This window comes from Salvelinus namaycush, chromosome 41 (assembly GCF_016432855.1).
Source record: "Salvelinus namaycush isolate Seneca chromosome 41, SaNama_1.0, whole genome shotgun sequence".
Classification (NCBI taxonomy): Eukaryota; Metazoa; Chordata; class Actinopteri; order Salmoniformes; family Salmonidae; genus Salvelinus; species Salvelinus namaycush.
The window spans coordinates 4,597,759-4,659,894 of NC_052347.1; the positions used below are offsets into that span (position 1 = coordinate 4,597,759).

At 42.4% G+C, this 62,136-nt stretch overlaps 2 protein-coding genes and 1 pseudogene across 2 annotated transcripts; 2 read left to right on the plus strand and 1 right to left on the minus strand.

The window, feature by feature from the left end:
- Positions 1-6,399: 6,399 nt before the first annotated feature.
- Positions 6,400-20,327, plus strand: LOC120034177 (U3 small nucleolar RNA-associated protein 18 homolog). The gene is made up of 13 exons (XM_038980641.1): positions 6,400-6,766; positions 7,179-7,315; positions 9,160-9,255; positions 9,343-9,413; positions 9,965-10,062; positions 10,284-10,409; positions 10,692-10,866; positions 16,218-16,318; positions 16,452-16,542; positions 17,980-18,103; positions 19,317-19,491; positions 19,721-19,863; positions 19,970-20,327. Exons 1-13 carry the CDS (start codon positions 6,560-6,562, stop codon positions 19,992-19,994), a joined length of 1,569 nt encoding a protein of 522 aa, XP_038836569.1. The 5' UTR covers positions 6,400-6,559; the 3' UTR covers positions 19,995-20,327.
- A 6,776-nt stretch (positions 20,328-27,103) lies between these two features.
- On the plus strand, positions 27,104-36,938 carry LOC120033955 (annotated as a pseudogene).
- Positions 36,939-39,576: 2,638 nt separating this feature from the next.
- On the minus strand, positions 39,577-50,000 carry LOC120034455 (NEDD8-conjugating enzyme Ubc12). Its single transcript, XM_038981021.1, has 6 exons — positions 49,676-50,000; positions 47,964-48,058; positions 47,625-47,663; positions 42,061-42,164; positions 41,870-41,933; positions 39,577-39,846 (listed from the first exon to the last, which is right to left on the minus strand). The coding sequence occupies exons 1-6, from the start codon at positions 49,788-49,790 to the stop codon at positions 39,706-39,708; spliced, it is 558 nt and encodes a 185-aa protein (XP_038836949.1). The 5' UTR covers positions 49,791-50,000; the 3' UTR covers positions 39,577-39,705.
- Positions 50,001-62,136: the final 12,136 nt, after the last annotated feature.

Genomic DNA, 62,136 nt, shown 5'->3' on the forward strand with positions numbered 1-62,136 from the left:
CCACAAGTACCCACAGGTCCGGCACTAGCCAGGCCTCCAGTGACTTTGTTGTTGTGGACATGTCTGAGCTCCATTCCAACCGCCCTGACACTGCAATGCCTGTGAGGTGCACTTCTACAGCTGTTGCCGATACAGAGACTCGTCACGTCCCCTCTGCCAGAGTGAAGAAGAAGAGCCCAACGTTGCCAACGGTCAGTTTGGAGATCCATGTTTGGGGGTTTTGCCCTTCATTACGGCTGGAATAGAATCCAAAGCTAATGGGGTCAGAGTGAGACATTGTGGGGCGACTAATGGAAGGATGAATTTACCCGGCAACAGGTGTTCAAGAGCAGAGTGGAACCAGAGAGCCACCTCACTCAAAAGGAGCTGCCTTCGCAGCGTTTCAGCACCTCTCGAATTGCGCTGGGTAAGCGACACACAATGATGATCCTTTTCTTTTAAAGCATTGCCAAGATGTGGCCAGTGGTCAGAGTGAATGCAGCTTTACTGAGTTTAATGCTGAGTTTTATTCATCTCTGGTCCCATAATGTTTTCTCTGATCAAGGCCACTGAGTTTGACGAATTGTCAGGCAAACATTGTAGCAACTCTTACATTTCCCAAGGTCAAAATCATTGATGCTGTCATTTTGATGTATTACCGTTTGTCTGGTTGGTTTAGACTGTGGTTGGAGAGAATGAAAGTACATTTGCCATGTTCAATTCTAATCCTGCAATGTTCTCTTATCACAGATGATGATCATGTTGTCCCATTCATTCCCCAACTTGAGGATGACCTGCCACCAGCACCTGCACAGGAGTCCCGTAATTGTCCCCTGTTGGTCAGGGTGTTCCGGGCCATTTCCAGAGCCATCTCGAAACCATTCAAGGGCTGTGCTTTTTGCAGGAAGAATTAGGAAAGGGTTAGCCATCAACATCAAATAAACAGTATTGTGTCTGCAGTCAAATTTAATAGACTCTCTTGACATGGATATTTGAGTAGACACTTATCCAGAGCAACTAGGGTTAAGTGCCTTGCTCAAGGGCACATCAACAGATTTTTCATTTAGTCAGCTTGAAGATTCAAACCAGTGCCCTTTTGGTTATTGACCCAACACTCTTAACCACTAGGCTACCTGCCATCGCATTGGTTCTACCATATTGCTTATTCTTTTTTGATTCCTTCCTATCTGCAAACACTGAAGTGATAAGGGGTTGGCCCAACTGAACATTTCACACCAGATTTGTATGTTCCATTTACTGTGTTAAGAATATGATTTCAATATTTGTAATATACTTGCAAACTGAGAAGGTATTTCAAACTAGTTTTGTTTGTATTGACCTTGGTGAAAATGTGTTTAAATGATATTTAAACACAATATTAATACAATGAGTGGCTTTTTCAACACATTTAGATGCATATATTTCCAGTGGGGGAAGGGGTATGGTTTGAGGCCCATCATATTCTATACAGCTTCTCGGGAGAGGTTGCCAAGGTCAAAGTGGAGCTATTATAATCCTGCTGATCATACAGTCTTTGTAATGAAGAAGGGTCCATTAATAGGGGCTAGGGTCAGCCTGAGAGGTATCTGCTGGTTGGAGGCCAAGAGTGGGCTTGAAAATGGGTCATTGACAGTTGCTATTTAGAGCTTCTGCGTTCCCTTGCTCCTTCCGTCAATGTGTATAATCCCTCTGTCTCTCTTGCACCCCTTTGATAGATTGATTTATTTACCTCTCTAAACCTGCAGTATTTTTACATAATAATTATCTAACTATGGCCTATAGATGGAGGGGTGACCAGGAGGGAAATGTAAGAGAATACAGATTTGTGTGAAAAAATGTGAAAATATAGGAAAGTTCCCATTCCCAATACTATATATTAAGATTATATTTTTCCATTATGTTTATTTATTTATTTTATTTATTTAACCTTTATTTAACCAGGTAGGCAAATTGAGAACACGTTCTCATTTACAATTGCGACCTGGCCAAGATAAAGCAAAGCAGTTCGACACATACAACAACACATAGTTACACATGGAGTAAAAACAAACATATAGTCAATAATACAGTGAAAAAAAATAAGTCTATATACAATGTGAGCAAGTGAGGTGAGATAAGGGAGGTGAAGGCAAACAGATATATGTATAAATAAATAAAAATATAAAAAGGCCATGGAGGCGAAGTGAGTACAACACAGCAAGTAAAATAAAAACTAAAAAAAAACACTGGAATGGTTGGTTTGCATTGGAAGAAAGTGCAAAGTAGAGACAGAAATAATGGGGTGCAAAGGAGCAAAATAAATTAATAAATAAATACAGTAGGTAAAGAGGTAGTTGTTTGGGCTAAATTGTAGATGGGTTATGTACAGGTGCAGTAATCTATGAGCTGCTCTGACAGCTGGTGCTTAAAGCTAGTGAGGGAGATAGGTGTTTCCAGTTTCAGAGATTTTTGTAGTTCGTTCCAGTCATTGGCAGCAGAGAACTGGAAGGAGAGGCGTCCAAAGGAAGAATTGGTTTTGGGGGTGACTAGAGAGATATACCTGCTGGAGCGCGTGCTACAGGTAGGTGCTGCTATGGTGACCAGCGAGCTGAGATAAGGGGGGACTTTACCTAGCAGGGTCTTGTAGATGACCTGGAACCAGTGGGTTTGGCGACGAGTATGAAGCGAGGGCCAGCCAACGAGAGTGTACAGGTCGCAGTGGTGGGTAGTATATGGGGCTTTGGTGACAAAACGGATGGCACTGTGATAGACTGCATCCAGTTTATTGAGTAGGGTTTTGGAGGCTATTTTGTAAATGACATCACCGAAGTCGAGGATTGGTAGGATGGTCAGTTTTACAAGGGTATGTTTGGCAGCATGAGTAAAGGATGCTTTGTTGCGGAATAGGAAGCCAATTCTAGATTTGACTTTGGATTGGAGATGTTTGATGTGGGTCTGGAAGGAGAGTTTACAGTCTAACCAGACACCTAGGTATTTGTAGTTGTCCACATATTCTAAGTCAGAGCCGTCCAAAGTAGTGATGTTGGACAGGCGGGCAGGAGCAGGCAGCGATCGGTTGAAGAGCATGCATTTGGTTTTACTTGTATTTAAGAGCAGTTGGAGGCCACGGAAGGAGAGTTGTATGGCATTGAAGCTCGCCTGGAGGGTTGTTAACACAGTGTCAAAAGAAGGGCCAGAAGTATACAGAATAGTGTCGTCTGCGTAGAGGTGGATCAGAGAATCACCAGCAGCAAGAGCGACATCATTGATGTAAACAGAGAACAGAGTCGGTCCAAGAATTGAACCCTGTGGCACCCCCATAGAGACTGCCAGAGGCCCGGACAACAGACCCTCCGATTTGACACACTGAACTCTATCAGAGAAGTAGTTGGTGAACCAGGCGAGGCAATCATTAGAGAAACCAAGGCTGTCGAGTCTGCCAATGAGGATGTGGTGATTGACAGAGTCAAAAGCCTTGGCCAGGTCAATGAATACGGCTGCACAGTATTGTTTCCTATCGATGGCGGTTACGATATCGTTTATGACCTTGAGCGTGGCTGAGGTGCACCCATGACCAGCTCTGAAACCAGATTGCATAGCGGAGAAGGTGTGGTGTGATTCGAAATGGTCGGTAATCTGTTTGTTGACTTGGCTTTCGAAGACCTTAGAAAGGCAGGGTAGGATAGATATAGGTCTGTAGCAGTTAGGGTCAAGGGTGTCCCCCCCTTTGAAGAGGGGGATAACCGCAGCTGCTTTCCAATCTTTGGGGATCTCAGACGACACGAAAGAGAGGTTGAAGAGGCTAGTAATAGGGGTGGCAACAATTTCAGCAGATAGTTTTAGAAAGAAAGGGTCCAGATTATCTAGCCCGGCTGATTTGTAAGGGTCCAGATTTTGCAGCTCATTGAGAACATCAGCTGACTGTATTTGGGAGAAAGAGAAATGGGGAAGGCTTGGGCGAGTAGCAGAGGGGAGGGCAGTGCTGTTGTCCGGGGTAGGGGTAGCCAGGTGGAAAGCATGGCCAGCCGTAGAAAAATGCTTATTGAAATTCTCAATTATAGTGGATTTGTCGGTGGTGACAGTGTTTCCTATCTTCAGAGCGGTTGGAAGCTGGGAGGAGGTGTTCTTATTCTCCATGGACTTTACGGTGTCCCAGAACTTTTTTGAATTTGTGTTGCAGGAAGCAAATTTCTGCTTGAAAAAGCTAGCCTTGGCTGTTCTAACTGCCTGTGTATATTGGTTTCTGGCTTCCCTGAAAAGTTGCATATCACGGGGGCTGTTCGATGCTAATGCAGAACGCCATAGGATGTTTTTCTGTTGGTTAAGGGCAGTCAGGTCAGGAGAGAACCAAGGGCTATATCTGTTCCTGGTTCTAAATTTCTTGAATGGGGCATGCTTATTCAAGATGGTGAGGAAGGCATTTTTAAAAAAATGACCAGGCATCCTCTACTGACGGGATGAGATCAATATCCTTCCAGGATACCCCGGCCAGGTCGATTAGGAAGGCCTGCTCGCTGAAGTGTTTCAGGGAGCGTTTGACAGTGATGAGTGGAGGTCGTTTGACCGCTGACCCATTACGGATGCAGGCAATGAGGCAGTGATCGCTGAGATCTTGGTTGAAAACAGCAGAGGTGTATTTGGAGGGCAAGTTTGTTAGGATGATATCTATGAGGGTACCCGTGTTTACGGAATTGGGGTGGTACCTGGTAGGTTCATTGATAATTTGTGTGAGATTGAGGGCATCAAGCTTAGATTGTAGGGTGGCTGGGGTGTTGAGCATGTTCAAATTTAGGTCGCCTAGCAGCACGAGCTCTGAAGATAGATGGGGGGCAATCAGTTCACATATAGTGTCCAGAGCACAGCTGGGGGCAGAGGGTGGTCTATAGCAGGCGGCAACGGTGAGAGACTTGTTTTTAGAGAGGTGGATTTTTAAAAGTAGAAGTTCAAATTGTTTGGGAACAGACCTGGATAGTATAACAGAACTCTGCAGGCAGTCTTTGCAGTAGATTGCAACACCGCCCCCTTTGGCCGTTCTATCTTGTCTGAAAATATTGTAATTGGGGATAAAAATGTCTGAATTTTTGGTGGTCTTTCTAAGCCAGGATTCAGACACGGCTAAAACATCCGGGTTGGTAGAGTGTGCTAAAGCAGTGAACAAAACAAACTTAGGGAGGAGGCTTCTAATGTTAACATGCATGAAGCCAAGGCTATTACGGTTACAGAAGTCATCAAAAGAGAGCGCCTGGGGAATAGGAGTGGAGCCAGGTACTGCAGGGCCTGGATTCACCTCTACATCACCAGAGGAACAGAGGAGAAGTAGGATAAGGGTACGGCTAAAAGCTATGAGAATTGGTCGCCTAGAGCTACTAGAGCAGAGAGTAAAAGGAAGTTTCTGGGGGCGATAAAATAGTTTAAAGGAATAATGTACAGACAAAGGTATGGTAGGATGTGAATACAGTGGAGGTAAACCTAGGTATTGAGTGATGATGAGAGAGATCTTGTCTCTAGAAACATCATTGAAACCAGGTGATGTCATCGCATATGTGGGTGGTGGAACTGAGAGGTTGGATATGGTATAGAGAGCAGGGCTAGAATCTCTACAGTGAAATAAGCCAATAAACACTAACCAGAACAGCAATGGACAAGGCATATTTACATTAAGGAGAGGCATGCTTAATCGAGTGATCAATAAGGGTCCAGTGAGTAGAGGTTGGTTGGGGTCGTGGCGATCCAGACAGCTGGCCGGGTATATGGCTATCGGTAGCAGCATAGGATGGAGGTCTGTTTGTAGATACCTCGTGCGTTTCCGTCGGTAGGTTCCGTGTAGTGGGGTTTTGTTCAGATAGCAGCCGATAAGACAGCTAACGATTAGCGGGCCTCAGATGAGCGTTCAGGTAACGTCGGGACGGAGGTGCCGGTTGGATAAATCCCTCATGTATGACTGTTATGCATTTTCTATGCATAGTCTTATATCTTTATTTTGTATCATTTGTATATGTCTCTTGCCTGTTTTTCACATACTTTCACACATACCCAATGATTACACTGATATGTACACTCTCAAAGAAGACATCAATAAATAAAGATTTATGAAATAGTAAGGAGCATTAAATTCAAAATAGATTTCCCCAAAACTTTTCATCAATGACAAATGCAAAATCTGAAGATCATTTTACAATCCATGCACAACAGGGCGCAAGTTTCTTTGCCAGAACGTTTGTGTGTAAAGAGAGAAAAAGAAACAATTTATTCCGAGTTCAGGGGTCAAGAAAACGGAAACACGTGATAGCGAATTTTGCGCGCAACCTGCGCTCAACCGCTGATTAATAAAACATGTACACTGTTGGAGCGTTGCGTGGGCCACGAGTTCTTCTCTGTGCGCATACTTTGCAACTTTTGTGAAATAGTGCAGCCGCACGTTCCCTTTTCTCACAACTAGCACAGCGTTGCAGCTACCCATGTGGAAAACATTGGGTGCATGAGGCATGTTATTGTAAAAGACTAGCGAACACATTTATGAGTCTACTGAATCTTGTTAAATTCTAGCGTATCCTGAGACAACGTATAATTCGTTTCATATGCTAAGGTTTAAACGATAAACATGGACAAAGTCGGTAAACACTCTAGAAAGGGGAAAAAGACGACGAAGAGAGTCTCTGAACCAGAGCCTGACTACGAGAAAGAAGTGCTAAAAAGACGCAAAAACGCCAAGGCAGTGACTGTTTTGGGCGAAGAAGATGCATCTGTAAAACTTCTTGAAGATCTTGTTTTTGGTGCTGAAGATGATCTTGTGGAAAGGCTCGTGGAGGTAGGAATTAATTAGTTACATATGGGGTGTATTCATTACGCCGATTCTGTAGCAAAACGTTTCGTCTGTTACAAAACGTTTTGCAACAACTCCAAACGCTCCTCAACGTGACGTAAAATCTGTTGGGTTCTTAAACGGAAGTTGTAGTTACTTTTACCGGTTGCCATTCCAATCCGAAAAATCGGAGTAATGAATACACCTCTGATTCCATACAGAATGATGATGCTGCCTGCCAGATGCTCAGTGGATTATGTTGCCACATTGTCAGCATGGCATAGATATAAATCCAATATTGATTGATAGTTAGTTACAACCAGGTAATAGACTAATAATCTCCAGTGTCATATATCCATATCATTTACTTTTAGTTTCATTGCAGTCAGTTTTTATCAAATCAATTTCTTGTCAACAGGACAGAGAGGATGGAGGTGCCACACTTCTGGATGATGACGATTCCAGCGATTCCGATGTAGAGAATGAAGCACGGCTGAAGGTTCAGCCAACAAGGACAGCAGTATGGGAGGATGAGGATGATGATCTGGAGGAAGAGTTAGTACCTGGGACCGCAGAAGTGTCTTATTGTGTCTTTTCAGCATTGATGTCATCATGTACAATGCTTCACACTTCATGTAACTACATTAGTTGTAGTCATGTAACCCTAATGTCAATTACATGGATATGTGAATCAAACATTGCTTGTATGGGCAGTTACTGGTGATATGCATCTTTCCCTTTTGAAGACGAATCTATACGTATCTAGATACATGGGCTCCAGTATGATATAGAAACCAGTGCTTGACCTGGACGGAAATAGCTTCCGGTACTCATTTTGGGTGCCGGAACTGTTTATATTTAGGTGCAGGAGCTCCCACAATACTTTTGAGATAATATTCTATAAGATGAAGAGGAGCTCAAGCAGTAGAACATTTGAGGTGCCGGTACTCAGCTCCGATGAGCTCCTACCCAAGTCAAGCACTGACAGGAATGATACGTTTTAGTTTGCAACGATTTGGTTTGATGAGAGGAACGAATCGATACTATTTGGTTTGATGTGATAATATTCGATGCTACATTTGCTACATAAACACATTCATTTTCCATTCTAAATTCAAATCTGCTGCTGATGGAGCTCATGGGCTGGGCCTTTCTGAGCTGGATCTGTTCGAGCTGATGTGTGTAAATGTCTATGGTGTATGTAGTCACCTGAGCTGAGCCATAAGGCAGAATAGTGGGCATCTACCACCCCACTATTAGATTGGGGGGGGGCTTTTTGCATAGACATCTTGACAGAAAGGGTAGCAGAAGGTGAATGTTGAACTTTTGTTAAGCCTCGATCGGTGTGATCACCTACAGAGTCATTGTGCTAAATGGTAAGCAGCATCATCTGGATGTGTGCAACCAAAGTTCAACATTCACCTTTTGGTGTACCAAAATGCAATGACGCTATCGGTGTGATCGAGGCGTTATTGGTCAGCGTGCGAAGCAGCGCTCAGTTTGACTACTGATATTCCCTGGGGTTGTTCATCATGCAAAATGACTTGTAGATCCATTAAAAAATATATATATATTTCACCTTTATTTAACCAGGTAGGCCAGTTGAGAACAAGTTCTCATTTGGCGACCTGGCCAAGATAAAGCAAAGCAGTGCGACAAAAACAACAACACAGAGTTACACATAAACAAACATACAGTCAATAACACAATATAGAAATCAGTTTACAGTGTGTGCAAATGTAGTAAGATTAGGGAGGTAGGCAATAACTAGGCCATAGTGGCAAAATTGTTACAATTTAGCATTAACACTGGAGTGCTAGATGTGCAGATGATGATGTGCAAGTAGAGGTACTGGGGTACAAAAGAGCAAAAATAAATAACAATATGGGGATGAGGTAGTTGGGTGGGCTATTTACAGATGGGCTGTGTACAGGTACAGTGATTGGTAAGCTGCTCTGACAGCTGATGCTTAAAGTTAGAGAGGGAGATGTGAGTCTAGTTTTACTAGCATTTAAGAGCAGTTGGAGGCCACGGAAGGAGTGTTGTATGGCATTGAAATGCGTTTGGGGTTTGTTAACACAGTGTCCAAAATCAATGACTGTCAACACAGTTACATGCTTAGTTTGACAATGGAGGAGAGGAAGCATCAGTTTTCACAACAGATCAGAGGTATTTTCGGAAGGTAGAAAGAAAGTAACATGAGCAAAACCTTTTTAGTGAACTGACGATTCATAACGTTTGAGTCGATTTTCTGACCGATGCATGGTATATTTAGATCGATTTGTGTCTTAAACATTGGAACCAGGGACCGATGCGTTTCGGTGAAGCGTTACATCCTTAGTAGTTACGTCACTGTTTTTTAATTCATTCATTCATGATATTTCCCTCCTATTTGCTAGAGTGGACATGACACAACGGTTCCGTAGAGACCTGACTAAGAGTGACGCAGAGGCCAAGATGTCCAAACAGAAGTTACAGCAGAGGATGAAAGAACAGTACGTGGATATTAGTAACACAGCCATGGAGTAAATAACACTGGGATCTGGTGGTTCAAACTCACACTTCCAACTCATTTTTGCCAGGTTCCAAAAAGCAATGGGTGGAATGCCGTCCTGGGCAGAGACAAAAGTCAAGAAAAAGAATAAGAAAAAAGGTAAACTCCCACATTTTGGTTATAAACATCTTCATGATCCATGTAATATGTTATGAGAGATGCCCCTCACTTATGATTACCTACTATATAATGGTGATATAGTGTGTACAGCAGGGTTCCCCAACTGAACGCGGGCCGAATTTTGGTGATTTTTATTTGGCCCTCCCAAGTTTTCTGAAGTACATTTTTTTTAAACATTTTTGGACATAAAATACTGTAAAAACACCCAACAAATTATTTCGATTTTAATTTTGGATATCCGTTCCAAAGTGTTCCCACGCATAATAGAGAGATACACACTGAGTCTACAAAACATTATGAACACCTGCTCTTTTCATGATATAGACGGTTTGAGATGATTGTTTTAATACAATTGTATATATGTTTGGGCTTCTTGCGGACAATTTGTAATTATTTGTAATTATGCTCCGACCTCCTGACGACCGGCTCAAGAAAAAAATCGGCATGTGGCTGAATCTAGTTTGAGCCCTGCTATATAGTATACATTTGTGTCTTTTCAATAAAAGATGTCTATTTTCCAAAAACTAAAGATGACTCTGATGATGAGGATGAAGATGGAGACGACCTGATGAGGAAGACGGGCAACTTTGTGGGCTCATCCGACAGCCTCCCCAAAGGAATCATACGGGTGAGTTCTGTTCTCCCATCATCTCACCACTACTACATTTGAGGTTAAGTTAGAGTAAAACAACCAGGTCTCTCTCTGACTGCAAAGGGGGACTCTAAACCAGAGTACTTTTAGAGGTTTGGGAGTTACAAAACCATTACGTTGTCCAGTATTAGATCATGTGGTTTTGTTTACATGTGATGCTAGTACATTTATTATGGATGTATTTAACTCTCTTGCAGATGAAGAAGTGCCTACACGCCAACAACGACCGCCCGTCTGTGGACAGGCTGACCACGGTGCAGTTCCACCCCTCTGCCCAGGTTGTCATGACAGCAGGGATCGACCAGTCCATCTCTCTGTTCCAGGTATTCATTTTACTCATCAGCTACAGTCTTCTCTCAGTCATTCTTGTGGCAGTCATCATGAGACATGGTATAGGGAACGTCATATATCCTTAATAATATCCTCCAGACCTTTTTTTGACCATACAAACTAAGCACACACAAAAAAAAACTTGATGGACCACCAAACATCCTTACGGATGATTACTTGATGGTTATTTAGTAAATCTGTGACACTAACAGACAAGTTTGTACTAATATTAATTACCATCCACCTCACTCTAAATGTCCCTCCTTCCTCTCCAGGTTGATGGGAAGACCAACCCTAAGATTCAGAGTATTTACCTGGAGAAGTTCCCGGTGCACAAGGCCCAGTTCAGCGTGGACGGGGAGCAGGTGGTGGCCACCAGTTTCAGGAACAAGCTGTTCTACATCTACGACATGATGGAGGGCAAGGTCATCCCTGTCCACGCTGTCAGAGGTGAGGAGGAGGAAGCCATGGGGAGTCACTAGAACCCCAAGGCTGTTCGGTAGTAATCTAACCAGTTGGCTGTTAGGTAGTGACATAGCCTTTTATTACTAGGCTTGGGCGGTGTCGAGATTGTCAAACCTTCATACCGACCTTGTGCCATCCCAGGATATCCGGTAATACTGGCACTGAACACAAACCCCACTGAGCCTTTGTAAACCCGAAGGTTAGCAATGCTAACAAGTACATGTAAAATCTCGATGCGAACATTTTATACAGTCTCTGATCCAAATGATTTGCAGGACAGACATCCCAACTCAAAGTTATACAAATAACAAATACTACTCACAGTTTGCTGCACACACAAAACAAATATTAGACGGCAAGGCTTGATCCAGGAAGGGATTCTCTGCTGTTACTAAGAGAAGCTTGTTTTCTGCAAGAAGCTATATATCTATTGTAAGTTAGCAAACGAAATGCACAACTGCAGAGTATTTAGCACATTTTAGACAGTTAACTTAATAGTTATAAGTTATCTTTGAATGGCATTTAATGGCGCCGGATATATAGATATTATATTTGAGATAATTCGAAATAGCCACCCTTTGCCTTGATGACAGCTTTGCATACTCTTGGCATTCTCTCAACCAGCTTCGTGAGGTAGTCACCAGAAATGCATTTCAATTAACAGGTGTGCCTAGTTCATTTGTGGAATTTCTTTCCTTAATGCGTTTGAGCCAGTCAGTTGTGTTGTGACAAGGTAGGGGTTGTATACAGTAGATAGCCCTATTTGGTGAAAGACCAAGTCCATATTATGGCAAGAACAGTTAGAATAAGCAAAGAGAAATGACAGTCTACATTACTGTACATGAAGGTCAGTCAATCCGGAAAATGTCAAGAACTTTGAACGTTTATTCAAGTGCAGTTGCAAAAACCATCAAGTGCTATGATGAAACTGGTTCTCATGAGGACCGCCACAGGAAAGGAAGACCCAGAGTTACCTCTGCTGCAGAGGATAAGTTCATTAGAGTTACCAGCCTCAGAAATTGCAGCCCAAATAAATGCTTCACAAAGTTCAAGTAACAGGCACATCTCAACATCAACTGTTCAGAGGAGACTGCGTGAATCAGGCCTTCATGCTCGAATTTCTGCAAAGAAACCACTACTAAAGGACACAAATAAGAAGAGACTTGCTTGGGCCAAGAAACACGAGCAATGGACTTTAGACCGGGGGAAATCTGTCCTTTGGTCTGATGAGTCAAAAGTTTAGATTATTGGTTCCAAATGCTGTGTCTTTGTGAGTCACAGAGTGAATGGATGATCTCCGTATGTGTGGTTCCCACTGTGAAGCATGGAGGAGGAGGTGTGATGGTGTGGGGGTGCTTTGCAGGTGACACTGTCTGTGATTTATTTAGAATTCAAGGCATACTTAACCAGCATGGCTACCACAGCATTCTGCAGCGACACGCCATCCGGTCTGTTTTGGGCTTAGTCGGACTATCATTTATTTTGTAATAAGACAATGACCCAGGACAATGACTCAACACACCTTCAGGCTGTGTAAGGGTTATTTGACCAAGAAGGAGAGTGATGGAGTGCTGCATCAGATGACCTGGCCTCCACAATCACCCAACCTCAACCCAATTGAGATGGTTTGGAATGAGTTGGACTGCAGAGTGAAGGAAAAGCAGCCAACAAGTGCTCAGCATATGTGGGAACTCCTTCAAGGCTGTTGGAAAAGCATTTCAGGTGAAGCTGGTTGATAGAATACCAAGAGTGCAAAGCTGTCATCAAGGCAAAGGGTGGCAACTTTGAAGAATCTAAAACATCTGTTTTAACACTTTTTTCTTTGGTTCCTACATGATTCCATATGTTATTTCATAGTTTTAATGTCTTCTCTATTATTCTACTATGTGGAAAATAGTATAAATAAAGAAAAATGCTTGAATGAGTAGGTGTGTCCAAACTTTTGACTGGTACTGTAGGTTGGGGTGCCTTGTAAGAATCCGACCTCGAGTGGATAACCCGCCTCTACCATCAGTCCTATTAGCCAACGTGCAATCATTGGATAATAAACTGGATGAGCTCCGATCAAGATTATCCTACCAACGGGACATTAAAAACTGTAATAACTTGTGTTTCACGAGTCGTGGCTGAACGACGACATGGATAACATACAGCTGGCTGTGTTTTCCGTGCATCGGCAAGATGGAACAGCTGCCTCCGGTAAGACAAGGGGTTGCGGTCTGTGTCTATTTGTCAATAACAGCTGGTGCAAGAAATCGGATATAAATTAAGTCTTAAGGTTTTGCTCGCCTGAGGTAGAGTATCTCATAAGCTGTAGACCACACTATTTACCAAGAGAGTTTATCTATATTTTTCGTAGCTATCTATTTACCACTACAAACCGATGCTGGCACTAAGACCGCACTCAACGAACTGTATAAGGCCATAAGCAAACAAGAAAATGCACATCCAGAGGTGGCGCTCCTAGTGGCCAGGGACTTTAATGCAGGGAAACTTAAATCCTTTTTACCTCATTTCTACCAGCATGTGCAACCAGAGGCAAAAAAACCTCTAGACCACCTTTACTCTACACACACAGATGTGTACAAAGCTCTCCCTCGCCTGGAAGGACTGGAATATGTTCCGGGATTCTTCCGATAACATTGAGGAGTACGCCACATCAGTCACTGGCTTCATCAATAAGTGCCTTGATGACATCATCCACACAGTAACCGTATGTACATACCCCAACCAGAAGCCATGGATTACAGGCAACATCCAGACTGAGCTAAAGGATTAGAGCTGTCAATTTCAAGGAGCGGGACTCGAACCCAGACGTTTATAAGAAATCCTGCTATGCCCGCCGACTAACCATCAAACAGGAAAAGCGTCAATACAGGACTAAGATTGAATCTTACTACACCGGCTCCGAAGCTTATCGGATGTGGCAGGGCAAACTATTACAGACTACAAACGGAAGCACAACCACGAGGTGCCCAGTGACATGAGCGAACCAGATGCGCTAAATGACTTCTATGCGCACTTCGAGGCAAGCAACACTGAAACATGCATGAGAGCACCAGCTGTTCCGGACGACTGTGTGACCACGCTCTCCATAGCCGGTGTGAGTAAGACCTTTTTAAGTCAACATTCACAAGGCTGCAGGGCCAGATGGATTACGAGGATGTGTACTGCAAGCGTGCACTGACCAACTGGCAAGTGTCTGCACAGACATCTTCAACCTGTGCCTGACCGAGTCTGTAATACCAACATGTTTCAAGCCATAGCCCCTGTGTCCAAGAACACTAAAGTAAACTGCCTAAATGACTATGGTGAAAGGCTGGTCATGGCTCACATCAACACCATTATCCCAGAAACCCTAGACCCGCTCCAATTTGCATACCGCCCCAACAGATCTACAGAAGATGCAATCTCTGTTGCACTCCTCACTGCCCTTTCCCACCAGGACAAAAGGAACGTGAGAATGCTATTCATTGACTAGTGTTCAACACCATAGTGCCCTCAAAGCTCATCACTAAGCTAAGGACCCTGGGACTAAACATCTCCCTCTGCAACTGGATCCTGGACTTCCTGACGGGCTGCCCCCAGGTGGTAAGGGTCGGTAACAACACATCTGCCACACTGATCCTCAACACGGGGGCCCCTCAGGGGTGTGTTCTCAGTCCCCTCGTGTACTCCCTGTTCACCCATGACTGCATGGCCAAGCACGACTCCAACACCATACGTTTGCTGACGACACAACAAGTGGTAGGCCTATATCCCCAACAACGATGAGACAGGCTATAGGGAGGAGCCAGGATAAAAACCTCTCCCTCAACGTGATCAAGACAAAGGAGATGATCGTGGACTACAGGAAAAGGAGGGCCGAGCACGCCCCCATTCTCATCAACTGGGCTGTAGTGGAGCAGGTTGAGAGCTTCAAGTTCCTTGGTGTCCACATCACCAACGAACTGCCATGGTCCAAACACACCAAGACAGTCGTGAAGAGGGCACGACAACGCCTATTCCCCCGCAGGGGACTGGAAAGATTTGGCATCCGTCCTCAGGTCCTCAAAGTTCTACAGCCACATCATCGAGAACATCCTGACTGGTTGCATCACCGCCTTGTATAGCAACTGCTCGGCCTCCGATCGCACTACAGAGTAGTACGGCCCAGTACGTTACTGGAGCCAAGCTTCCTGCCATCCAGGACCTCACCTGGGAGCATGAGCAGCAGTTTGCTGCGTTTTCCTTTCTGTTTTCCCATTTGCCTACAACTCCAGCACCTGCTGAACGTACTTGGATGTGCGTATTTTCTTCAGCTTTTGTACATATTACCTCAATTACCTCGACTAACCTGTGCCCCCGCACATTGTATATAGCCTCGTTACTGTTTATTTTATTGTTCCTCTTTTAATTTTAATTTTATTTGTGTTTTTACTTGCTTATTTTAGTAAATACTTTCTTAACACTTAATTTTTCTTAACTGCGTTGTTGGTTATGGGCTTGTAAGTAAGCATTTCACTGTAAGGTCTACATCTGTTGTATTCGGCGCATGTGACAAATGAAATTTGATTTGATATCTAGCTGGCAAACATTTAGTTGTGTAACTAGGGGAAAGGGAGATACCTAGTCAGTTGTACAACTGAATGTATTCAACTGAAATGTGCCTTAACAAATTTAATCCAACCACTTTGAGTCAGAGAGGTGCAGGGTGCTGCCCTAATCGACATCCAGGTCAACGGCGCCCCGGGAACAGTGGTTTAACTGCCTTGCTCAGGGGCAGAATGACAGATTTTTTGCCTTGTCAGCTCGGGAATTCAATCCAGCAACCTTTGGTTTACTGGCCCAACTCTCCTACCCGCCAGGCTACCTGCTGCCCCTAGATCACCTGGCACGTGGTGCAAAACATTGAGTGATTCACAAGGCTCCAGTCTCTCTCGTTGTTGTGTGCTTGTAAACCAAACACCATGTGACTGGGAGCTACCGGTAAGCTTCATAATGAAATATTATGTGACCGGTGAAATTAAGAATGTGAACTGCTTTATCTCCTAACGTATTGCACAAATTGACTGCAGGTATTTACTTAAAGTAACTACAAATATTCAAATGTATAAAAAGGAAGGTTTCAACTGTGTTGACCGTATTGAAAACCATCCCATGGCTTTTTCCAAATACCCTGTTTTACGGTATACCGCCCAAGCCTAGTTATTACTGCGCAAATTATTGTGTTCTGTGATTGGTTTGAAGATAAAATCGCTATATATTCTCAGCCAGACTGTTCTTTTTTTAAATGGGTAGTGGGTAAATGACTGGTTGTGTGATTGAGTGCAGTAACAATTATGATTGTCCCCCAGGTCTGAGGGAACAGAGGGTGAAAGAGTTTGAAGTCTCCCCTGATGGAGAATCCCTCCTTCTCACTGGCACCTCCGGATACCTCCATGTGTTAACAATGAAGGTAAGTGATTGTAGATGGCAAATACCTGGTATACCACACATCCAAAATGGATCAAAATGTAAGACTCCATTTTGGATCAGGCGCATACATGCATTGCATAAATGTCTGTATTTTCTCACTGTTTTTTTTTCAGACAAAGGAGGTAGTGAAAAGCATGAAAATCAACGGAAACATTGCGGGAGTGGCTTTTTCCCAAGACGGCAGCAAAGTCTTCACCAATTCTGGTGGGTTTTACCCTGGTCTAAGACACACAGCCACAGCCTAACACCCCAATCACATCCTAAAGCCTTTTTTAGATTTTAGGTAACGCTTCAAAATGTGACTTTGGGCGACCTGGCCAAATTCACATAGAAATGTGAGTTATAGATCTGTCATTCTCTTTTGAAAGCAATTCTAAGAAGCAGTAGATTTGTTCTATGTGTGCTATTTCTATGCTTCACATTCTTAAGTTAGTTTTTGTCTTTTACTTTTGGTTTTGTACACCAGCTTCAAACAATATTTTTCTTTATGGAAAATATATTTAATAGAAAATGGTACAATGATTCTCTACACCAGTGGTCCTAGTTGGTCACCAAACATTTCTGTAAAAAAATGATAAATCCTTTTTTTTGTATTTGTTTCGTGCTGTTGGTGGTAGGTGCACTTGATTCAGCAGCCCTAGCACTGGAAAGGCAAAGTGTTCCCATTTTGAAAAATATCATGTGTCTGAAGGTAGAACTCCACTTACCCGGCAGGCCCAGAGAGCAAATCAAGTGCACCTTCAGGCCTACCGCTGGCCAATCAGATAGCTCAGATCACTGTGTATGCACTCGAGCCATAGACTGTAAAAAGAAGCCTCGAGCGCACAGCAAAGTTGATACTGTGATATTTCAAAACTTTTAACCATGACTAGAGAGACTAGAGAGCGCTGCTGTTTTTATGATTAAGTTCATGTTGAAGTTGTTATTCTCCCTACATCCACTCACACTGCAAGCAGTATAGCAAAGTGTTATTAGCGGCGTGTCTCTTTTTAATATATAGTAATATTTCCCTTTGTTTGTTTTGTTTACCTTTATTTAACTAGGCAGGTCAGTTAAGAACAAATTCTTATTTTCAATGACGGCCTTTAACTGGCTATCCGATTTAACAACGTGAATTGGTGCACGAGGCAGAAATAATGCAGTGCGACTTGAGTTTTGCCGTCGGCTGGAAGCCTCACCGCTGCTCTCTCCTTCCCCTCAGACTGACCATCGGATGCAGGCCATCAGTCCAGTGAAATAAATAAAAGCAAATGATTATGCTCACTCAGCTGTATACCTACAATTTTGAAATATAATTTCAAAATGATCTGAGAAGAACAAAATTGGCAGGGCAATTCAAGCATAACCAATTTGCAGTGATAATGTATTGGGCATTTTGCCTACTACAAACCTCAATGCTACAGAATGGTTTTTAATAGGTTAATATTTCATTTTTTGTCATGTTTAAAAAATAATATTAAAAAATCTGAGCGGTAGATCTGGGCTTTGAATTTTGACTAAGGAAGTGACCACTGCTTGTTTTGTCACAAACTGAAATTAGGCGAACTATTAGCATTTTAGCAGAAAGGAAATGGCGGAGCGATTTCTGCATATTGCACCTTTTTTAAAAGCTGTATGTACCAAACTTTTTTGATGTTGCAGAGGAGGGTGAGGTGTACATATGGGACATGAGGAGCAGTAAATGCCTGAACAGCTTCACAGATGATGGCTGTGTGAGTGGGACCTCCATGGCTGCATCCAAGAACGGACAGTATCTGGCCTGCGGGTGAGTCAGCCATTTTGTTTTTAACATTTTCCATGTCGTTTTGTGATGTAAGGTTGTTGGTGTGTAGCTTTATTCATTTATTTATGAATTCATCCATTTCCTTGCTGATGTGATTCCGCAGCGGTAGTCCCTGTCGTTTTGTGATCAAACCAATGTTTGTATTGTCCTGTTTGTCTTCCTTCAGGTGTCTTTTTTTTTAATGCATGATTCTTCCACAAAACCCTTCAGGATAATTGGGTCGTTCCACCAATTAGGTGCCTTTTTAAGAAGTGTAACAAATATTAACATTCTGTCATAAAGAGCACGTTCAACTTAATAAAAAAACCATGTTATCCCACTTTAAGCGATTAAATAAAACATTTATAGTAAGTGCCTATTATGTGCCAAATAAAGTAACAGGGTTGACGATTTCATCTTTAATCAGCCATACATTTCCTCGTGACGGGGGGAATGGAATCTTGTTTTGTGCAACAGGAAGTGTTAATTAAATGCAAGCTTCACAACAAAAAAAAAGTAGTTAAAACATTTCTAGCCTGTCTGTCCATGGGTAACAGGGTTGACATGTTATGCTCGACCGGCTGTTTTCCACCAAAAAACACCGGAAAATGGCCAAAAAGAATAGAACCAGCTCACCTGCTTTTACTCTATGATTTGACTATTCGATGTTCTATGTTTTTTTAGGAGGAAAACTATTTTAAAAGGTATAGTTTCACGATATTAAAACCAGGATTCAGTTCAAGTAACGTGTTTGATCTTAAAATGAAGGAAACATGTAAATGAATCACATGAAATAAATTATCTTCAGAAATGACTGTCAAAGCAACAAAATTACTAGGGCTGCACAATGATGGTGAAACTTGGAGAAATGTTGGGGTTAAGTGAGTTAAAATCTTCCTAGAGGTGGACACATGGTTGACAGGGGGACATGTCAAAATGCAGAATTTTTGGCACTTTATTCATATTTAAAAAATAAAAAAAACATTTTTTTTTAAAGGATTTATTGAATTCTCCATGTGGTCTACATTTAAAGGGCACTTCATTTAACATAACAGGCTTTTAAATTGTAATATATGTGCACATTTTCTACTTAAAATTTCAACGGTATGCCAAAGGCACCCATTTCATGGAATAACCCAATAATATTTTTTCATATAGATATACCTGTAGCAGACAAGTTTTTCACATTCTTTTTCTACCGTTTCTATTATCTCAGGTCAGCGGCAGGTGTGGTGAACGTGTACTCCCAGGAGGAGTGTATGCGGCAGAACAACCCCAAGCCTCTGAAGACCATCATGAACCTGGTGACCTCTGCCACCTCTCTCCGCTTCAACCCCACCACCGAGATCCTGGCCATTGCCTCCAGGGCTGACGACGAGGCTGCCCGATTGGTCAGTCTCTCTCTCTCTCTCTCTCTCTCTCACACACACACACACACACCTAATGTTGTCTTTGTCATCATAACAGCTACACCTGCTCTCTTGTAAATACGAGGTTTTATTGCAGCATGACTTGGATAGTAATCAAGTTTGAGTTGATTTAAAAGGAATTAAAACCATGTCTCTCTTTCAATGTCATCAAGTCTCTCCAAGTGCCATATGTCTACCCTTCTCATTTCAGGTTCATATCCCCAGCTTCACGGTGTTCTCCAACTTCCCCATATTCCAGAGGAAAACCATATACAGGGCCCACCGCCTGGACTTCTCCCCGAACAGCGGCTTCTTCTCCCTGGCCAACAACAAGGGCCATGCCCCTCTCTTCAGGTGAGTCTTGTTTTTTCAGACATCGGAAAATAAAAAACATCAACACTATGGGTGACTTTTGATACAAAAATAAATATATTAGAATAATAATTTGGTTTATTTTCAGGTTGTTGCATTACAAAGACTTTTGATGAAGAGCATCACAAGCATGCTCGTAATCAACATCAAGAGACCAAGCTTCCTCAATACAACTACCGTTGTCTTCAAGAAGACATTTTACAACGAAAAGGACTGTAAACATTTCAATGACTTGAATTGTGAAATCGGTTATGGTAATTTCATCTATGAAAGTGTCACAGCAAGATACCATGTCTTTGTTATCCTGTTTTTTTCCCCCATCAAATTTGAGTGATTAAATTTTAAGTGTTCTGTTTTCAAAATGCATGTTCTCTATATTTTTTCTGTCTACTTTAGGGTTTGACAAATGTTTGTATAATGGATCAAATACAACTTCATTTCCTTGATACTTGCCTATTATTATAGTTTCTTCTGTTTCTAGATATCTCGGAGAACAATAACATTATAGATTGACTATAATGCTTAAACTAGTATAGAAAAGCTGTCAAACTTCTATGCACTAAAGCCCCGTTAGTCTACTCCATGTTGACCTGAAAATCTGTTGCTACCAGCCACAATAATGGATTAGAACTACTCACTGTGAATTCCATTTTGACCAAAGCGCTCCTCCAAATCTGATGGTGTTTGAAGTTGATCATTTTCACACAACTTTGGATTAAATACTTAACGTACAGGGCTTTCAGAAAGTATTCATACCCCTCGACTTATTCCGCATTTAGTTGTTACAGCCTAAATTCTAAATTGATTAAATATTTTTAGCAAATGTATTAAATTAAATGCAGCAATATCTCATTTACGCAAGTATTCACACACCTTTGCTGTGACACCCAATTGCGCTCGGGTGCATCCAATTTTAATTTGATCATCCTTGCGCCGTTGCTACAACTTGATTAGAGTCCACCTTTGGCCAATTCAATTGTTTTGACATGATTTAGAAATAAACACGCCTGTCTATATACGGTCAATCAGTTGACAGTGCATGTCAGAATAGAGACCATACCAAGAAGTCCATGGAACTGACCATAGAACGCTGAGGTAGAATTGTGACAAGGCATATCTGGGCAAGAGTATAAAACAATTTCCAGAGCGTTGAACGTTTCCATCATTGGGAAGTTGAAAAAAATATGGGACTACCCAAACTCTGCCTAGAGCTGGACCTCTGACCAAACTGCGGAGAAAAAAATCAAAGGGTATGAATACTTTCTGAAGGCACAGCCTATCTGACCCAGTTTATCAGCAGAACAAGACCCAGGCCAGAGAGGCACATCAGAAAGCGAAGCTAATATAAACCCTTACTTTGCATTCATGCTCCCATTATGGCTCATAGAACAGTTTGCTCGATGGTGCCATTCGCACTGTGAAATTGACTCTGCTTAGTTTTTGTACTGCACTAAAGGGACCTCCCTGCTGAGCCACAGCTTTGAGAGAAACACACACCTACATACTCCAGATGAATGACAGTCACAGCACCATGTGTTACATACATTAGATCCTCCTTTAGGACGTCAGTCAGGATAGGCAGCATTGCAACACCTACATTTCTCCTCATTAGTAAAAGATGAAGCACTGCGTCCTCCCTAGTCGTTTGTATCTGCATTCAGACAAATCATTTCTCTTCCCCTTGTGTTTCAGTGCATCTTTATCACATTTATTGTTTTGGTCTGTCCTGAGGTACTCCTGTAATATAATAGGCTGGAGAAATGTCTTTATGATAAATGAACCTGAACACCAAACAAACAAAAGAGTTTTCCCCTGTAGACCCCCTAATGCAGAAACCAACAGAAACTTAATGGGTGGGAAGTGCAGAAACTAATACTGAGCCTCGTCAGCATTTTACTTAGTTTTTGTTCTCATGAGGGTGTCTTGAGAGTCGGAAATCAATATATTTGCCCTGCAGATCAGACATGGAAAAATAGCTGCAGTTGTGAAATTAATGATAATTTGTGTAAATATAGGTTTAGGATAATCACAGATTCTATCTATTCTCTGGTCTGTCTGACTAATTTACAGATTTGCGATTTCAGCAGCAGGTTGAAGCTGTGTAGTTGGTGAACCTCTCAAAATAACCACAAACTCCTTAATCTATCTCTTATGAATATATGCGCTAGTAACAAAATGATCTACACTAATTAGCAATATCTTTTTACACAGTATGTCTCTTTTTCACACGCCTGTTAAAGGAGAAATACAGTGCCTTCAAAAAGTATTCACACACCTTTACTTTTTTCACATTTTGTTGTGATACAAAGTGGGATTAAAATGGATTTGTCATTTTTTGTCAATGATTACACAAAATAATTTTGAGTATTTAATTGAAAATAAAAAACGAATATATTTTGATTAGATAAGTATTCAACCCCCTGAGTCAATGCATGTTAGAATCAACTTTGGCAGTCTTTCTGAGTAAGTCACTAAGAGCTTTGCAAACCAGGATTGTACAATATTTGCCTATTCATCTTTTTTAAAAACTCAGTATTAGAAAAGGTGCTCTTAATGTTGTGTTGGATTTGCCCAAAACATAATGCTTTGTTTTCAGGACAAAAAGTTAATTTTCTTTGCCACATTTTTTACAGTATTACTTTTGTGCATTGCCTCATGGTGAAATCCCTGAGTGGTTTCTTTCCTCCCCGGCAACTGAGTTAGGAAGGATGCCTTTATCTTTGTAGTGACTGGGTGTATTGATACACCATCCAAAGTGTAATTAATAACTTCACCATGCTCAAAGGGATATTTGATGTCTTATTTTTTTACCCATCTACCAATAGGTGCCTTTCTTTGCGAGGCATTGGAAAACCTCCCTGGTCTTTTTCGTTGAATTTGTGCTCGAAATTTACTGCTCGACTGAGAGACCTTACAGATAAATTGTATGTGTGGGGTACAGAGATGGGGCTGTAATTAAAAAATCATGTTAAACACGATTATTCCACACAGTTAGTCCATGCAATTTATCCAACTTGTTAAGCAAATTTTTACTCCTGAAGTGATTTAGGCTTGCCATAACAAAGGGGTTGAATACTTATTGACTCATGACATTTCACCTTTGCATTTTTAGTGATTTGTAAACATTTCTAAAAACATAATTCCCCTTTGACATTATGGAGTATTGCGTTCAGTGACACAAAATCGATATGTAATGCATTTTAAATTCAGCCTGTAACAACAAAATGTGAAAAAATTCAAGGGGTGTGAATACTTTGAGGGCACTGTAGTTGTTTCACCAACTCACCTGACTACTGTGCAAGCTGCTGTCAACTCCCCGTCACAACACATAACCACGCACAATCACACATATACCTGTCTAGCTGGAAGTACCTTTGGCAGTGATGACAGCAGCTTTGCAGGACAGTCACAGACCTATTTCATTATTTAAACTCCGTTGCAGAAGAAAACAACCAGAAGAAAGATAGATATAAGGTAAGTTTGTGTGTCAACAATTTTTGTAACAGGATCAAGAGTAGCCTATAGCAATTTTTTACAAATATCTGTATGTGAAATATACCTATGTATTGTATTACAATTACACCAATTGCTCATACAATGTTTTTTTTTGTGTAGCAATATTAACTGCTGTACAGTTACAGTGCTACAAGTACTTTATGAGGGCAACGATTCTTATGTTTTCATTCCAACCAATCGTCTGTTGATGTGGGTTCGGTAAATTTCAAAATTAAACAACTATATAGTGACATTATTATCTTAACCTATAACAGTGAGCATCCCAGTTTGGCAGATACCATTCTTCCTTGATTGACAATGGTTTAGTCACTGAGAAGTTTCCAGGTAGACCTCAGTACAGGACATTCATTGACTGTAGTTTCTTTTCCATTCGTTAACAGCTATTAACATAAACTCAGCAAAAAAATGATCGTCCTCACTGTCAACTGCGTTTATTTTCAGCAAACTTAACGTGTAAATATTCGTATTAACATAAGATTCAACAACTGAGACATAAACTGAACAAGTTCCACAGACGTGACTAACAGAAATGGAATAATGTGTCCCTGAACAAATGGGGGGTCAAAATCAAACGCACATCGTTGAGATTGCCTGCAATGAAAACAAGCTCAGTCCGATGATGCTGTGGCACACCGCCCCAGACCATGACGGACCCTCCACCTCCAAATCCCTTTACAACGAATATCTGTGAAGTTATTTGGATTTAAATAAATTTTCTTTGAAAGACAGGGTCCTGAAAAAGGAACGTTTCTTTTTTTTTGCTGAGTTTAGTCTTGGTTACATATGAACCTCACCGCAACTTGTTGGTGAACAGGTTTGACAAGCTAGCGCCAATCATGTAAAGTATCAAATCTAGTAGCACAATGCATGTGTCATGTAATTTTGGATGGTGACATTGGTGCGACTGGATACAGTAAATTAAACCTGGGCTTTGGACAGCCGTTTAGCTTTGGGCCAAACTGAGAGAGGCCGCATGAATGGGACACAAGAATCGGCCTGTCGACAGCCTGCAGTTGTCAGTAGTAGATTAGAGTAGATAAAACCTGGGATATTGTTTACCTGACTGGCAAGGAAGCTTGAAAGTATGTCCCCATGTTTTTGAGGTTATATAACTTATTTGTTGGATTCACGGATCACTTTCCAAATAAATACATTTTTAAAGGTCTTAGGGTTGAAAGAGTAATTTACTGCATCACAAAGAGGCCATTGTTGTTTTTATTGAGGGAGATGGAGCATTGGAGTTCACATGCATTGACAGCATGTGTGGTATGACATCCACATTCACTCATGTCTGAGACAATCTAAGCCACACGCAACAAAACTGACTATAGTCCACATTCACTCATGTCTGAGACAATCTAAGCCACAGGCAACAAAACTGACTATAGTCCACATTCACTTATGTCTGAGACAATCTAAGCCACAGGCAACAAAACTGACTATAGTCCACATTCACTTATGTCTGAGACAATCTAAGCCACACGCAACAAAACTGTCTATAGTCTACAGAGCATACAGAGATACACCTGTTATCTTCCATTGGCTCAGATGTGAAGCTCTGTGGCATCACAGTGTCCTGATCATTTCTCGGGTCACCAAGAGGAAAATCACTTGCACGCCACACAGGTAGATTAATGGTTGGACAAGGGAGTCTTCTTTTGGGACAAACTACAAAATAAGTAATGAAGAACCTGACAGATTGTATGTTAAATTGAGTTGGAAAGCATCGGAAGTATGGAGTCCTCCGCCTCGAAGCAGAGAATGATATTATGGCAATGTTGGAAATTCAATGTCAGCCTGTCTGTCTGAAAATGTACCTGTGGTCAGAGACCTGTGTTCAAATGGTAATGGAAGTACTGAAATCAAAGACTATTCTTCGGGGACTATTCGATTCTTAAAACATGGTGGGATAAAAGCCATGAGCTCACACATCAGTCTAAATTGCATGGATGACATTTATCTGTCTGTCAGTATCATGGCAGAGTAATGATTTCGACCTCTCTTGCATTTGTGTGTTCCCATTAGGCCTATGTGGGGAAGAATTGTCTATTGTTGTGCTTTCAGGAGGAATTATGAGAGCACACAAGGTGCACTGTAGGAATTCTGTTGAGAAATCACACACGCACTCACGCACACACACACACACACACAGCATAGGAGTGAGCGAGAGTCTTTTGAAAATGTCATGGAATGCTGTAGGACCAGAAATATCAATGGACTAGAATAGAGAGCATTCTGAAAAAACAGTCACAGACTTCTGCATCATCATCAAATTTTCCACAGTTTATTTGTTTCCCGTTGTTTGTTTTGGGAGTCAATACAATGCCTTGCCGTGGTACGTGACTTGCATGAGTTCATGGTGTACATTTCACTTTTTACACCCACGTAAAAAAAAAATGCAGGCTCGGCTAAGACTACCCCATTCATAGACAGTCGCCTATTGGCGATAGTATCTTCTGACCGTGGGATTTTTGTTAAGAGCCCCGATGCTTGCGGATAGGTTTTGCAAACATAAGGAACGTGTCTTTCATATTAGCAAGAAATACTTAAAAAAATAAAAAAGTACATTTACTACACACCGGTATAGGCTTAATGTTCCCACACAGCCATATTTCCGTTACAGCGATTGTTTACTGAAAACAGGCAGAAGACAGAGTGAACTACATGTGCTAATTAGCCCTCTGCGTCTCTGAACACCCGTATGTAAATGGAAGATGGACGCCACAAACATGTCACTGAAAAATACTGTGTAAAAACAGTGTTTATTTTGCGTTTGTGAAATTATTTTGATGTGATATGAAAGTAGAGGGATTTATGTTTCTAGAAACGTACTGCAAATGAGAATCAATTCACGTTTAAATTGAGTATTTGCCTGTTTTGGCTTCCAGAGACAATTTGCTTTTAAACAGAGCATGTAAGGTCCTTGGACGATAAGGAGTAACATTAGGCTCCTTAAGTCCATTAATGATCAAAGGCAACAAGTATTGTAAGATTCCCAAATTCTTTCTTGAACACAAATGTGCCTCTGGGTTAATCTCAATAGCCTAAAGTGGCTTCCTTTCAATATCTCCTTTTCTGTAGTTGCACTACAGAAAGAGAGGAAGAGAGGTGAGGTAGTCACTTTAGACTATTGAGATAAACCCTTGGTGTGAATCAGCACTAATCGTAAACAGGTGTTAGGCCAATCCCAGTGGCGGTGGCCCACAATGCACCTGTGCATATCAGTGATAGTTTGTCCACTGTCAGACACACCTCTTGTCTCTAATCTACAACAAGTCTGAAATCAGGTTAAAAATACTTCTCTGGGATCGGTTAAGGTGGGTTCAGCTAACTCAAAAATATTCACCTAGACACGGTCAAGTTTAGTTATGTTTTAGAATGCTTAGTCAAAATGCTTGATAAAAATAGGAATAACTTTTTGTGATGCAACCCTTACTGTAATAGACACATTTTGGACTAAGTTGTTTATCAGCACTTGTCTTTTGTGACCATTTGTTTGCCTTGTAAGGGACAATAGGCCTTAGCCCATTCTAAAACTATCCAGGTGTGATTTTCAAAGTGTTTCCTGTTGATTCTTCCTAACCTCTTCTCTTCATAGGCTTAGTTCAATATTTGTGACCTGTGTGTTGACCTATGGGCCTAGTTCAATGTTTTTGTGTGACTGAGTATGTTGTTTCACCCGTAGGGCTTCAGGTAGGAGAAAATGATGGCTGAGGCAGGGGTCCTGGAGATGTTTTCGGAGCAGGAGCTGACCTGCTCCATCTGCTTGGACCTGTTCAACGACCCAGTGTCGACGCCCTGTGGACACAACTTCTGCCAGGGTTGCATCGGAGGCTACTTTGCCTCCAGCTCCACCTGCACCTGCCTGCTCTGCAAGCATCAGTTCCCGGAGCGGCCTCAGCTCAACATCAACCGAGTCTTCGCCCATATCGCTGAGTAATTAAAAAAAGCTTGCTATGGCACGGGAAAGCCGCACATGTTGGACATGAAGACACCGGGAGCCATGGTCAACAGCAACCACTTTCTGGAGGAGATGATCAAATGTGACGTGTGCACAGGGAAAAAAACAAGTGGCGATCAGCTCGTGTTTGAGCTGCACGGCATCCTACTGCGAGGCCCATGTGCAGTCTCACCTGTACACGCCCTTCTACGCCAACCACCAGCTCCTGGAGACCCGGGAAGCGTGTCGCGACCGCACCTGCCCACTGCACCACCGGCCTCTGGAGGTGTACTGCCGCACGGACCAGATCTGTATCTGTGTGCTGGAGGAGCACTGCACACACCACACTGTGTCCGTGCAGACAGTCGGCAAACAGGTGAAAGCTGCTTTGCCTTCTCACATCAGGCTCTTGGAGCTCACACCCCTTCAGAACTTCAATGGCCCACGCAGCTCAGAGGCTTTTTGTACCAAGGTTATAGTCTGAAGGCTACTTAAGGGTGTGGTGTGTTTTGGGGGGTGGGATGTGTTCCTTATAGAAGTATAATTTCATTCTAGTACTGTGGTTGGTGTCTGGTGTTTTATTTAGGTTACTTTTTTAAATATTACAACTTGGATTTTGATTGAACCTTTGAAAGACTGAGTATTGGCCACTAGTTTGTAGGTCATATGGGCGTCTCAGCTTCTTGCAATGCAGATAACATAGATAACACCTTGTGTAAATTAGCAACACATTTCCATTCAATGACTGCATCACAATTTGACAGCTCCCGGTTACACTATTTTAATAGTCATTAAATATAACATCCTCCTTTGGCTCTGAGCAGAAAACAAAGGAACAGCTCATCGCTAAAATGTATCTGAGAAAATGGGCAGCTGGATTGAGGCCATCTCTATTTTGACGTACTCAATTTTCTATTTCTGAGTTGACAAACGAAGGGTGCGACCTGGAATGTGTTGTATGAACAGGTATAAAGCCAAGGTTTGATTTACTGCCACCTGCAGTTATGTAATGTTTACTCATGAGTAGCAATCATTGGCTGATTCCTCCTGATGACACGGATGGAATATTTATATTTTATTTAACCTTTATTTAACTTGGCAAGTCAGTTAAGAACAAATTCTTATTTACAATGACGGCCAAACCCGGACGACGCTGGGCAAATCGTGCGCCGCTCTATGGGGACTCCCACTCATGGCAGGTTGTGATACATTCTGGATTTGAACAAGGATTTATGTAATGAAGCCTCTAGCACTGAGATGCAGTGCCTTCTATCGCTGTGCCACTCGGGAGCCCAAAATCATGTGATCCTTCCTTAACCTATAGGAAGACATACATGTATTATGACTCATACTGTGGTCAAAGTCCTCAATGGTGCTAAAATGGGCTCTTGGGCACTAGAGTACTCAATATCTCTATGGGTCAGGCATCTGACCAAAAACATGAGCAATTTTGTTTTTGTGTATAATGGGTTTGGCCCAAGGCAAATGAATAACATGCATGATTTTATTTATTTTTTGCTGAGTGAATGTACTTCATTATGTTATCTGCTGTGTGTGTATATATACATCTGTGAAGAGCACAGGGCGCCAGTGGCGAATTTGCCAATCTTGGTGTTCTCTGGCAAATGCCAAACGTCCTGCACGGTGTTGGGCTGTAAGCACAACCCCCACCTGTGGACGTCGGGCCCTCATACCACCCTCATGGAGTCTGTTTCTGACCGTTTGAGCAGACACATGCACATTTGTGGCATGCTGGAGGTCATTTTGCAGGGCTCTGGCAGTGCTCCTCCTTGCACAAAGGCGGAGGTAGCGGTCCTGCTGCTGGGTTGTTGGCCTCCTACGGCCTCCTCCACGTCTCCTGATGTACTGGCCTGTCTCCTGGTAGCGCCTCCATGCTCTGGACACTACGCTGACAGACACAGCAAAACTTCTTGCCACAGCTCGCATTGATGTGCCATCCTGGATGAGCTGCACTACCTGAGCCACTTGTGTGGGTTGTAGACTCCGTCTCATGCTACCACTAGAGTGAAAGCACCGCCAGCATTCAAAAGTGACCAAAACATCAGCCAGGAAGCATAGGAACTGAGAAGTGGTCTGTGGTCACCACCTGCAGAACCACTCCTTTATTGGGGGTGTCTTGCTAATTGCCTATAATTTCCACCTTTTGTCTATTCCATTTGCACAACAGCATGTGAAATGTATTGTCAATCAGTGTTGCTTCCTAAGTGGACAGTTTGATTTCACAGAAGTGTGATTGACTTGGAGTTACATTGTGTTGTTTAAGTGTTCCCTTTTATTTTTTTGAGCAGTGTATATATCAAGAGCAATGTTTTTCGATTTGCATCTAAAAATATATATTTTTTGCATTTCACAAAGCACGTTTTACTTAAGTGTTCCCTAAGAGCCTGTTTAAGCAGCAGCAGGCCAGCAGAATTGTCTAGTTAGGACAAGTAGTGAACAGACATGATGCCAAATCTACTCTCAATGACACTGCATTCACATAATTGGTCTCTTTGTCTCTCATCCTCCATCTCTTTCTTGTCCTTTGTCTGTCACACAGAAACTCATTGGGAAGACAGAACTAGAGATTCTTAACAGGATTGAGGGGAAGCTCCTCCGTCTGAATGAGCTCAAGAGCCGACTGGAGACCGTCAGGGTAGGCAGCTAATTCACAGGCACCAACGTTGTATCAACACTGTGTTAGATCTATTTGACCCCTTCACTAAACCCCTCAACATGTCGGGCTTCATATTTATCAGATCACGCTACCACTCCCTCTAGTGTTAGGAGAACGTACCAACGACCATTACTCCCACTGCTGTGGATATTAGCAGGTCAAGACAGTCTGTTTAGTCAACCGAAAGGATGTTTGCCATACCCCTGTTATGATACATTACAGAAAATACTCAATTAAAATGTTAAAAAAAACAAAAAAACACATTAGGTTTGAATCACACATTTTTCAGTTGGCAGAATGTTTTTTCTTTGACCTGTGATCACAATAATGACCACAACTGGAGAGAAAGAAACTGACCTTAAATCAGTGTCAAGGAGCAACTTAGTCCTACTGTTTTTTTTTTTCTAGAACTATGCACGGGGTGAGCTGTCGGAGGTGGAGCAGTTGCTGGGGGAGCTGAGTCGCTCGGTGGACAGGATCCGTGACGAGCTGGTGGGCGGGATGGAAGAGAAGCAGGCGTCTGTGGAAACAAGGGGGAAGGGGCTAGTGACACGTTTGGAGGCGGAGCTTAGCCAGCTGCGGCGATCCAGATTGGAAGCCCAGGTCACATCTGATGACCACATTTGTCTCCTCCAGGTATGGAGGACTGTCAATTGTTTTAGCTGAGGCACCTTTTATAATTTGTGGGTGTCTGCTGTAACAATTGGGTGGGGTTCACACTTTGAGGGCGACGGGACCTGCACCGGGTGTGCCACGTATACGTTCCAATGGCCTCTAAGTGCAAGCTATCAGAGATATTACCAGAGTCCATTCCACTTATGTTAAACTCTGAACTGTAAGTCTTTCAATTGAACATATGTCAATGCCTGCCTTCAAACCACTGAGTCGAGGTGAGTACCCCCCCCCCCCCCCCACAGGCAGACTCTGACACCCAGGCGTTAGATGCAGAGGCAGAAATGTCGCTGCATTTCTCTCTGGGGGAGGTGAAGATGGTTCTGGGGGAACTGAAGAAGAGTATGGCTTAAATCCACATGGGGGAGGTGCACTCCCGAGTCTCCAGTGAGTAGCGCCATCACTTTCGTTCAAAACAATCTCCTAATCACCATAGTCATTATTTATTATCCTTTTCAAAATGAACGTCAGTTACCAAATATTCATAATGGTAGTTTAATTTTGTTTTTTCCTCATGATCATCTACAACATTATTCTTTTGAAGTCATACGTTTTTCCCCTACTGTGGTTTTCGGGTGAAGTTTTTCATAAATGACTGAGTTGATGATAAATATTGAGACCGGTATTCTGCTGAGTCACTCTGAAAGTCAGCCTAGTCTGTAAGCAGTCAAGATACCATTCCAACTCAATACCTCATGCCAATAGAACTCATTCCTTCCGTCATCCATGTGTTGCAACATCGGTCTGGTAAAGAATGAGTCATTGACAAACGTGGGTTGTAAAAATACCAGAAGGAACATGAACACATAAGGAAACGCAACCCGTCACACCGGGCCTGATAAAGTATAATGCACTGTATGTTGTGGACCGACCTATCTGTTTTTTAATATAACACAGTATACGTGAGTTACTTCCCTACGGGAGCGCGACAGTATGATCAGTGTACAGACACTAGGGACCACTAAGAGTCAGTGGTCTCTACGAGGTGGGTCAATTTAAATTGCGTCATATATATATTACACACACACACAGTACCAGTCAAATGTTTGGACAAACCTACTCATTCAAGGGTTTCTTTATTTTTACTACTTTCTAGATTGTAGAATAAATATTTGAGATTCTTCAAAGTAGCCACCCTTCGCCTTGATGACAGCTTTGAACACTCTTGGCATTCTCTCAATCAGCTTCATGAGGTCGTCACCTGGAATGCATTTCAATTAACAGGTGTGTCTGGTTAAAAGTTAATTTGTGGAATTTCTTTCCTTAATGTGTTTGAGCCAATCAGTTGTGTTGTGACAAGGGAAGGGTGGTATACAGAAGATAGCCCTATTTGGTAAAAGACCAAGTCCATATTATGGCAAGAACAGCTCAAATAAGCAAAGAGAAACCATTACTATAAGACGAAGGTCAGTCAATCTGGAAAATTTCAGGAACTTTGAAAGTTTCTTCAAGAGCAGTCGCAAAAACCATCAAGAGCTATGATGAAACTGGCTCTCAGAAGGACTGCCATAGGAAAGGAAGACCCAGAGTTACCTCTGCTGCAGAGGATACGTAAATTAGTTACCTACCTCAGAAATTGCAGCCCAAATAAATGCTTCACAGAGTTCAAGTAACAGGCACATCTCAACATCAACTGTTCAGAGGAGACTGTGTGAATCAGGCCTTCATGGTCAAATTTCTGCAAAGACACCACTACTAAAGGACACAAATAAGAGACTTGCTTGGGCCAAGAAACACGAGCAATGGACATTAGACCTGTGGAAATCTGTCCTTTGCCCTGAGTCCAGATTTTAGATTTTTGGTTCCAACCCCTGTGTCTTTGTGAGACGCAGAGTTGGTGAATGGATGATTGCCCCATGTGTGGTTCACATGTGAAGCATGGAGGATGTGTGATGGGGCACTGTCCGTGATATATTTAGAATTCAAGGCACACTGAACCAGCATGGCTACCACAGCATTCTGCAGCAATACGCCATCCCATCTGGTTCGTGCTTAGTGGGACTATCATTTGTTTTTAACAGGACAATGACCAAAAACACACCTCCAGGCTGTGTAAGGGCTATTTGACCAAGAAGGAGAGTGATGGAGTGCTGTGTCAGATGACATGACCTCCACAATCACCCAACCTCAACTAAATTGAGATGGTTTGGGATGAGTCAGACCGCAGTGAAGGAAAAGCAGCCAACAAGTGCTCAGCATTTGTGGGAATGCCTTCAAGACTGTTGGAAAAACATTCCTCATGAAGCTGGTTGAGAGAATGTCAAGTGTGCAAAGCGGTCATCAATTGTGAAGATGGCTGCTGTTTTATGGGGTCTTAACTAACCGTGCTATTTTTTTTCTTTCTCACATTGTTTAACTTATTTTGTACATAATGTTGCTTCTACCCTCTCTTATGACCGAAAAGAGCTTCTGGACATCAGAACAGTGATTACTCACCTTGAACTGGACAAATAATTTTTCTTTAATGAGTCGGTTGAGAGAGAATTACTCCAGACACCCGAACATGCACTCATTCACAGGAGAAAGAGACGAAGGAGATCGGGGTGCCTTTTGAGAATCTGCGAACGAGTGGCTAATCTGCCTTTGCGGTACTATTGGCCAACGTACAATCGCTGGATAATAAAGTGGACAAACTACAAGCACGTATATCCTACCAAAGGGACATTAACTGTAATATCTTATGTTTCACGAGTTGTGGCTGTACGACGACATGAATAACATACAGCTGGCAGGTTATACACTGTATCGGCAGGATAGTAAGACAAGGGGTGGCGGTCTATGTATATTTGTAAACAACATCTGGTGCACGATATCTAAGGCAGTCTTGAGGTCTTGCTCACCTGAGGTAGTATCTCATGATAAACTCTCAAGCTGTAGACCACACTATCTACCTAATCTGTATTTTTCATAGGAGTCTACATACCACCACAGACTGATTGCTGGCTCTAAAACCGCACTCAATGAGCTGTATACGGCCATAAGCGAACAGAAACTCTAATCCAGAGGTGGCGCTCCTAGCTGCCAGGGACTTTAATGCAGGGAAACTTAAATCTGTTTTACCACATTTCTATCAGCATGTTAAATGTGCTACCAGTGTGAGAAATTCTAGACCCCCTTTACCCCACACACAGACGCATACAAAGCTCCCCCTCGCCCTCCATTTGGCAAATCTGAGTAATTCTATCCTACTGATTCCTGCTTACAAGCAAAAATTAAAGCAGAAAGCACCAGTGACTCAGTCAATAAAAAAAAAGTGCTCAGATGAAGCAGATGCAAAGCTAAAGGACTGTTTTGCTAGCACAGACTGGAATTAGTTCTGGCCTTCTTCCAATGGTTTTGAGTACACCACATCACACTGGCTTCATCAATGACCTTGACTGTACGTACATACCCCAACCAGAAGCCATGGATTACAGGCAACATTCGCACTGAGCTAAAGGTTAAAGCTGCTGCATTCAAGGAGCAGGACTCTAACCCGGACGCTTATAAGAAATCCCGCTATGCCCGCCAACGGACCATCACAGGCAAAGCGTCAATACAGGACTAGGATCGACTCGTACTACACCGGCTCCGACGCTCGTCGGATGTGGCAGGGCTTGCAAACCATTAGACTACAAAGGAAAGCACAGCCGAGAGCTACCCAGTGACACGAGCCTACCAGACATGCTAAATTACTTCTATGCTCGCTTCGAGGCAAGTAACACTGAAACATGCATGAGCACGCTCTCCGCAGCCGATGTGAGTGAGATCTTTAAACAGGTCAACATTCACAAGGACGCAGGGCCAGACTGATTACTGGGATGTGTACTCTGAGCATGCGCTGACCAACTGGCAAGTGTCTTCACTGACATCTTCAACCTCTCCCTGTCTGAGTCTGTAATACCAACATAGTCCATGTGCCCTAGAACACTAAGGTAACCTGCTTAAATGACTACCGACCCGTAGCACTCACGTCTGTAGCTATGAAGTGCTTTGAAAGGCTGGTCATGGCTCACATCAACACCATTATCCCAGAAACCCCAGACCCCCTCCAATTTGCATACCACCCCAACAGATCCACAGAAGATGCAATCTCTATTGCACTCCACACTGCCCTTTCCCACCTGGACAAAAGGAACACCTATGTGAGAATGCTATTCATTGACTACAGCTCAGCGTTCAACACCATAGTGCCCTCAAAGCTCATCGCTAAGGACCCCGGGACTAAATACATCCCTCTGCACCTTGAACCTGGACCTCCTGACGGGCTGCCCTAGGTGGTAAGGGTAGGTAACAACACATCCACCATGCTGATCCTCAACATGGGGGCCCCTCATGGGTGTGTGCTCAGTACTCCCTGTTCACTCATAACTGCACAACTCCAACACCATTAAGTTTGCTGATGACAACAGCGGTAGGCCTGATCAATGACGAGACAGCCTATAGGTAGGGTCTCTGACCTCCTCCCGTGTGGTGCAAGGACAACAACCTCTCCCTCACCGTGATCAAGACAAAGTAGAATGTGGACTACAGGAAAAGGAGGACCGAGCACGCCCTCATTCTCATCGACGGGGCTGAAGTGGAGCAGGTTGAGAGCTTCAAGTTCCTTAGCGACCACATCACCAACAAACTAACACCAAGACAGTCGTGAAAAGGCACGACAAAACCTATTTCCCCCTCAGGAGACTGAAAAGATTTGGCATGGGTCCTCAGATCCTCAATGTTCTACAGCTGCACCATTGAAAGCATTGTGACGGGTTGCATAACTGCCTGGTATGGCAACTGCTCGGCCTCCGACCGCAAGGCACTACAGAGGGTAGTGCGTACGGCCCAGTACATCGAGGCCAAGCTTCCTGTCATCCAGGACCTCTATTCCAGGCGGTGTCAGAGGAAGGCCCTAAAAATTGTAAAAGACTCCAGCCACCCTAGTCATAGACTGTTCTCTCTGCTAACGCATGGCAAGCAGTACCGGAGCGGCAAGTCTAGGTCCATGAGGCTTCTAAACAGCTTCTACCCCCCCCCCCCCCCCAAGCCATAAGACTCCAACATCTAATCAAATGGCTACCCAGACTATTTGCATTTCCCCCCCTTTTAAGCTGCTGCTACTCTTGTTATTGTCTATGCACAGTAACTTAACTCTACCTACATGTACATATTACCTTGACTAACCAGTGCCCCTGCACATTGACCGATACCCCCCTGTATATAGCCTCGCTATTGTTATTTTACTGCTGCTCTTTAAATATTTGATACTTTTATTTCTTTTTAGTTATTTTTCTTAACTGCATTGTTGGTTAAGGGCTTGTAAGTAAGCATTTCACTGTAAGGTCACTAAGGTTTTCAGCTGCGCTAACAATTGCAGAAGGGTTTTCTAATGATCAATTAGCCTTTTAAAATGCTACCTGGATAAGCTAACACAACGTATCATTGGAACACAGGGATGGTTGCTGATAATGGGCCTCTGTACGCCTATGTAGATATTCCATAAATCCGCTGTCACCTCCCTGACCAAGGTCTTTCTCCCCCGATTGCTCAGTTTGGCCAGCTGTAAGAAGAGTCTTGGTGGAAGAAGTTAGGAACCATTTTAATAATGGAGGCCACTGTTCTTAAGGGACCTTCAATGCTGCAGAAATTGTTTGGTACCCTCCCCCAGATCTGTGCCTTGACACAATCCTGTCTCGGAGCTCTAGGGCTTGGATTTAACTTTTTTTTTCTTTCTGTACTCACACATACTTCCATTTTAAACATGTCTTCGTGTTTCTTCTCCCCTCAGATCTAAAAAAGATAAAATCAGGTATGTCTGTCTGTACTCTTCACGCCAAAGATGACTTTTTGGCTTAAGGTCTTGAACCCTGATGACCACATTTGCATGCTTGTCCCCACTGAAACTTTTGTCGGTATCACTTTCTTAGTTTCTTTCTGTCATTTCATCTCAGGTGAACGTGGGTGAGAATAAAGACTGGAAGGTGGGTGTGGGAGTCAGCCCAGAGGAAAGGGCTGTTTGACATGAGCCCTAATAGCAGTTACTACGCCCACCTGCGCGCCCTTACCACCCCGGCCCTCACCAAGGTTAAGGCATCGGTGCGCCTCCGCAGAGTGGGTGTCTTCCTGGACTGTGAGGAGGGTCAGGTGACCTTCTACAACGTCAAGACTAGCTCGGAGGTGTACCGCTTCAGCGTGGCTGAGTTCTCTGAGAGGATGTTTCCTCTGCTGGGGACAGGGAGGTGCCCCTGGCTCTCAAGATCAGTGTGCTTGAGTGAGAGGATAGGGTGAGAGAGATGTGTGTGTGAATATGAAAGTAAAAGTGTTTTAGGGTGAATTTGCTTGATGAATGTGTGGTTAGCTTGGATGAGTCATAGTGAATAAGTTTGATTAGGTGATGTATTAAATATTTTAAGGTGAATGTGCTTGAAAATGAAAGTGATGCAATTTAATAGTGGGTTTGGGATTGTGAGAAGGTATGTGAGACTGATTGGGGGGGGGGGGCACAAAGAGAAATGGAGGCATATGCGGTGAAAATAATTTGGAGAGAAGTCTCATCTCTACATTTTACCTGTGACCTCCAATTCAACTGTAGGCATTATGTCCAGTACCCATTGCACACACACTGGTTCACAATGTACTGATGCACTGAAAGGCAGGTGATGGGGCAAAACACGTGTGTAATCTTGGAATTACTTCATGGTCAGGAATCAGTAAGTCATGAAATCACAATGGTACACTAATTTGTCACAATTTTCTAATATTTGTGTCAAAATGGTTTAGTCTAAGGTTCTTATTTATCTTGGTGGATAGGTCCTGTTGAGGATTTCTTGCATTGTTCAATGTTTCACACTAAACTCGGGGTTTCACAAACTTGGTCCTTGGGACCCTAAGGGGTACAAGTTTATTTTTTTCAGTATGCACTACACAGCTGATTCAAATCAACTAATCAAGCTTTGATCATGTGCTACAGGTGTGTAGTGGTAGGGGAAATGCTGCACAAACTACGTTTGTTCTATATCTGGAGTTGAATTTTGTCCTGTTTGCAGCATTGTGTAAGCATTGTGTAATGTGTTACCATTGTCAGAGAATAATGGTAGATGCAGACCATAGACATTTGATGAATCACCATCCTTACACAATTCAAGTAGAAGGCTGTGAAAGATGCCAATATCTTGTGTGGCTATTTACAGCCCTTGACAGTGGGTTGCTTATTTATTGAGTGGCAATTTTGCTTGTCTGTCGTTCAGTCCCAATATGTATGTTTTTAACAATAAAAATGTATTGGGGGGAGGGTTGCCTCAGTTATTGCTATAAATGCCTCATGTTTTACACTTGGTCATTGGAACCATCCCATTATTGCAGCTGCCTAAAGCAAGGCCTCATTACAGTCCCTGGTTCGTATCCAGGCTGAATCACATTCGGCTGTGATTGGGAGTCCCAGAGGGCGGAGCACAATTGGCCCAGCGTTGGCCGGGCTAGGTCCGTCATTGTAAATAAGAATTTGTTCTTAACTGACTTGCCTGGTCAAATAAAAAACATCACTACAGCTGCAAAAGGTGCTGTTGATTCCAGCCACAAGAGGGTGCTGGAGTACAAGAGCAGCCTATTCCTCATCCCTGCTCTTGGACAGCCATTATGTGCAGGCGCAAACTCAAACCCAGCATTTCATGAGTCGTATCATGCACCAAACTCCCAACATTGACAAATGCGAAAAGAGCACGTATACTGCGTCACCATGGCTCAATTATAATGGTAAGCGTTACATAAACGAGCATTATATTATGTCGGTCCATGGCAATGAACAAGGCATCTTTGTTCAGCTGCTTTCAGAATTTTCAAAGGATCCTGTCAGTTGAATCCTAGCCACTGAAGTGAGTATGCATGGTTCATTTGAAAGGGTTAATTAATTTCAATAAGCTTAATCACCACTGGCAGCCTGAGATGATTAAATTACCGAGCCTTGACTGGTTAAATGGGCCTGTGAGTTTACTGTATCACTGTTTTATGGGAATAACTCATTATGGCCTCAACATTTCTGAACACAGCCAAACTGAAAGCATCTTGATGAATTCATAAAGTACAATTAAATGTTATATTGGCTGTATAACTCAGGGTAGAGTTTGGTTATAAAATAAACCTTTAATTCAATAAAGCCCCATTGACATAAGTTGTCGTTTGTATAGACGTTACAATAATTATCATTCAAGTTCGATATTTTATTTAACATAATTCATATTGCAGTCATTGTGAACAGCTGGGATTTCAATATACACAATAGAATTGTAACATTGTAAGCCCCCCCCCCCCCCCCCCCCCCCCCCCCCCCCAATGAAATCTAACGCCCACCCCACCCAGAAAACCATAACAAAACTAAAAAGATCTCCCAATCCCACAACAGCCCTGCCTCCATTACTGATCCTGTCAATCTATGTCTGCGTCAGTCCTGTCAAGTCAGTCAGTCCTCTGCCAGTGTGTCTATGGCCTGTATTATGCATCTGGGTTGGTATGGGTACCTGTCTGAAACACGTGTGCGCATGTGATAGCATATGCCTTGCGTGTCAGTAGGCATGTTGTTGAGGCGTGTGTGTGTGTATATATGATAAGTTTCGCCACCAAACATGGGTGCGATCCGTCAGGTTCAGAGCTCTCGTAATCGAGAGGCCTCGCATAGTGTTCAAAACATACAACGCGATCCTTTAGTAAAAGGGAGGTGTCTAAGTGCGTATCTCGGTTGTGTGTTTTCGTCCTTGTCCGCGAGTGGGAGGATCAGTTGGCATGTCTATCTCCGCAAAATAACAACTGTGGGCATCAGCGTAGTGGCAATATACCGATTCTCTGAGCGACATTCACTGACCATCCAAACCTGTCATCTTTACCTTCGGACCCCCTCCCTTCCCCCGAGTGAACCCCACCCCCCAATACTTTCCCCTCCTGGCTCCATCGACCCCCTCCCTCCCCGACCGCTCAAGTTTGTGTATCAGTCAGTGTCTCAGCCTGTGTAAACGGTAATGCGTCTTGGGGAAAAAAAGAAAAGAAAAGCGACATGGGCAAGGAGCTATTTGAGACACCGCTCAAAATACGTGGCGCCAACATAGCCCCCCCGCAGCGACCGCTGGACATTCTGCTCAAAGAGCCGTCGGTTCGTCTGCAGGACCTCCGCCGCCTCTTTGTTCAAGGGGTCCTCTGGATTTGGCTCCTGAAGAGGAGTAGAAGGGCGTGGTTATTTGCCAGGTGTTCCTACCTGCTCCAACCAGTCGCTCAATCTTTCAGAATTTGAAAGTTATGCCATTATACAGTGCATTTGGAAAGTATTCAGACCCTTTGACTTTTTCCACATTTTGTTACGTTACAGCCTTGTTCGAAAATTGATTAAATAGTTTTTTCCCCCTTTATCAATCGATACACAATACCTCATAATGACAAAGCAAAAACATGTATAAAAAAATTAAAAATATCACATTTTATTTTTATTTTTATAAATTTTATCCCCTTTTCTCCCCAATTTTCGTGGTATCCAATCGCTAGTAATTACTATCTTGTCTCATCGCTACAACTCCCGTACGGGCTCGGGAGAGACGAAGGTCGAAAGCCATGCGTCCTCCGAAGCACAACCCAACCAAGCCGCACTGCTTCTTTAACACAGCGCACCTCCAACCCGGAAGCCAGCCGCACCAATGTGTCGGAGGAAACACCGTGCACCTGGCCCCCTTGGTTAGCACGCACTGCGCCCGGCCCGCCACAGGAGTCGCTGGAACGCGATGAGACAAGGATATCCCTACCGGCCAAACCCTCCCTAACCCGGACGACGCTAGCCCAATTGTGCGTCGCCCCACGGACCTACCGGTCGCGGCCGGCTGCGACAGAGCCTGGGCGCGAACCCAGAGACTCTGGTGGCGCAGTTAGCACTGCGATGCAGTGCCCTAGACCACTGCGCCACCCGGGAGGCCCTAAATATCACATTTATTATAGCAATTAAAAATATCACATGGTATTCTGACCATTTACTCAGTACTTTGTTGACACGTTTGGCAGCGATTACAGCCTTGAGTCTAATTGGGTATGACACTACAATCTTGGCACACCTGTATTTGGGGAGTTTCTCCCATTCCCCTCTGCAGATCCTCTCAAGAGCTGTCAGGTTAGACGGGGAACGTCGCTGCATAGCTATTTTCAGGTCTCTCCAGAGATGTTCAATCTGGATCAAGTCCGGGCTCTGGCTGGGCCACTCAAGGATATGGAGAGACTTGTCCCGAAGCCACTCCTGTGTTGTCTTGGCTGTGTGCATAGGGTTGTTGTCCTGTTGGAAGGTGAACCTTCGCCCCAGTCTCAGGTCCTGAATGCTCCGGAGCAGATTTTCATCAAGTATCTCACTGTACTTTACTCCGTTCATCTTTCCCTCGATCCTGACTAGTCTCCCAATCCCTATCGCTGAGAAACATCCCCACAGCATGATGCTGCCACCACCATGCTTCAACATAGGGATGGTGCCAGGTTTCCTCCAGACGTGACACTTGGCATTCAGGCCAAAGAGTTCAATCTTGTTTGTCATGGTCGGAGAGTCCTGTAGGTGCCTTTTGGAAAACTCCAAGCGGACTTTCATGTGCCTTTTACTGAGTGGCTTCAGTCTGGCCACTCTACCATAAAGGCCTGATTGGTAGAGTGCTGCAGAGATGGTTGTCCTTCTGGAAGGTTCTCCCATCTCCACAGAGGAACTCTGGAGCTCTGACAGAGTGACCATCGGGTTCTTGGTCAAGGTCCTTCTCCCCCTTTCTCAGAGCTTTACAGACAATTCCTTCGACGTCATGGCTTGGTTATTGCTCTGACATGCACAGGTGTGTGCACCTTTCCAAATCATGTCCAATCAATCAAATTGTAGAAACATCAAGGATGATCAATGGAAACAGGATGCACCTGAACTCAATTTCTTGTCTCATACCAAAGGGTCTGAATACTTGTGTAAATAAGGTATTTTTATTTTTAATACATTAGCAAAAATGTCTAAACCTGTTTTCGCTTTGTCATTAAGGGGTATTGTGTGTAGATTGAGGAAAAAACTATTTAATTCATTTTAGAATAAGGCTGTGACATAATGTGGAAAAAGTCAAGGGGTCTGAATACACTGTACATCCTGCTACATTCCTGATTCTAAGCATGGTGAACAAGGAAGAATAATCAAACTTGGCTAGGCAAAATTGGAAATAGAATATCCCTGTACTCACTAGAAATAGATACTGTAGTCCATATATGATGGAGTTTACTGTCAACACAGGCTTCCAGTCCTCTCTGTAAGAGAAAAATAGATGTTAAAAGACACTGCTCAGTATAATAGTCAAAATGTGGAATTCTGTAGTCATTCGGAATTATCAAATGAGACAACAAAAACAAAGTGACTACGGTGCAGGTGGTGTACCTCAAGATATTTAGGCAGACATTGCCCTCCAGGTCAATGTTTGGGTGGTACACCATTGTCTCACACTTGACCTTCGGGGGATCATGAGGGTAGCCCTGTCCTACCTGGAAAACAGAGCAGTCACAAGAAGTCAAAGGAGGATAATCTCTGACCTTATATCCATTCACTTTCTTTCGACTTACAACCGTGTTATTAACAACATGCTTACCAACAAGATTGTTAAAAGACATGATCGGGAACTTTGGCGACTGTATTTTTTTTTTTTTAAACCTCCCGCTTTGGCCTGAATGTGTCAATGTGTAGTTCATACATGCATAATCTATGATCTGAATTACTGTCTTACCTCAATTAGCCACGAAATCCCTAGTTTGAAAGTGACTGTTTTTCTGGAAGCCGTATTCTATCATTTCCCCCCAAGTGAGCCAGCCCCTAGCAATTTGAGATCAAGCCAATGAACTTCAGTGAGAGCTAGCAAGACACCCACACAGCCGAGCCAGAGAGAGAGCAATGACGTGGTGCAAATATCTTCATTTACCATGAGTGTACAAAACACTATGGACACCTGCACTTTCCATGGCTTAGACGGACCAGGTGAATCCAGGTAAAAGCTATGATCCCTTATTGATGTCACTTGTTAAATCCACTTCAATCAGTGTAGATGAAGGAGACAGGGAAAATGGTTTTTAAGCCTAGAGACAATTGAGACATGGATTGTGTATGTGTGCCATTCAGAGGTTGAATGGGCAAGACAAAAGACTTAGAGGCCTTCAGAAAGTATTCATACCCAACTTACTGCACATTGTTGTGTTACAGCCTGAATTCAGAAGAGTAAAACAATTTTTTTGCATAAGTATTCACACCCCTGAGTCAGTACATGTTAGAATCACCGTTGGAAGTGATTACAGCTGTGTCTAAGAGCTTTGCACACCTGATTTGTATAATATTTATCCATTATTCTTTTCTAAATTCTTAAAGCGCTGTCAAAATTGGTCATTGCTAGACAACCATTTCCAGGTCTTGTCATAGATTTTCGAACAGATTTAAGTCAAAACTGTAATTCGGCCACTCAGGAACATTCACTGTCTTCATGGTAAAGCAACTCCAGTGTAGATTTGGACTTGTGTTTTAGGTTATTGTCCTGCTGTAAGGTGAATTCATCTCCCAGTGTCTGGTGGAAAGAAGACAACCAGACTTTCCTCTAGGATTTTGCCTGTGCTTAGCTCCATTCCTTTCTTTTTTATCCTCCTTAGTCCTTAATGATTACAAGCATACACAAAACATGATGCAGCCACCACTATGCTTGAGAATATTTACTGAGTGGTACTCAGTAATGTGTTGTATTGAATTGGCCCCAAACATAACACTTTGTATTCCGGACAAAGTTAATTGCTATGCCACATTTTTTTAAAGTATTACTTTAGTGCCTTGTTGCAAACAGGATGCATGTTTGTTATTATGTACGGACTTCCTTCTTTACACTGTCAATTACGTTAGTATTGTGGAGTAACTACAATATTGTTGATCCATCCACAATTTTCTATCACAGCTTTTAAACTCAGCAACTGTTTTAAAGTCCCCATTGGCCTCATCGTGAAATCCCTGAGTGGTTTCCTTCCTCTCCGGCAACTGAGTTAGCAAGGACGGCTGTATCTGTGTAATGACTGGGTGTATTGAAACACCGTCCGAAGTGTAATAAATAACTTTACCATGCTCAAAGGGATATTCAATGTCTGCTTTTTTTAATTTTCTTTTTACCCATTTACCAATAGGTGCACTTTTTTGTGAGGCAACCTCCCTGGTCTTTGAGGTTGAATCTGTGTTTGAAATGCACTGCTCGACTGAATGACCTTACAGATAATTGTATGTGTGGGGTACAGAGATGAGGTAGTCATTCAAAAAGCATATTGAAACACTATTATTGCACACTGTCAGTCCATACAACTTGTGGCTTGTTAAGCAAAATTTTTTTTTTTTACAACTGAACTTGCTTGTCATAAGGCTTGCCATAAGAAAGGGGTTGAATACTTGACTCTAGCCATTTCAGCTTTTAATTTTTAATGAATTTGCAATCATTTCAAAAAACAGTTCCATTTTGACATTACGGGGTATTGTGTGTAGGCCAGTGACAAAAAAAATCTCACTGTAATCCATTTTCAATTCTGTAACATAACTAAATGTGGAAAAAGTCAAGGGATGTGAAGTTTTCTAAACGGGGTGCCAGGCGCACCGGTTTGTGCCAAGAACTGCAACACTGCTGGGTTTCACGCTCAACAGTTTCCTGTGTGTATCAAGAATGGTCCACCACCCAAAGAACATCCAGCCAACTTCACACAATTGTCGGAAGCATTGGAGTAAACATGGGCCAGCATCCTTGTGAAACGCATTCGATACCTTGTAGAGTCCATGCCCCGACAAATTGAAGGGGGTAGGTGCAACTCAATATTAGGAAGGTGCTCTTAATGTTTTGTAACAGCGTATTTGATTTAGTACACAATTTTCAGAGGTCACTTTTTCTTGTGAGCTTTACTTTTCAGAACTACTGGCTAAAAAGTATACACAAGTCCTGGACAATCTCTTTAAGGCATTTAGAATCAGAAAAAAACAAAAAGAGAACAGCTTTATTCTAAAAACTTGCAGCAGCAAAACTTTTCTTAAAGGTCCAGGGCAGCCATTTTTATCTCAATATAAAATATTTTCTGAGTAACAAATAAGTACCTTACTGAGATTGTTTTCAATTCAAAATGGTAAACAAGAAGCCAAAACAGCTTCCTAGCAAAGAACAGTTTCTCAAGCAAGAATTTTTCTAGGACTGTTCTGAGTGGAGAGGGGAAAATGAAAAACTAGCTGTTATTGGAATTAAGGTTTGGAAATCCCTTCCTCAATTGTCTATTAACCAATGTCCACCTAGTGATATCACCAGACAGGCCAAACCTCTGTCCCACTAAAACAGGCTGTCTTTTCAAATCAGCTCTTACATTAAAAGGGACATTATAGCTTTCACAGTATTATTCCATCATCATAGTGTTGTCCATTTATTAGGCACACCACCCCGTTCATGAAAATGGTTTGCACCTACAGACAGTGAGTCACGTGGCCTGCTATATAAAGCAGGCAGACAGGCATCAGGGCATTCTGTTACTGTTTGATTGAACGTTAGAATGGGCTAAATGAGTGACCTAATCGACTGAGCGTGGTATGATCGTAAGTGCTAGGAGCGCCGGTTGCAGTATCTCAGAAACGGCTGGCCTTTCACGCACAATAGTGTCTAGGGTTTACCGAGAATGGTGCAGACAAACAAAAAACATTCAGTCAGCGGCAGCCATGTGGGTGAAAAGTGCTCATTGAAGGGAGGTCAAAGGAGAATGGCAAGAATCGTGCAAACTAACAGGCGGGCCACAAACGGCGCAGTACAACAGTGGTGTGCAGAACGTCTTCTCGGAACTCACAACTCGTCGGACCGTGTCACGGATGGGCTACTGCAGCAGACGACCACACCGGGTTCCACTCCTATCAGCTATAAACAACAAGAAGCGCCTCCAGTGGGCACGTGATCACCAACACTGGACAATTGAGGAGTGGAACAACATCACCTGATCCGACAAATCCAGGTTCCTGTTGCGTCATACTGATGGCAGAGTCAGGATTTGGCGTAAGCTGCATGAGTCCAAGGCCTCATCCTGCCTGGTACAGGCTGGTGGCGGTGGTGTAATGGTGTGGGTACTGTTTTCCTGGCACACATTAGGTCCCTTGATACCAACTGAGCAACGTTTGAACACCACACCTTATAGAATCCATGTCCCAAAGAATTCAGACGGTTCTGGAAGCAAATGAGGGTACGACCCAGTAGTAGGTGGGTGTCCCTAATAAAACATGGCCACTGAGTATAAACTCAGCAAAAAAAGAAACGTCCTCTCACTGTCAACTGTGTTTATTTTCAGCAAACTTAACATGTGTAAATATTTGTATGAAAATAACAAGATTCAACAACGTAGACATAAATCGAACAACTTCCACAGACATGTGACTTACAGAAATGGAATAACGTGTTCCTGAACAAAGGGGGCTCAAAATCAAAAGTAATAGTCAGTATCTGGTGTGGCCACCAGCTGCATTAGGTACTGCAGTGCATCTCCTCCTCATGGACTGCACCAGATTTGCCAGTTCTTGCTGTGAGATGTTATCCCACTCTTCCACCAAGGCACCTGCAAGTTCCCGGACATTTCTGGGGGGAATGGCCCTAGCCCTCACCCTCCAATCCAACAGGTCCCAGACGTGCTCAATTGGATTGAGATCCGGGCTCTTCGCTGGCCATGGCAGAACAACTTACATTCCTGTCTTGCAGGAAATCACGCACAGAATGAGCAGTACGGCTGGTGGATTTGTCACGTGCCACATGAGGGAGGAGGATGTCTTCCCTGTAATGCACAGCGTTGAGATTGCCTGCAATGACAACAAGCTCAGTCCGATGATGCTGTGACACACCGCCCCAGACCATGACGGACCCTGCACCTCCAAATCGATCCCGCTCTAGAGTACAGGCCTCGGTGTAACGCTCATTCCTTTGACAATAAACGCGAATCCGACCATCACCCCTGGTGAGACAGAACCGCGACTCGTCAGTGAAGAGCACTTTTTGCCAGTCCTGTCTGGTCTTGCGACGGTGGGTTTGTGCCCATAGGCGACGTTCTTGCCGGTGTTGTCTGATGAGGACCTGCCTTACAACAGGCCTACAAGCCCTTAGTCCAGCCTATTGCGGACAGTCTGAGCACTGATGGAGGGATTGTGCGTTCCTGGTGTAACTCGGGAAGTTGTTGTTGCCATCCTGTACCTGTCCCGCAGGTGAGATGTTCAGCTGTACCGATCCTGTGCAGGTGTTGTTACACGTGGTCTGCCACTGCGAGGACGATCAGCTGTCCGTCCTGGCTCCCTGTAGCGCCGTCTTAGGTGTCTCACAGTACGGACATTGCAATTTATTGCCCTAGCCACATCTGCAGTCGTCATGCCTCCTTGCAGCATGCCTAAGGCACGTTCACGCAGATGAGCAGGGACCCTGGGCATCTTTCTTTTGGTGTTTTTCAGAGTCAGTAGAAAAGCCTCTTTGGTGTCCTAAGTTTTCATAACTGTGACCTTAATTGCCTACCGTCTGTAAACTGTTAGTGTCTTAACAACCGTTCCACAGGTGCATGTTTATTAATTTTTTATGGTTCATTGAACAAGCATGGGAAACAGTGTTAAAACCCTTTACAACAAAGATCTGTGAAATTATTTGGATTTTTATGAATTTTCTTTGAAAGACAGGGTCCTGAAAAAGGAATGTTTCTTTTTTTTTGCTGAGTTTATATATAAAGCACAAGGAAATCACATTTCTGACTGCACTGGGCCTTTAACCATTCAAAACTGACATCAAAAACATTGGATACCAAATTGTGACCCTAAAAACATCACAAAACAATAGCCATCAAGCAGGTGTGATGCCATTAAAAACAGTTGTGTGTGACAGTAAAGCAAGGGTGTAGTGACTCATGTCGTCCTGATGTCTGCCCACCCACATTAAGCCCCCTTACCTTAAAGCTGAAGACAAACTTTCCCCCTTTGTAAAAGCCCTAAAAAGAGAGAAAATAACCTGAGAATGTGTTTACATATGGGTTTCTATGAATGCTGTTCATAGCCTGTTTGTTGGGTTGGCATGACATGTCAATGTACAGCGCTAAATGATACATTGTGTACAAAGTATTTATCTTTGGATATTAGTTGATAAGCCACCACGTTAGCATTAGAACCCATTCATTAGTTGCAACTGTACAAGTTTGAGTACAATAGTTAAATGTTTAATAAACACATATGACATATGGAGGATTCTCTCTGACAAGTAGCTACAGATTGTTTCAGGAAAGAGTGAAGACCTCGTCTGGTGAGATGATGAGTTTGAAGTTGAGCAGATCATCTTGGTCGGGGAAGACGATCTCGCACGTCTTTGGGAGGTTCAGCTCATTGATGTCTGCGAGGAGAAAATGTATATGTCTCAATGAATAGCAGTCGTTTGCATCGATTTCCCTTCAGTTACATGCATGAAACCTGCCTGGCAAAAATATGAAAACGAAAAAGTCTTCTTATCCGCATTTTAAAAAAAAATTACGGACAAAAAGTGGCGTGTAAATGGCATTGAAGAAGGCACCTGAGCAGCGCAGTCCAATGAACACAGTCCAATGATTCCTTCTGAAGTGCTGGGGTGATCCCACACCTGTGGTGGGATTTCCCTCTCACTCTGAGGTCTTTCAAACTGTAATGGTTGCCCTGCAGTATTTCCTATATTCTGCTTTGAATAACAACTCTGATCTTTTTCTACAAGTTTAATATGCAAACAGAGTCAGTTCACTTCAAATGGAGGAAAACCAATTTGTGACTATGTTGTGGTCCTCCAGCCTAAAAGCTAAACAACATTCTTTAGGTATATAGGTCCCGTTGGTTTTAGGCAGCCTTCATCCACTATGAAATGGAGATTAGCTTAGTCTTTCAAAATCATGGCTTGAGTCAAAAGCCAACAAAACCACCACACTCATCACAGGGGTGGTTTGAATTTCATTATCCAAGTAGCTGGGAAAACCTTTGTTTTCACAGCATTTCCTCATTTTGGATAGCTGGAAATGTCACATTCACGTTTGAATCAATGTTATTAGCTAAAGACCTGGCTTAACAATTCTGTAACTACTTTATAAGGCTGAGAGATTATAAAACAATATTCATATTTCTTGCCATTCAACTCCCAGTCAGTCTTGTCACGTGTTCTGTCATGAAAGGTATGAAAAGTTTAAAATGTCTCACATGTATTGATATCATTAAATAGCCTATCTACATGTTGTACACAGTTACTTTGTGACAAACAGTGAAATCCAGCACACTGGCCAGAAACTATGTCTGTAACCTAGGTAAGCGTGGCAAACATCCTTGCTAGTGATAGCTACTTCAAGTCAGTATAGCTAACTAGCAATGTATAAGTTGCTGACTAATGAAAGTCAACGGTTACTTTTACGTTACTCAATAACATCAATCGTGATATCCACAATAGTGGAAGACACATTTGTGACATTCTGTTCTATAATGAACAACTACATCCACGTTTTTGAACTAGTTAGCATCAGACCGAAGTAGCAAGCTAACTAACTTCATCTGTTTAATGGGTATAGCTACTGGTAGCTTGTGTTTTCTCTTTTGCACAAACTGCTTAGTGGCACATCTAAATTGAAACACTGATAACTTGGCTAACTACTGAACAAATAACGTTATACAGTAAGTTGGGTAGCTATCTAAGTCACTTACCTAGCAGGGCAAATGAACTAACTAACAAGAAGTGCTGTAAATATGAGTTGACTCCCTGGCTTCACCATCTTCTGGCTGCGACGTTTGAGTTTTGTTTTCATAATAGCTAGCTAGCTAACGTTAGCCAGATGGCTAGCTAACTAATTAGCCAACTAGCTAGCTCAGCCTCCTATGGCAAAACACACTCGTTTTAGTTGTGTCTTTCTTTATTAACCATGTGGACAGACACGTTAATTAAACAAACATGTCCATGGTTTAAAAATAAATTATCTGATTTTAAAGAAGCCAGTTAGCCTACCTTTCTGTATTCGAAGCTGGGCCGCGCTTGCTTTTTTACCCCCGGCTCCTGTTCTGTTTCCTCCAGCAGATTCCTCGTCTTTCTTCTGCTGCTTCAGAGAAAAGAGCTTAATCATCTTCAATTAGTTTATTGAAGATCTATATTTCAGGTCCTTCAATTAGAAACAGCTCTTTGTCTTAAATTTATGGAGAGAGCTATGACTCAGTACAGCACCGTAATGTTGTTGGAGCCGGTGCGTCTCAGCTACAATATCGGAAGACAAGCTGATAGCCTAGCTCGGTAGCACTGCTGCGTGAGACAGTAACGTTACGATGCCAAGGTAGCGAGTGAAGGAAGGGGGTAGTTCTGAAAGAACAGTGGAGGTACACAAACTGGACCAGTTTGTTTCTGTTGATATGAAATCATAGGATATTGCCTAGTTGGGCTACTCATATGCATAAGCTTTATTTAACTTACACTCATATTGGAGGGTTAGAGACTGCATATGTTAATATTTTCTGGTTGCGGAACAGCACCCTGAAGTATACAAGGACAAAACAAAACAGAAACTATTTGATTCAGATGTACAATGTTAAATCAGTGTTGTACATAGCTTACACAAAATAATAATGCACATATGTATTTGCAGCACCACACCAGACAGTACTTTGTCTCTCAGGCAAGAACAATATGCTTGGAAAATGATTGAAAAAAATATTTATCACATTTAATTATGACTAGCTCAGTATTGAGTACCATAGTATGAGTCATAATTACTTTTCCACCATTCATTTTTCCCATAGGGGAAACAAGGGCTGTGTTTCGTGTAGGCTTACCCTGGAGTGACATTTTGATAACTAATTCATTTTAGGACAAGGAGACTTATCAATGTATTTACCTGCCAAAAAATGAAATGCTAATTAGCTGATATTGTGACTATCATAAAGAACTACAAATGCCATGATGATCTGGACGAGGCTGCCAATTCAACGCAAAGGTAAGAATCTCTGGATTAACTATCTAATGTTAGCTAAATTTAGCAATGAATAAATTGGCTACATTTCTTTAAATTGACAATTCTGTGAACTGTCTTGTGCAAGTTTTAAGTTGACACAATACCTGTTACCAAAGGCGTCAGCTAGCGATGACATGCAGGTATTTGTAGTCTTGCATGATGTCTACTTTGATATTAATGAGCATTTTTTTATCTGAGTAATAGAGACAAAAATATTGTTAAGTCACCTTGTCCGACAGAGATTTACATGCTAATCAAAATGTCATGCCAGGGTAAGCCTACACGAAACACAGCCCTTAAGTGTTTATAAAATTCCCTGTGGAAAATCAATTGGAACCATTTCCCTGTTTGACCGCTAGGTTTTATGGGTATTATGACACCTCCACTGTGGGGCTCTATAACTGATGTATGTGTGTGGGTGTGTGTGTGTTCCTTTAAATAGATACAGCAAGGTCTGCGGTCATCTGCCTTTGGCCTAATGGGCTCCCGAGTGGCGCAGCGGTCTAAGGTACTGTATCTCAGTGCTTGAGGATTCACTACAGACACGGGTTTGATTCCAGGCTGTATCACAAGGGCGGCACACAATTGGCCCAGCGTCGTTAGGGTTTGGCCGGGGTAGGACATCATTGTAAATAAGAATTTGTTCTTAACTGACTTGCCTAGTTAAATAAAGGTTAAATAAATAATAATAATAAAGAGGAACCCAGACATCATCAAAGAAATTAGAAACACAGACATTGTCATCCTACAAGAAACATGGTATAGAGGAGACAGACTCACTGGTTGCCCTCTAGGTTACAGAGAGCTGGTAGTCCCATCCACCGAACTACCAGATGTGAAACAGAGAAGAGACTCAGGGGGTATGCTAATTTGTTATATAGCAGACCTAACCCACTCTTAAATTAGTCAAAACAAGAACATTTTACATCTGGCTAGAAATGTAATAAGGGAATGATCTCAACAGAGAAATGTCCTCATGTGTGCTACCTATATCCCACCAATAGAATCCCCATACTTTAACGATGACAGCTTCTCCATCCTAGAGGGGGAGATCAACCATTTCCAGGCCCAGGGACATGTACTAGTCTGTGGCGACCGAAATGCCAGAACTGGACAAGAACCTGACACTCTCAGCACACAGGGGGACAAACACCTACCTGGAGGTGACAGTATTCCCTCCCAAATATGTCCCCCTAGACACAACTATGACAAAACAACCAACAAAATGGGTCACAACTCCTGCAGCTTGGTCGCACGCTGGGTCTGTACATAGTCAATGTTAGGCTTCGAGGAGATTCCTATGGTAGGTACACCTACAGCACATCCCTTGGCAGTAGTGCTGTAGATTCCTTTATCACTTAACTCAACCCAGAATCTCTCAGAGCATTCAGTCAGCCGACTAACAGCCCTATCAAATCACAGCAAAATCACAGTCTACCCGAACAGAGCATTACTCAATCATGATGAGCCAAAGGAACTGCACAATACTATGAAATAACTGTAAGGAAAGTAGTTTAGAAACCTACCAAAAAATCATTAGGCAACAACAAATTCAATCCCCTTTAGATAACTTCCTGGACAAAAGGTAAGAAGGCAAGAAGACTGGGAATATGGAAGAATACAAACTGTGTAGTTATTCCTCCCGCAAAGCAATCAAGCAGGCTAAACGTTGGTGTAGTTGAGTCCCAGTTCAATGGCTCAGACACGAGACGTATATGGCAGGGTCTACAGACAATCATGTATTATAAAAGGAAAACCAGTCACGCCGCAGACACCGACGTCTTGCTTCCGGACAGGCTGAACACCTTCTTCGCTCGCATTAAGGATAACACAGTGCCACCGACGCAGCCCGCTATCAAGGACTGTGGGCTCTCCTTCTCCGTGGCCAACGTGAGTAAGACATTTAAGCGTGTTAACCCTCACAAGGCTGCCGGCCCAGATGGTATCCCTAGCCGTGTCCTCAGAGCATGTGCAGACCAGCTGGCCGGTGTGTTTACAGATATATTCAATCTATCCCTATCCCAGTCTGTTGTCCCCACATGCTTCAAGATGGCCACCATTGTCCCTGTACCAAAGAAAGCAAAGGTTATTTAACTAAATGACTATCGCCTCGTAGCACTCACTTCTGTCATCATGAAGTGCTTTGAGAGACTAGTCACCTCCACCTTACCTGCCACCCTAGACAAACTTCAATTTGCTTACCGCCCCAATAGATCCACAGACGATGCAATCGCCACCACACTGCCCTGTCCCATCTGGACAAGAGGCATACCTTTGTAAGAATGCTGTTCATTGACTATAGCTCAGCATTCAACACCATAGTACCCTCCAAGCTCATCATCAAGCTCGAGGCCCTGGGTCTGAACCCCCCCCTGTGCAACTGGGTCCTGGACTTTCTAACGGGTCGCCCCCAGGTGGTGAAGGTAGGAAACAACACCTCTTCGCTGATTCTCAACACTGAGGGCCCCACAAGGGTCTGTGCTCAGCCCCCTCCTGTACTCCCTGTTCACCCATGACAGCGTGACCATGCAGAAGGTGGAAAGTTTCAAGTTCCTCGGCGTACACATCATTGACAAACTGAAATGGTCCACCCACACAGACAGTGTGGTGAAGAAGGCGCAACAGCGCCTCTTCAACCTCAGGAGGCTAAAGAAATTTGGCTTAACACCTAAAACCCTCAAACTTTTACAGATGCACAATTGAGAGCATCCTGTCAGGCTGTATCACTGCCTGGTACAGCAACTGCACCACCCTTCCGCAAAGCTCTCCAGAGGGTGGTGCGGTCTGCCCAACGCATTACCGGGGGCAAACTTCCCGCCCTCCTGAACACCTACAACACCCAATGTCATAGGAAGGCCAAAAAGATAATCAACAACATCAACCACCGGAGCCACGGCCTGTTCACCAGAAGGTGAGGTCAGTACAGGTGCATCAAAGCTGGGACCGAGAGATAGAAGCTGTTTTTCAATCTCAAGGCCATCAGACTGCTAAACAGCCATCACTAGCACATCAGAGGCAGGTGCCTACAGACATAGATTTGGAATCACTGGCCACTTTAAGGAAATGAAACACTAGCCACTTTAATAATGTCTCCGTATCTTGCATTACTCATGTCATATGTATAAACTGTACGCTATACTATTCTACGGTATCTTAGTCACTAATTGTGTATAAATATTGCATCACCCATCTCGTATGTACAGTGGGGCAAAAAAGTATTTAGTCAGCCACCAATTGTGCAAGTTCTCCCACTTAAAAATATGAGAGAGGCCTGTAATTTTCATCATAGGTACACTTCAAATATGACAGACAAAATGAGAAAAAAAAATCCAGAAAATCACATTGTAGGATTTTTAATGAATTTATTTGCAAATTATGGTGGAAAATAAGTATTTGGTCAATAACAAAAGTTTATCTCAATACTTTGTTTTATACCCTTTGTTGGCAATGACATAGGCCAAGCGTTTTCTGTAAGTCTTCACAAGGTTTTCACACACTGTTGCTGGTATTTTGGCTCATTCCTCCATGCAGATCTCCTCTAGAGCAGTGATGTTTTGGGGCTGTTGCTGGGCAACATGGACTTTCAACTCCCTCCAAAGATTTTCTATGGGGTTGAGATCTCGAGCCTGGCTAGGCCACTCCAGGACCTTGAAATGCTTCTTACGAAGCCACTCCTTCGTTGCCCGGGCGGTGTGTTTGGGATCATTGTCATGCTGAAAGACCCAGCCACGTTTCATCTTCAATGCCCTTGCTGATGGAAGGAGGTTTTCACTCAAAATCTCACGATACATGGCCCCATTCATTCTTTCCTTTACACGGATCAGTCGTCCTGGTCCCTTTGCAGAAAAACAGCCCCAATGCATGATGTTTCCACCCCCATGCTTCACAGTAGGTATGGTGTTCTTTGGATGCATCTCAGCATTCTTTGTCCTCCAAACACGACGAGTTGAGTTTTTACCAAAAAGTTCTATTTTGGTTTCATCTGACCATATGACATTCTCCCAATCTTCTTCTGGATCATCCAAATGCTCTCTAGCAAACTTCAGACGGGCCTGGACATGTACTGGCTTAAGCAGGGGGACACGTCTGGCACTGCAGGATTTGAGTCCCTGGCGGCGTAGTGTGTTACTGATGGTAGGCTTTGTTACTTTGGTCCCAGCTCTCTGCAGGTCATTCACTAGGTCCCCCCGTGTGGTTCTGGGATTTTTGCTCACCGTTCTTGTGATCATTTTGACCCCACGGGGTGAGATCTTGCGTGGAGCCCCAGATCGAGGGAGATTATCAGTGGTCTTGTATGTCTTCCATTTCCTAATAATTGCTCCCACAGTTGATTTCTTCAAACCAAGCTGCTTACCTATTGCAGATTCAGTCTTCCCAGCCTGGTGCAGGTCTACAACTTTGTTTCTGGTGTCCTTTGACAGCTCTTTTGTCTTGGCCATAGTGGAGTTTGGAGTGTGACTGTTTGAGGTTGTGGACAGGTGTCTTTTATACTGATAACAAGTTCAAACAGGTGCCATTAATACAGGTAACGAGTGGAGGACAGAGGAGCCTCTTAAAGATGAAGTTACAGGTCTATGAGAGCCAGAAATCATGCTTGTTTGTAGGTGACCAAATACTTATTTTCCACCATAATTTGCAAATAAATTCATTAAAAATCCTACAATGTGATTTTCTGGATTTTTTTTCTCATTTTGTCTGTCATAGTTGAAGTGTACCTATGATGAAAATTACAGGCCTCTCTCATCTTTTTAAGTGGGAGAACTTGCACAATTGGTGGCTGACTAAATACTTGTTTGCCCCACTGTATATACTATATTTTATACTATGCCACTGTGCTTAGTCCAATGCCGCTCTGACATATACAGTTGAAGTCGGAAGTTTACATGCACTTAGGTTGGAGTCATTAGAACTCGTTTTTCAACCACTCCACAAATTTCTTGTTAACAAACTATAGTTTTGGCAAGTCGGTTAGGACATCTACTTTGTGCATGACACAAGTCATTTTTCCAACAATTGTTTACAGACAGATTATTTCACTTATAATTCACAGTATCACAATTCCAGTGGGTCAGAAGTTTACATACACTAAGTTGACTGTGTCTTTAAACAGCTTGGAAAATTCCAGAAAATTAGGTTATGGATTTAGAAGCTTCTGATAGGCTAATTGACATCATTTGAGTCAATTGGAGGTGTACCTGTGGATGTATTTCAAGGCCTACCTTCAAACGCAGTGTCTGTTTGCTTTACATCATGGGAAAATCAAAAGAAATCAGCCAAGACCTCAGAAAACAATTGTAGACCTCCACAAGTCTGGTTCATCCTTGGGAGCAATTTCCAAACGCCTGAAGGTACCACGTTCATCTGTACAACAATAGTACACAAGTATAAACACCATGTGACCACGCAGACGTCATACCGCTCAGGAAGAAGACACGTTCTGTTTCCTAGAGATGAACGTACTTTGGTGCGAAAAGTGCAAATCAATCCCAGAACAACAGCAAAAGACCTTGTGAAGATGCTGGAGGAAACAGGTACAAAAGTATCTATATCCACATTAAAACGAGTCCTATATTGACATAACCTGAAAGGCCGCTCAGCAAGGAAGAAGCCACTGCTCCAAAACCGGCATAAAAAAGCCATACTACGGTTTGCAACTGCACACAGGGACAAAGATTGTACTTTTTGGAGAAATGTCCTCTGGTCTGATGAAACAAAAATAGAACTGTTCGGCCATAATGACCATCGTTATGTTTGGAGGAAAAAGGGGGAGGTTTGCAAGCTGAAGAACACCATCCCAACCGTGAAGCACGGGGTGGCAGCATCATGTTGTGGGGGTACATTGCTGTAGGAGGAACTGGTGCACTTCACAAAATAGATAGCATCATGAGGAAGTCAAATTATGTGGATATATTGAAGCAACATCTCAAGACATCAGTCAGGAAGTTAAAGCTTGGTCGCAAATGGGTCTTCCAAATGGACAATGACCCTAAGCATACTTCCAAAGTTGTGGCAAAATGGCTTAAGGACAACAAGTCAATGTATTGGAGTGGCCATCACAAAGCTCTGACCTCAATCCCATAGAAAATGTGTGGGCAGAACTGAAAAATGGTGTGCAAGCAAGGAGGCCTACAAACCTGACTCCGTTAAATCAGCTCTGTGTCACGCCCTGACCATAGAGTCCTTGGTTCTCTATGGTGTAGTAGGTCAGGGTGTGACTAGGGGGTGTTCTAGCTCAATATTTTTATGTTGGTGTTTTGTATGGTTCCCAATTAGAGGCAGCTGGTAATCGTTGCCTCTAATTGGGGATCATATTTAGATAGCCATTTTCCCCACCTGTGTTTGTGGGATATTGTTTTGTGTTTGTGCATGTGCACCACTACTTTCACGTTTCGTTGTTGATTTATTGTTTATTTTTGAAGTTTCACCGAAATAAAGATGTGGAACTCTACACACGCTGCGCCTTGGTCCCGTAATTATTACGACGATCGTAATACTCTGTCAGGAGGAATGGGCCAAAATTCACCCAACTTATTGTGGGAAGCTTGTGGAAGGCTACCCGAAATGTTTGACCTAAGTTAAACAATTTAAAGGCAATGCTACCAAATACTAATTGACTGTATGTAAACTTCTGACCCACTGGGAATGTGATGAAAGAAATAAAAGCTGAATTAAATAATTCTCTCGCCTATTATTCTGACATTTCACATTCTTCAAATAAAGTGGTGATCCTAATTGCCCTAAAACAGGGAATTTTTACTAGGATTAAATGTCAGGAGTTGTGAAAAACTGAGTTTAAATGTATTTGGCTAAGGTGTATGTAAACTTCTGACCTACTGAGAATGTGATGAAAGAAATAAAAGCTGAAATAAACCATTCTCTCTACTATTATTCTGACAGTTCACATTCTTAAAATAAAGTGGTGATCCTAACTGACCCAAGACAGGGAATTTTTACGAGGATTAATTGTCAGGAATTGTGAAAAACTGAGTTTAAATGTGTTTGGCTAAGGTGTATGTAAACTTCCGACTTCAACTGTGTGTATATATATTCTTAATCCATTCCTTACTTAGATTTACGTGTATTTTGGGTGTATGTTGTGAAACTGTTAGATATTACTTGTTAGATATTACTGCACTGTCGGAGCTAGAAGCACAAGTATTTCGCTACACCCGCAATAACATCTGCAAAACACGTATGTGACCAATAAATGTGATTTAACATTTTAAATGTCCTTCAGTGTAACTGTCCGGGTTAAAGTTCGAATGACAAAAGTGTTTTTAAAATGTAGAAATTATTCCTAAAAATATAAATTAACACCCATGGCATAATTGTGTTAGTGTTTGCAACAATAAATAGGATAATGGGCAACATACTGTATCTAAAAAATATTTAAAAACTTGAATAACTTTTGTCGGACTTTTGCGCTTCATCAATGTCATTCAGTATAACAAAAGTAAAATGCCATTTTAAAGCATATCACATGATGGTAATCATGTGACAGTGTGTGACATCACAAAGAAGACCCTCTATCAATGTGATGAGGTGAGCAAATCTCTCTGAAATATTTGATTTCACCTTTTAACCCTCTAGTAACCTTTGTAACAAAAACGCATGTCCTTCAGTACACCACAGAAAACAATTTTAATGTTATTATTTTATAAAAAGCTATATTAAATATGAAAAGTAAGGATAATCTTTATAGGTCAAGGTCATTACTTTATATAGGTGGCCAAGGAACTGCCTGTTAAATATGTTTATGTATGAAATACGTTTTTCAGTATCACGCTTTTGTCCTTCAGCACAACAAAAGTTTCATGTTATACCACAATGTCACCCGTCATGCTGAATGACAGTAGCTTAGTTATCCCATGTTTTCACTAGTTTACAACATTTAATCATGCAATTCATATTTACTTGTTGTATGAATACTGAATATTATAATTTTAAACTATTTTAAGGTATTTCAAGGCACATGATCTTTATACTGTAGATGCCGTTGTCCAATAAGGAGAGGGCTGCACGGCACAGACAAAAGATTAACGCAGATCTAGTTGCTAGGGAAAAAAGACTAGCGAGAAGAAAAGCAAGGTATTGTTTTCATGGTTTCATTGCTACTGTCAGCAACAGAATAGGATATGATAGGATATAAAGCTGGGTGGATAACACTTAACATTAAGTTGCACTATTACACTGTAGTCAATGTTTTATTGCACTGCAGTTAAGGTATAACTGATGGATTATATTAATTCATATAATATTGCACACACACACACACACACAATTATGGATTAAAAATGAATTAGTTAATAGCTGCTTCACATTTGGGGCATTTAATGAAAAATCGAGACTGTACAAGTTGAATTTAAGTAGTTTTAAGGGGATTTTATGTAGCTATTTTGTGTAGGTATCTTGAAATTGCATTTGTGTACCTGCATTGAATAGAAATGTACCAGTTAGTTAATGTTGTAATTATGCATTGTTACACTATCATGTAATAATTGTATAATAATGCAACGTAAAGTGTTGCTGCAGGTTCAAATTATAGTAAAATGAATTAGTAAAAAAACATGTTTGAGAGAGAAAGGGAGAGGGAGTTGATTTAACTTTTAAACTTTGATTAAGTATTATCATTGTATAGCCTTCTATTAATAGACTACTAATAACATTTAATGGATGTGAATCCTATTCTGTGCCCGTGTCATAACTATTACATTTTCATTTTTTAGCTATCAGAGAAGAAAGAAGGATGTAAATCCTGATCATCCACCGATCCATACAATGACACAATCTGATGCTGGAAAAAATAGGAAAAATGTAGATTAAATCAGAGGAGGCACCGTGAAAAATTCAAACAAATGAATGTGGTGATGAACATAACTCCAGTATCCACTGAAGTAAACTCTTTTGAGCAGCACCCTGAACAACTTGTACAAGTACAACATGAACCTGCACCTCCAGAACTGGAGCAACCATCTGAGTCCTGGACTCCAGAACGAGAGCAATCCCTTGAGCCTCAATCTCAAACACTGGAGCAAACACTTGCTTCCACCACAAAAAGGTATCAAAGCATTGCAAGCAGCTGCAAAAGGAAAAACGATGTAATGTCATGATATTACATTGAGAAAGATATCCACTGTTTCGTGATGATTTTAAGCAAAACTACAGTTTTTTGCACGTTTATAGAATGTTTTTTAATTAATGCTTTGTTTGAAATGTTCAATGCTGATATAATCCTTTGTGAATTAAATTGTACCTCGTGTCAATTAAACTATGTTGCATAGTAAAACCAATGTTCTTTATGTGTGTGGCGTATGGGTCATTTCTCTCTCTCTCTCTAGTATGGAAGTGATCTAAGTTCAGCTAGCCTGCACATTTTAAACATCTTATCCTGTTTTTTACAAAGTTTTATAACTTTAAAAATTGCTAAAAGAAAAATACTATTGCTGCTACTAATAATAGTTCATAGGCTCATTATTGTTTTTACAGTTATTTCATAGGATCATTATATCATTATTGGAATCACATTTAATCAATATTTGTGGGCCATAGTGATATGTGTCATTCAGGGTAACAAAATATTGTCATACAGTAGAACACCAGTATTTTATATTAAAATACATACTCAGAGAGACAAAAACAAATCTCAAAGGATGAAGTGAAAGATATTTTCATAGATTTTTGCATTTTTTTCAGTGTGGCGTGGTATGTTTCCATCCCTTTTATTAGGAAGAGAAAACTCAAAGAACAAAAACAATAAAGCGAACAAATGAAACGTGAAGCTATAATAATGCTCACAGGCAACTATACATAGTCAAGATCCCACAAAGCACAATGGGGAAATGGCTACCTAAATATGATCCCCAATCAGAGACAACGATAAACAGCTGCCTCTGATTGGGAACCATACCAGGCCAATATAGATATAATTCCCCTAGATAACCCACCCTTAACCACACCTGACCTAACCAACATAGAGAATAAACAGCTCTCTATGGTCAGGGCGTGACCGTAAGGCAGGAAGTTTTTGTAAAAAACGTCAACAAATTTAGAGTTGTACCCGTGACGCATCAAATATGTGGTATTCAAAATAAAATTTCATTTTTTCTGGGTAGTTATATTTATGCCAGTCTATGCATGGATATATAACCTTGTGATTATGAAAAATGGGCATAAAAAATAAAATAATAATAATTACACTGAATGACATTTTACGAGGGTACATTCATATGAATCACAATAAAATTAATTATTGGGTTTTTCCCTGAATATAACATAAGGGCATAGGTGACACTCCAATGAACATAAAAAAGCCTTTTACCTTATACTGCCTTTTACCTTAACTGCTTGCTTGCTAACCCGGTCTGCTAACTGCTAGCTTGTTTAGCCCCGGCCTACTAACTGCTAGCTTGCCTGCCCCGTTCTGCTAACTGCTAGCTTGCCTGCCCCGTTCTGCTAACTGCTAGCCTTCCTGCCCCGGTCTGCTAACTGCTTGCTTGCTAACCCGGTCTGCTAACTGCTAGCTTGTTTAGCCCCGGCCTACTAACTGTTAGCGTGTTAGCATCGGCCTGCTAACTGTCTGAATCGCCGTGTCCCCAGTCAGCCCAACCACTCACTGGACCCATATGTTCACTTGGCAACGCATGCCTCTCTCTAATATCAATATTCCTCGTCCATTACTGTCCTGGTTAGTGATTACTGTCTTATTTCACTGTAGAGCCTCTAGCCCTGCTCAATATGCCTTAACCAACCATGTTGTTCCACCTCCTACATATGCGATGACATCACCTGGTTTAAACGTCTCTAGAGACTATATCTCTCTCATCATTACTCAATGCCTAGGTTTACCTCCAATGTACTCACATCCTACCTTACCTTTGTCTGTACACTATGCCTTGAATCTATGCTATCGTGCCCAGAAACCTGCTCCTTTTACTCTCTGTTCCGAACGTGCTAGACGGCCAGTTCGTATAGCATTTAGCCGTACCCTTATCCTACTTCTCCTCTGTTCCTCTGGTGATGTAGAGGTTAATCCAGGACCTGCAGTGCCTAGCTCCACTCCCACTCCCCAGGTGCTCTCATTTGTTGACTTCTGTAACCGTAAAAGCCTTGCTTTCATGCATGTTAACATTAGAAGCCTACTCCCTAAGTTTGTTTTACTCACTGCTTTAGCACACTCGGCCAACCCGGATGTCTTAGCCATGTCTGAATCCTGGCTTATGAAAACCACCAAAAACCCTGAAATCTCCATTGCTAACTATAACATTTTCCGGCAAGATAGAACTGCCAAAGGGGGCGGTGTTGCAATCTACTGCAAAGATAGCCTGCAGAGTTCTGTATTACTATCCAAGTCTGTACCCAAACAATTCGAGCTTTACTTCTAAAAATTCACCTTTCCAGAAACAAGTCTCTCACTGTTGCCGCTTGCTATAGACCTCCCTCTGCCCCCAGCTGTGCCCTCGATACCATA

Coding starts and splice junctions, on each gene's coding strand:
- LOC120034177 (XM_038980641.1), top strand. CDS start 6,560: ATGGACAAAGTCGGTAAACACTCTAGAAAGGGGAAAAAGACGACGAAG. Junction 9,414..9,964: donor GAAAAAGAATAAGAAAAAAG/GTAAACTCCCAC, acceptor CAAAAACTAAAG/ATGACTCTGATGATGAGGAT. Junction 16,319..16,451: donor TCCATGTGTTAACAATGAAG/GTAAGTGATTGT, acceptor TTTTTTTTTCAG/ACAAAGGAGGTAGTGAAAAG.
- LOC120034455 (XM_038981021.1), bottom strand. CDS start 49,790: ATGATTAAGCTCTTTTCTCTGAAGCAGCAGAAGAAAGACGAGGAATCT. Junction 48,059..49,675: donor CCAGCTTCGAATACAGAAAG/GTAGGCTAACTG, acceptor TTCTCCTCGCAG/ACATCAATGAGCTGAACCTC. Junction 47,664..47,963: donor TCATCATCTCACCAGACGAG/GTCTTCACTCTT, acceptor CTCTCTTTTTAG/GGCTTTTACAAAGGGGGAAA.